Below are 72,089 nucleotides of genomic sequence, written 5' to 3' on the forward strand. Positions count from 1 at the left end.
AGAGATTTATTTCGATACTCTACTTTTGAGATTTAATCAAATCAATCATTACTTGAGCATATCGTTTTGTTTTTATTTTATTTTATTTTTGAGAAATAATATTTTATATAAAAATTTAAAAAAATTATAATAATGTATTAAAATGAGATGAAATGAGATTTTTTGTTTTAATTAACCAAATGGGCTGAATGTTTTGGGCTTATTTAACTGGCACTCATCATTTAAGCCTACAGTCATAAAGGGCTTATTATTTTGTGTTATGGCCTAACTCAATGGGTGTGTTATAACAATCTACTTAAAAATATACAAACCTTCAAAAAGATCATAAGAGCACTGTGAAACTTGTGTGGGAACCTAGGACTCTTTTCAGTTTCAGTTGTACACCACAATCACTTTATATCGGGCTCAACCTGCCTATGAGTCCCGCGTTCATGGAAATGTTGGGAACTGGGCCAAACCCACCGAGGAAGTGGGCCTGAGAAACAAGAAAGTGTGGTTAAAATCGCCTCACTCGCCTTTGTTGTTTTCTGGGTAATTGAAATTCTCTTTGGGGGTATCTCAAAGGGAATCCATTGCTAGCATTTGTTGCTTTCTGGGTAAATCCTTTTTTAAAATAAAGAATAGAAACAAAGAAGGGGTGAGTATTATTTAAAGCTCCCAATGATTTCAATGATTATCTGTACCCTCCACGACTGGTTTTGTAGACAGGAGACAATCTAAAGACAGCTGCTTCACTTCCACTTCTTTCTCTTAGCACCTTGTGTGTGCATAGTTATTAATTGTTTACTCATCTCCTTGAGGCATAATGGTTTTTATATGAGAAGAAAATCGTCGATAGACGATTTGATCGACGAAGTATACAGGAAAATGCACGTAGAATTGTCGATAGTTTACAATAGAGAAATAATATATGCAATTTTATAGTGTGCAAATATCACGTACTCATTTTGAAAATATATGAATCTCACTTTTTTTAAACGGAATGTACGAAACTTGCACAACTTAAAAATATATTTAGTATTACTCTTTACAAAAATATTATATGGACAATGAGTCCGATTCCAACAAGAAATGAAAACCAAGTCAATTCCCACAAACACAATCAAACATTTATATATGTGTGTGTGTATATATATATATATATATTAAAAGAAACATTTAAGATGCCACTAAATGAATGGTTATTATCTCAAGAGATCATAAATTTATATAGAAATGGCAAGGCCTGATTAATTAATATGAATGTAAGACATGTAAAACAAGAAAGGAGCAAGGTCAGATGGTGCTGGCCCTAAAACAGACAAAAGGAACATAGGCAAAGGCTTTTATTTCCATGGGGCAGTCAAACAAATATAATAAGGTATTGATCCTTTGCTGCAGTTATACGCAATAGTAAGAACAGTAATAATAAAATAAAATAAATGATATTTGTAGTCATGAGTATACAAGAGTCACGTAATTATTTTTTAAAAAATTGAATAAATAAAATATCTATATAAAAATTTAATTAATTTTTTAATAGTAAAGTCTACTCTTTTTTAAAATGACTATACAATATTTATACACTCTACAATTTTATATATTATTACTCTGATAATATTATTATATTATTTCAAAAAGCTTTGTTGTTAGAAGGCCTAGTTGGGAGGCATATGCCCAAAAGCTTCTCGTCTTTGTATTTTATATATACAATACAATGTTTAGTTGTTTACCCAGCTGTAAGGGCTGCAGACTGGACAAACTTTTGACCTAAATGGTACCTTTTGTATATTTTTAAAAACTTAAAAAAATAAATGAAATCGCGATGTTTGTGTATAAAGATGTAATCTACTTGAGTTTGAGTGAATGGTGAGCGGTGAAACCCTGTTGGTCTCGTTTTTATTCGCATATGAGTCGAACTTAAGTTTTTCATCTAGTTGTATTTTATGTTCACGAGTAGCCTGTTTAATATTCAAGCTTGGTCGTTAGCTGTTTCACTTAAATAAAATATATTTTTTATATTATATTTTTTAACTTTATATACAAAATTTGACAAATAAACATTTGTTATAAAACTATCGAAAATGAAAGAGAGAGATATATTTATTATAAAACTTTCTAAAAAAAGAGAGAGATAGAGCTCAGAGAAGTTATGAAACTTATGAATTTCTTAAAGAATTCAACGATATATATAGGCGTACAAAGGGGACTATGCTAGCTTACTATGCTGACACTATGCACTGTGCATATGTCGGCCATTCATTATGCCAGTTACTATACAGTACTATACTGGCACTATACACTGTACATATGTCGGCCATTCACTATGCCAGTTACTATGCAGTACTATGCTGGCACTATGCACTGTGCATATGTCGACCATTCACTATGCCAATTACTATGCTGGCACTATGCACTGTGCATATGTCGGCTAGCTCAAGGTGGTCATATAATTTATTTTACAACAATGTTATTTTACAACACTCCCCCTTTGGATGACCACATATAATGAATATGCCTCGTTAAAACCTTGCCAAGGAAAAACCCTGTGGGAAAAAAACCAATGGCGAAGGAAAAAGAGTACAATATTCATGTGTACCGTAAAATGCTTTAAGATTGCCTCATTAAAACCTTGCAAAGGAAAACCCAGTGGAATAAAACCTTAGCGAAGGAAAAAGAGTACAATCAGTATGAGTCTTCAGGACATTACTCTCCCTGAAAAGTGCATGATAAAAGGTCTTCAAGTTTCCGCATTCCAATGTTCTACACAATCTTCCTAAATGTTGCAGTTGGTAATGCTTTTGTGAATAAATCTGCCAGATTATCACTTGATCGTATCTGCTTGATTTTAATTTCACCTTTCTCTTGAAGTTCATGAGTATAAAAGAATTTAGGTGAAATATGTTTGGTTCTATCACCTTTGATATATCCTCCTCTAATTTGAGTAATTTAAGCAGCATTATCTTCGTATAAAGTTGTTGGGCTATCATTAATCACTGGAAGACCACACTTTTCTTGAATATGTTGGATCATTGATCTTAGCCAAATACATTCTCGACTTGCTTCATGAAATGCAATGATCTCTGAGTGCTTTGAAGAGGTAGCAGATAATGTTTGTTTGACAGATCTCCATGATATAGCAGAATTTCCATAAGTAAATACATATCCAGTTTGAGATCTACCTCTGTGTGGATCTGAAAGATAACCTGCATCTGCATATCCAACTAATTGTGGATTTGAACTATGTTGATAAAATAATCTCATGTCAACCGTACCTCGAAGGTATCGAAGGATATGTTTAATACCATTCTAATGTCTTCGAGTTGGTGCGGAACTATATCTTGTAAGTAAATTAACTGAAAATGCAATATCAGGCTGAGTGCAATTTGCAAGATACATCAGGGCTCCAATTGCACTGAGATAAGGTATTTCAGGACCAAGAATTTCTTCATTTTCTTCACAAGGACGAAATGGATCCTTCTGCATATTAAGTGATCGAACAACTATTGGAGTACTCAGGGGATGAGCTTTGTCCATGTAAAAGTGTTTCAAGACTTTCTCTGTATAATTTGACTGATGAATGAGAATTCCATTTGGCAAATGCTCGAGCTGCAGCCCGAAACAAAATTTCGTTTTGCCAAGATCCTTCATTTCAAATTCATTCTTTAAATATGTAGCGGTTCTTCTGATCTCTTCAGGAGTTCCAACAAGATTTAGATCATCAACATAAACTGCAATAATAACAAATCCGGAGTCTGATTTCTTAATAAAAACACATGGGCATATTGGATTATTCTCAAATCCTTCTTTCAATAGATATTCACTAAGGCATTTATACCACATGCGTCCGGATTGTTTTAACTCATATAAAGATCTTTGAAACTTAATAAAATACATACTTCTGGATGTACTCAGATTGGAAGCTTCAGGCATTTTATATCCTTCAGGGATTTTCATATATATGTCATGATCTAATGATCCATATAAATATGCAGTGACCACATCCATCAATTGCATATTCAATCTTTTTATAACTGCCAAACTGATCAGATATCTGAATGTGATTGCATCCATAACAGGAGAGTATGTTTCCTCATAATCAATCTCCGGTTTCTGCAGGAAACCTTGTGCAACAAGTCGTGCTTTATATCGCACAATTTCATTGCTTTCATTACGTTTACGTATAAATACCCATTTATATCCAACGGGCATTACACCCTTTGGTGTTTGTATAATTGGTCCAAAGACCTCTCACTTTGCTAGCGAGTTTAATTCAGCTTCAATAGCTGATTTCCACTTTGGCCAGTCATCTCTACGTCGACATTCTTCGACAGTTCTTGGCTCAATTTCTTTATTACTTCTGGTAATGTCAAGAGCCATTTTATATGAAAATATGTTGTCGACAACAGTTTTATTTCTATTCAAAATTTCTCCTGTACTCATGAAATGTATCGAGATCTCGTTATTTTCAGGTACCTGTCCCTCTTCAAGGGAAGACATTTCATGAAATACCTCTTCAGGAGGTTCTTTCTCAGGAGATTTACTCTCTTCAGGAGCATCAATTACTCTTATGGCCTGTGTTGGTATGGACTCTTCAGGAGTACCAAATTCATTTTGTATTTTCCTCTTCTGACGAATTTTGTCCTTAGCACCAATAGGTCGTCCACGCTTCAGGCGTATCTTAGATTCGCCTATTGCTATTTGGGCAACTTGTCCTTCAGGGACTACAATCCTTGCTGGAACATTAACAGCAGGAATATATGATTTTACTACACCTTTAGTGTCAGTAAATACATCCGGTAATTGGTTTGCAACACTTTGCAAATAAATAATCTTTTGAACCTCTATATTACATTCTTTTGTATGAGGATCAAATTGGGAAAGAGTTTTATTTTCCCAAGTAAGTTCCTGTCGTGCTTCAGGCACCAACTTCTCATTACCCAATGTTGGAAAAATGGATTCGTCAAAATGACAATCCTCAAAACGTGCCTTAAACATATCCCCTGTAAGAGGCTCAAGGTATCTAATAATAGATGGAGAATCAAACCCAACATATATCTCAAGTCTACGTTGAGGGCCCATATTTGTACGTTGTGGAGGTGCAATTGGAACATATACAGTACATCCAAAAATACGAAAATGAGAAATATTTGGTTGCTGACCAAATGCAAGCTGTAATGGTGAATATTTGTGATATGCTGATGGCCTAACTCGAATTAATGATGCTGCATGAATTATAGCATGTCCCCAAGCAGAAATAGGAAGATTTGATTTCATGAGTAAATGTCTAGCGATTAGCTGAAGCCTTTTAATCAATGATTCAGCTAAACCATTTTGAGTGTGTGTGTGGGCAACTGGATGTTCAACATCTATTCCTATTGACATGCAATAATTATCAAAAGCTTGAGATGTAAATTCTCCTGCATTATCCAATCGAATAGTTTTAATTGGATAGTCAGGGAATTGTGCTCGTAGCTTAATTATTTGTGCAAGAAGTTTAGCAACTGCAGCATTTCTAGTGGAAAGTAGACAAACATGTGACCATCGACTTGATGCATCAATTAAAACCATAAAATATCTGAACGGTCCACTTGATGGTTGAATAAGCCCACATATATCCCCATGAATCCTTTGTAAAAAGGATGGAGATTCAAAAACAACCTTTGAGATAGATGGTTTGATAATCAATTTACCTTGAGAACATGCAGAGCATGGATATTCATTGGGTAAGATAATCTTCTGATTCTTTAGGGGATGCACATACGAATTATCAATTATTCGTCTCATCATTATTGATCCCGGATGTCCAAGGCGATCATGCCAAGTCATAAATATTTTGGGATCAATGCACTTCTGGTGCATTACAACATGTGATTCAATTGTTCTCATTTTTGTATAATACAATCCAGAAGAGAGGGCAGACAGTTTTTCTAATACGAGCTTCTGGCTCGAAATTATTTTAGTAATGAGAATATGCTCTTTATCGTCTTCGTTAATGGTTTTAATATGACAACCATTACGACGTATATCTTTAAAACTTAATAAATTTCTTCTGGATTGTGAAGAAAATAGAGCATCATTAATACAAAATTTGGTGCCATCAGGCAATACAATATAAGCTCTTCCGGAGCCTTCAATTAGATTCGATGAACCGGAAATGGTATGAACATAGGCTTTACTCAATGTTAGATTTTGAAAATATTTTTTATCCTTAAGAATTGTGTGAGTTGTAGCACTGTCAGCCAGACATACATCTTTATTATTCATCTCGGAGATAGAAAGTTCATCAATAAGACTCATGATTCTACAAAATATATAAAACTTTCATTACAAAAAAAAAACATTGCAGAATAAAAATATTTTACAATAATATAAAGGAAATACATTAATTAAAAAGGAACACTTCCATGATCAACTCTACCACTAGAATCTCCAAAGAAATCATAAACATCAAGGCTTGTAATATCTTCTCTATCTATAGAATTTAAAGCATATGATGGTTCAGCAAAATTTGTTTCAAATTTCTTTGTTTTTTCTTTTATAGAAGATTGGTATAAGTCAACCAAGTGCTTAGCTGTACGACAGGTACGAGACCAATGTCCAGTCATACCACATCTATGGCATTCATCTTCATATTTCTTTACAAATTTATTTTGAGGACCTTTGCCCTTCTCTGAGTTGAACCATTTCTGGTGGTATGGTGTATATCTATTATTTTCCCTTTTAGTGTGGTCATTTCTAGGACCTCCACTTCTATAGTTTTTCTTACCACGTCCATGCCCTCTTTTTCTTTGAAAAGATGCACCATTCGCTTCTGGGAATGATGTAAATCTAGTACCATTCACTTCAGGGAATGATATAGAACCAGTAGGACGTGACTGGTGATTTCTTAATAAAAGCTCATTATTTTACTCAGCTAATAGAAGACAAGATATAAGTTCAGTATATTTCTTGAACTTTCGTTCTCGATACTGTTGCTGCAGGAGCACATTCGAGGCATGAAAAGTAGTATATGTCTTCTCTAACAAGTCATCATCAGTGACTTTTTCACCACATAATTTCAATAGCGAGCTAATTTTAAAGAGTGCAGAGTTATACTCACTAACACTCTTGAAATCTTGCAACTTCAGGTGCATCCAATCATGATGAGCTTTTGGGAGGATTACAGTTTTCTGGTGTTCATATATCTCCCTTAAATCATTCCACAAAATAAGTGGATCTTTCACCGTTAGATACTCAGTTTTTAATTCTTCATGAAGATGGTGCCGAAGGAAAATCATTGCCTTAGCACGGTCCTGCAGGGACTTTTGATTTCCTTCTTTAATTGTATCTCCCAGGTTCATTGCATCCAGATGGATCTCAGTATCAAAGATCTAAGATAAATAATTTTTTCCAGAAATGTCAAGAGCAACGAATTCCAATTTTGTAAGATTTGACATTTTCTACATATATAAATCAGGAACATAAGTATGTTTAACATTTCATATTTATTTTGAAAATTACAAAAATATATTGAAAAACTTACTTGAAGTAGAGGACTATTAGCTTCAAGATCGTCAGAACTTTCGTGCTGATAACGTGTTATAAAACTATCGAAAAGGAAAGAGAGAGATAGATTTATTATAAAACTTTCTAAAAGGAGAGAGAGAGAGATAGAGCTCAGAGCAGTTATGAAACTTATGAATTTCTTAAATAATTCAACGATATATATAGGTGTATAAAGGGGACTATGCTAGCTTACTATGCAGTACTATGCTGACACTATGCACTGTGCATATGTCGACCATTCACTATGCCAATTACTATGCAGTACTATGCTGGCACTATGCACTGTGCATATGTCGGCCATTCACTATGCCAGTTACTATGCACTATACATATGTCGGCCACTCACTATGCCAGTTACTATACAGTACTATGCACTGTGCATATGTCGGCTAGCTCAAGGTGGTCATACAATTTATTTTACAACAATGTTATTTTACAACAACATTGACTTTTTGCTAATATCTTTATAAAATTTATAAATACATATGTTATTGATTATATTTATAATGATTCAAGTAACATGCTTAAGGAACATGATTTCCTCTAATCTATATAACTATATAAAATATATTTCATTAAAAATATGTTGGGTTTGTGGAGCCTCGTTCATGACTTGAGTGGAGGCAAACCGAAAGTTCGATCGACAGAAAGTTCGATTGACAATCGCTCAAGCGAATAATCCGATAATTGTGAAATTAAGATTTTTGCCGTATAAACCTATATATATATGTATCTAATGAATAGTATGGTCATTCTAAAAAGTGTCTCACCCACAATGTATTTTGTCATTCCTTAAGAGAAAAAAAAAAAAATATATATATATATATATATATATTCTACAGCTCCATAGATATATGCACATTGCCAAACCATATAAATTTTTTGTCGTATATGATTAATTTATGTTATGTTTTCTTTACTTTTTTGTTATTGTTTTTCTCAACAACTGGTATCAAAAGCTTAGGTTCGAGTCTAAGGGAGAATGGTGCCAAGAGAATAAATGAAGGTATTTAGAATCAAGAAGTTTGACTGCACAGACTTCGGGTACTAAGGATGCGGATCGAGGACTATTTCTATTTCTATGGGAAGAGACTCATTTTTCCTTTGTTGGGGAAGAAGCCAAATGACATGGAAGATGTTAATTAAAACATGTTACATTAATAAATCCTTGGGATTATACTACTAAATTTGTTAAGATCAAGGAGAAAACCATAACAGATCTTATGGTAGCTTTGTCTAGAATGTATGAAAAGTCATTGGTGAATAACAAAGTGTATCTGATGATAAAACTATTCAACCTGAAGATAGCAGAAGGTACATTGGTTGCCTAACATCTAAATGAATTTAATGCTATCACCAATCAATTATGGTCAGTCGAAATTGAGTTTGATTATTTGATTTGGGCATTGATCATGTTGGCATCATTGTTAAATAATTGGGACGCCATGAGAGTGGTTGTAAATAATACTGTTGGAAATGTGAAATTGAAATACAACGATATCCAAAATTTGATTCTTATTGAAACTATGCGTAGAAGAGATTTTAGTAAGATCTCGTGTTCAAGTTATGCCATGAACATTGACACTAGGGATAAGGGACATGATAAATCAAAATCCAAAAACAAATATAAGAGTAAGTCAAGATCTGTATAGCAGATCACTTGTTGGAACTATGGCAAGACGGGTTACTTCAAAAGAGACTGTAGGAATCCAAAGAAGACTGAGGATGACGTTGCAAATCTTGTGACTGACGAAATACAAGATGCTCTTCTTCTTGCAGTTTACAGTTCGTTGATGATTGGGTTTTTGGTTCAAGAGCTTCATTTCACACAACTTTACACTAAGAAATCATACAGAACTATGTTGTAGACAATTTTGATAATGTGTATATGGTTGATGGAGAAGTATTTGATATAATAGGAATGGGTGATGTGCACATTATACTCCCAAGCATGAATCTGTGGACTTTTTTTTTTTTTGGGGCAAAAAGTCAAGCATATTCTCGAGCTAAAGAAAATCTAATCTCTATGGGACAACTTGATGATAGCAGTCATTCGATAGTTTTTTCGGCAGTACATAGAAAGTCACAAAAGGTGTGATGGTCTTGGCTCTTGGTCAGTTAACAAATACTTTATATATGACATTCGGACTGAGTGATGTGATTGCTGCACTAAAGCAAAGAATAATATAGAATTATGGCAACGCAAGCTTGGTCACATGAGTTAAAAGGGGACGAAGGCACTTCTAAATCTGAGATTGTGGAAGTAAAAAGGGGTCAATTTTGCAATTCCTCATAAATCTAAGTTTGTAAGTCTAGGTAAACTTCCTGATATCACAGTGCATAGTAAATGCGTGAGAGACGGGGAGAGTGAGTCTAGTACACCCAGCATGGTGTGAGTAATGGGAAAAGTGAGTCCAGTACAACCATTTCTATTGATTCACAATCAGATCCAGAGCCATCTACACCTAGATTTTTTATTCATAGGTCTTCTAAGAGTACTAGACCTCCGCAGCGGTACTCAACCACCTTGAATTATATTCTGGTAATTGAAGGTTGTGAACTACAAAGTTATAATAAAATCTTGCAAGATGAAAATTTGAGCTAATGAGAGTTAAATATGAAGGATGAGATAGGTTCTCTATTAGGGAATCAAACAAGGAAGTTGATTGAACTTCCAGTAGGAAAGAAGGTATTGCACAATAAGTGGGTACATCGATTGAAGACAAAGCATAATGGTTAGAAGATTAGGAATCAGTCACCCAAGTCAGAGGAGGAGGCCTCAGCTATTGGCTCTCTTATGTATAATATGGCCTGTATAAGACCAAGCATTGACCATGCAGTAGGAGTTAGGAGTTGCCCTAGTGATATTTTGACAAAAGGTGTTACACTTGATAATTTTGGAGGTAAATGTTGATATGTTGGTCATACCAGTTTCTAAGTAGGAAAACTATTGGATTATTTGAACCTAGTTCATGACTTGAGTAGAGGAAAGCTGAAATTTTGCTTGACATAGCGATCAAGCAAACTTTAGACAGAAAGTTGATATGTTGGTCGCACCAGTTTCTGGATTATTAGAAACTGGTTCATGACTTGATTGGAGGAAAGTTGAAAGCTCACTTGACATAGCGCTCGAGCAAAATTTGGACAAAAAGTTTACTCAAGGCTCGCTCATCAGTTGGCTCAAACAAAGACCTGACATAAAGTTTGCTCGAGACTCGCTTAACATTTGGTTTGAGAGAACCTCGATGTGATGCCCACAATCCTCATTTGGGATTTGACTGAGCTTGAAGTGTTGGGACATGCAACACAAGGTTACATATTCCTGCTCATGATAATTAAAAGATGCAATGTATCTAACATGCATCTAACAGTATGTAATATTCGCAATAGATAAATTTTTTCTTGAACAATACACAATGTGCTATAAGTACAATATCCCATAAGTCAAAATATAGTTCACATATCCCATAAGTCATAACGTAGTTCCAACTAGTTTTTAAACTAAATAAACATTGTATTGGAGTTGTAAATTCTTAGTTACAGACTAACAAATATCTAATCTTTATGTCAAGCCACTCATGCAACTCAATTATCAGTGCCAAAGCCACATTAAAAAGTTATAGTATCATCCCCATTAATTCTTCAAGATTTGTCTACAATCTACTCAACGTCATCCAATTTGAGATACAGTGTTCCATTTGGCCCTAACACAAATCCTATCATTCTAGGGGAAATAGTAGTTGGGACTACCAAATAAGATTTATTTACAAATTTCAGTAAGTAAGCTACTAAGTTACCAACAATATACATATGCATGTATAACAGTAAAATGACATATATGTATCATGACATGAACTTAAACATGTGTGACATGACTTACCAAGTAGTGAAACATGTACTTGACTTGAAAATAATGTGTTTACACATAGACATAACATGATTTGACTAAACCTGGCATGACTAGAAATAACTTGACTTGACATGAACATTGCATGCTTACTTGTGTAAATTGAATTCGTGCATTCTAATTGAGAATAGGAGTTTTCAAGTAGTTCGCACGCTTCACACTGAGTATCTTTTATACTACGGCAGATCTACGTCCTTCACCATAGTACCTAACAGCTTATGTGCCTTAATCGTAGTACTCAAAAGATCGTATTTTCTTGACTATAATACAATTTGACTTGATAATTGTTTCATGCTTAACTCTCAATATTTTATGATGGACTTGAGGCTGTGATAACATAAAATACTCATACATGACTTAAATACCTCATGAAATATTAAATGCTTATAATTTGACATTCATGGCAAGTAACAAATAATCACGTAATAGAATTGAAAACGTGGCATTTGTAGCATGTAACATATGACATAGCATTCATGTCTTGTGGCAAATAAACATGTGACAAATGACATGAAATTCATAACATATGATAGTGACATAGCATTCATATAACATATAAACGTGTAACAGATTAGATAGCATTAATGTACAATATAAATGTGTAAAAGATAATTGAAGACATAGCATGACATATTATAATAATTTATAATAATCATAACCGACAATAATATAAAAGTAACAGTATTACTATTGTTATATTGTACATACATAAACACACTTAGAGGCTAACTTACTAATAAACATATGCTTCATGACATTATGACCGTAACATGTGATAGATATTCATACTTGATATACATAACAACATGGCATGGCATAGCATAATTCAATTTAATAGTAATTATAAGTGAGAATAATATAATAGTAATAGTCTTATCACTGCACATATATAAATACACCAAAAGTAAGCTATAGGCTAACTTATAGTGATTTAACGTTACTTAAAGTGTAGAGTAAAAAAATGTGAACTAAAACGAGATATTCCTAAGGGTTAGAATATCTCGCTAGATAATTAGAAATATAAAAATTTACTCACTTATGGCTGAAATTGCAATGTTACCCCTATACTTGGGAAAAATTATTATTTTATTCTTAAAATAAGGATTTTGCATACTAACTCCAAATCTTATCATAATGTAAATTTTTGTCCTAAATCTAAATATTTAATCAGAAAAATTTAAAACACAGTACAACTAGGAGAACCACTCATTGGTCCATTCACATTATAGGCAAAAACTTGATTTTTGTTGTAATTGGACTAATCCTCAACCTTGCCTAAAATCATTTCAACATTAAAAGATCATATCCTAGGTTCTAAAATTATTTTAAGACATCAACATATCTATTCCATAAAAATCATAAACTCAACATATCAACAACATGGCAAAATACCAAGTTTAGATCAAATAGGACCAACTCTTGATATTCTTGGTTTAATGCTTTCCAAATCAACTCTAAGGACTCCAAAAATTTATAATCACACTCCTAACATGTTCATCATTAAAAAATAAGTGATAAAATACTTCATTAAATAACCAAAATCTTAAAAATACAACCTGCATAATCGGCTTGTACTAAAATATCAAAATCGTGAATATCATGCTTTTGACTTGAAACCAAAAACACTAGATTAGATCAGTAAGCCAAGGGCCTATGGTCTGATGGCATAAGACTCAAATCTCCAAAATTAAGATCATGAGTTCGACCCCCCTCCTCCACTGTATTAAAAACAAAAATACTAGATCAGTAGATCATTGATTTTCATGAAACAAAATTTCAAGAAATATAATTATATACCTCGCATTCAAGTTCTAACTTGACCTAAGCATTAAATCTAGCATCACATGAAGAAATCTTCATTAAAACATAACTCAGACGCAAGAGCTTCAAGATTGAGTCCTAAACAAAATCTAGCATGTATAAAATCATTCATCAAAGACCTAAACCAATATTCTCCAAAACTAAATTTTTAATACATAGATCAAAGCTTCAAGAACATCATATATGAAGATCAAAGCCATTAGATCAAGTTTTCAAAGCCAAAGATCACAACTTTACCAAAACGATAACTGTTTTGAGTCATCCAGTTTCTAACTTTCCAAAATCATGCAAAACTATTTTATAAAAATATAATATAGCCAAACCTAGATTGTATATTAATATGTTAACACTTCTCCATAGCAAGATCTACCCAATATTTCACCAAAAACTTCATCCAAATATCAATGTTTCCCACAAATATCAAAACTATCTCTATTGTGACCTTAACATGTTCAAACCAAACTTTCACCAATTAATACTCTATGAAAAATTACCCAATATATAACAAAGTAACTAGACAAAAAAAGGAACAGAATACATGAAGATCAAGTTATGAGAATCAACTTACAAAGGGCTTTGAAATGCAAGGCAAAAAACTTCCAGAAAATTTGCCTAAAACTCTCTCTTGATTTCTCTCTAAACAAGTGAGGAAAAATGCAAAGTGTGAAATGTGAAATGAGAGAGACATAATATACATAAGAGGGGCCTAACATGGGGTGGCTGAGTGACCCTTGAATGGAAAGTTGGTAGCCAAAAGACGGGGGACAGAAGGGTTTCACAACTGCCAAAACAGGCTAAGTGGATGGCTAGTGATGGTGTAAGCTTTTTGACTTCCCTCCCATCTAGTGACTATTGAAGACTACCACTTGAGTAGATGTCAGCCATAGGCTTGGCATTGAGAATGAGAAGAAACTTTCTCAAGAATCCTTGACTATTGGTGGTTCTCAATGGGCCAAAAATAGGCCTAACCGATGGACTTCAATTTAGGTTATAGAGATCATTTGGGGTACCCGTTGGATGAAGTCCAAATTAACTTTTTCTTGGCCCAATGTGATTACCAAGATATAAAATAGTAGTTAAGGGTATATGAGTATGTAATTATGTCATTAATAGCAAGTGAAAGTGATTAATCTAAGTGATTCAACACTTAATCAAAACCGACCATTTTAGGGTTTGAAAACAAGTTTAGGATTTCGACCAACAAATGTGGTTTATGGTTTTGATTGGATTCCAAAGGTTTGAGATTTTACTAGAGTTGAAGCTATCTTTTAATTAACCAAATAGTGTTTTAGTAGGTTGGAATAGTATTTGAATAAGTGGTAAAATCTCATGGCTTGATTTGTCCTCCATTCCATCACACTTAAGTCTCTAAGTGCCAAGTCTTATTAATATTCTAATGAGTAGCTAGGATTGTGCCATGTGTCCAATCAGAGAGTAATCACTAGAGTGGATTTGGACATTCTACATGACGATTTGTCAATCATTTGAACCAGTTGCCACGTAGCGCTATCCCAAGTGTTAATATTCACCCAAAAAATTACGAAATATATTAAAACCCTAAATAATCACGTGTCTAGTAGTGCAATTCATTTTACAAAATTTGACTCTTAAATACCTCAATTAAATAAAAATGCACTCATAATTACTATTCATCATAGAAACGAGAAACGTAGTATTACAACATAATATCCTAAATAATCATACGAGACTAGTAGTATAATTCGTTCCGATAAATTATACTCCTACATGCCTTAAATAAATAGAAATGTAACTTTGTCATTATAGTGAATTGGGATCTGATTATATTGACAGATTAAAATCTAATCAATTACTCGATTCGTGAAGTCTTTTTCAGGATTTCACGACATTTTCTAAGATCTAAAAAAATTCATTTATTGAATTTCTTTTGAGTCTTTACACTTTTACAATAAGTTTGCTTGATACTCACTCGATAGTCATTCAAGTGAATAATCCGTTAATTGTGAAATTAAGGTATGCTGTATAACCATATATATATAATGAACAATATGGCCATTTTGAACTGTGTTTAACCCTATAATATACTTTGACATTCCTCAAGAGAATAAAATCCTCTACAGCTCCATAGATATATGCACGTTAACTAACCACATAAATTTTGTGTCGTGCATGGGCTTAATTTATATTTTCTTTACTTTTTTGTTATTGTTTTTCACAACAAAATATAGAGATCAAACTATAAAAACTAATAAATATGGAGTTATTAAAGTTTATACGAACTTATACAAATTGAGCCGAAATTTATAGGAATTACATTTTTAATAATTGATCCTAATTCTATGTTCAAGAATGCTCCTTCAATAAGGAATTGAGCAGAATTCAAACTTAACTAAACTAATCTTGAGTAACTTGTTAAATAAGCTTATTTATTTGCCACTTTATTCTTGCAAATAAGTGTTTTCTATGTAAAAACCAATTATAACTATGCTATTGAAGATGGTTAAAAAAATTAATAAAAGCTATCAATACCACACTCAAAACACACACAAAAATTAGATGTCTCACACATTAAAAAAATTAAGTTTCACAATAAAGATTAATATTTACCATTTAGGGAAATAAAAGGAGAAAAAAGATTTATATGTATTGGAAAAGGAAAAAGAAAAATAAAAGAAGAAGGAAGAGTAGGGTCAAGTCTGGTTTGAGGTAGAGCGAATCATCAGCTGTAGCAGCAAGCTCGAGAATTAGCCTCGGACTTGAAGTTATAGATCTCATGAGCCTCTTCCGACATGCATTACGTCCCGGTTGACGTAAATAGCTATCTAGTAGGATTTTTGACATAATTATAAAAATATATCTATAACCATTTATGAGAGTATTAACATCCCATTCCCAGCCAAAACGAAGATCCATATTCCTATTGACGGTTTTAGCCTCCTTACACATCATCGGTAGTGATTGGAAATGCTTTACAAAAATGTTTAAACTTAATAGAAACATTCTTAGAAAAATCTCAAAGAAATATTTTCAATGTAATTAACATTATCTTCACTTATGTTTTATTACTTGGAAACTTCATTAGTTATCAAAAGTCAAGACATTTTCATCCTATGATTACTATTTGTTGTCAAACAACATCGATTCTTTAATTATGACCAATTAAAGTTACAAAAACAAGTGAACTGGCGCAATCTTAATAATTAGATATTAATTTCACTTATTATAAAAATTCTCTCATATACTTAAAACATAATTAGTGAAATGTTTTTTAATGATGTTGTAAATTTTTTTTATTTAAAAGTGTTAAAAAATGTATGGAAAAAAAAAAGAACACTAATAAGATCACCAAAAATATCATAAAGATATTAAATGAAAAATGATGATAATTTTGGTGGCGGAGAATTGGTGCTTTCTCACCTTTCCATTGAGTCGAAGAGGGAATGCATGACAGCTTTGGCTAAAGTCTCAAAGATCAAACCCATCAAATGTGAATATACAACTATCTACTCTAATACTTACCTAAAAGACCAAAGAAATGTTGAATGAAAAATCAGGATGACTAAAGTGACAACGAATTGGGGGCTTTCTCACCTCCACGTTGAGGCAAGGAATGAGTTCATGACAGCATGGGCTGAAGTGGCATGTAAGCATATTATATATATGAGTAATGTTACATACAGTTGTAGAGTGTACAAACGACGTGCAATTATTTAAAAAAAAAATAAGATTTACGATTAAAAAGTTATTTTTTTTCATGTAAATCTTGTATTAATCTACTTTTTAAAAAAAAAAAACTACACGATACTTGCACAACCATGACTGTAAATATCATTTTTCTAGAGAGAGATCATAATGTATAGGTAAAAATAGACTAACACTAATTCATGATCTCGAGTTGATTGAAAATAACTTCTTTTAATAAAAAAATGTAATTTTCTTTTATAAAAAAATTTAAAAGTCCATATCGGAATTTTATTTTATTAACTTAGATAGCTTTAGCAATCGAACTTCAACTTAGACAGCTTTACAACAAATTATTTATTTATTTATATTTTTAAAATAATTTTTTTAAAAAATTTACAATATCTTTAAAAAATATTTTCTTAATCATTAAGTAAAAAAAAAAAATTATCAAATTCCAATCGAGACCCATATCTCGATAAGTCTAACATTTGTTTATAAAAATATTGACATTAAATATACCGCATTGAAAAGAAATCATAAGAAAGCCGGAGTTTGAAAATTTTTGCATAACCTTTTTTGAAGTCCTATATTGCAAATAAAAAATGTTTTTTTTTTTCCTGACATTATAGACCCGAAATTTATATTGATTTTAGAGTGACTAATAGAAATTATTAGGCTCTCTCCAACCCCATGATTAAGACAAGATACCACAAATAATGCTCCTATTAATACAATGTCTAAAAAGCAGATGAATTTTGCTTTCAACTTCCATCATAATAAACTCTAGGAAAGTACAAAGGAATTTTTTCCTTTTTTTTTTTTTTTTTTTTTTGGGTTCTCCCCATTTGGACAACAAAAATAAAAGTCATATAAAGAATGAAAAGAAGAACAAAAAAAACATGGAAAAGAAAAATCAAAGGAAAAAAAAAGGAATGATGGTGGTGGTGGGTAATGAAACCTTTTTATCACAAAATGTAAGGAAATCCAGGGAGTGGGGTCCTTCTTTTCATGATGACAGATACATCACCAATCACACAAAGCAGACTTGAGAAGACATGGCTTTGGATCTGAGCAAAAAGACACAAAGTAGTTTTCCTTTTTTATTTTTCTCAACTGAATCAAATTAATAAATAAAAGAAAATGTTTATAAAATACCAAATAACAGTTGGATATAGATTATAGAATAGAGTTGGGAAAATTAGAATTAATTAATAGTATTTAGATGCACAGAATATAGAACAGAACATAACAGAGAGGAGTCCGAGCGTGACTGTCAAATCTAACATATTCTGTCTAAAGACTCCCAAGACTTTCTCTATCTAATCTAAAGCTAGCTCTCTCGGAATTCAAGAGAGGCTTTGTTTCGGAGATTCGATTCAATCGCCGGGTCTTTTCTACTGCTCCTCTCCTCCGGAACCTCTCGTCGTCTCCTTCTTTCTTTCAATCTGTGTCTTGTTTCCAAGAATATAATGTTCCGGATTTTCAAGGTACGAAATATCTATTATCTATATATAAATATACATCTTCTTTGGAAACCATGTGGGAATAAAAAAAAAAACCCAGAAATATCTTCTTCTTTCTTTGGTCTTTTGTTCTTTCCCACTGCGGTTTTATTTGGAGTTCTTTTGAGCTCTTAAATTGATAATGGGTTTCGTTGATTTTTCTTTCCCTAAAGCATTGAACTTTTTCATCCGGTTTCCGTCTTCATGCTTTGAATTTGTTTATGCATTTAAAGAATTATTTACTTTGTAAGATCTGTCAAGGTGATAGTGGGTTTCCAGTTTCGCTATCTGGATTTTCTTTTTATTTTTCTTTTTAGTTTGTGGGCATTATATTAGACTGTCTGGATGTTGTTTTGTTTTGTTTTGTTTTTATTTTTTATTTTTTTAGAGTAAATGTTATTCTTTTGTAGTTCAGGAATTCCGGTTTCTGCACCTGCAAGTTTTCGTGTACGGTTTGAACGTATGAAATTCCCATTTTGGTCCTTGTTTTCCGGTATTCCTGAATTTCAGATAATAGCCTCTTGGGTTATTTAATAGGTCTTTTGTTACTTTTAAGGTTTTTTTTTTTTTTTTGCAACATTTTGGACCATCTCTTTTAATTTTTGCCTTTTCGATTTTCCATGTTTTTTTAAAATTTTCATGAAAGATTAATAATGCTGTCTGTGATGCAGTACCCCCTCATGGCCTCATCTTCTCTGCATCATTTGACTGAGTTTTTTTTTTAGGTCTTTGAGATTCTTTTTTGGGGTTCTGAGCTTTAGGTGGGTATTTTCTGGGTACATTAAAAAGGTTCCCTTTTACGGAAATGGGATCTGCTTTTTCACATCTCATCATAAATAACAATAACAACTAAATAATAATAATAATACTGGTAATAGCTCTTGGTGGATATCTGATCCTCGTGTAAAAAGAACCACCCATAGAGGTCATGATTCCTAGCACAGACCTTGTCTTATGTGCAGAAATGCCTTAAAAAAAAATAAAAAGAAAAAAAAAAGAAAGCCAAAACTTCTCATGTTTTGTCTGGGTTTGTGGTTTGTGCAACCGTCTAAGACATGTACGGGTAGGATTTTAAGAAGATATGATTATGGGTGTTTATAAAAATGAATTCATAAGACTTTTCTCAGCTTTTGTTCCTTCTGACCTGTTCATCTTATTCAAAGTCTTCTTCTTCATCTAACCTTTTATTTTTTTCTTTTTGTGGGTCGGATGCAGGACTGGTTTTGATTTGATAGAATTCTGATTCTTTATAAAGAATGGAGGGTGACACATTCTCAGGACTTGGTAATGGCACCCAGATCGATGGCAAGGTCTTGCATACATTTCAGAAGAACTTTGTTCAAGTCCAGCACATCTTGGATCAGAACAGGCTGCTCATCAATGAGATAAACCAGAATCATGAGTCCAAGATCCCTGACAACCTCAGCAGGAATGTAGGTCTGATCAAGGAGCTCAACAGCAATATCAGGAGGGTCGTTGACCTCTATGCTGACCTTTCTACCTCCTTTACCAAATCCGTGGAGGCTTCCTCTGAGGGGGACTCCAGCGGGGCTTTGAGATCAGATGGCAAAGCTGGGCACAAGCGAAACAGGCCTGCATAGAGAATTTCCTTATCAAAATTCTTTTGCATGGTGGAAAAGAAGAATTTCACAATTTGTGTTAAGGTAGTTGAGCATGATTAGATTCTGCAACTCGTGTCAATGAACCTGTCCCTGGTTCTTCACTTACATTTCTTATAAAAAAAATAATTTCCTGGAAGTTCTACTTCTCCTCATTGTAACTCAGTTTCGCTCTGGATCTAATTGAAAAAGTACCAAGCATGTTTGTATCATCTACTTTCTTATTCTGCTGCTGTTCTTGATAATTAGTAATATAGCTACTTTTGTTTTTTGGGTTCAACCTGTTGGTTCTTCTCCTCCCAACCCACCCATTTTTCTGGCTTAGGAATTTAACAGAACTGATCTGTTGTTTATATAATCCAACTCCTGTGGAAACAAGGACAATTTCTTGATTTCGTTTTAAAAGATATTTAAGAGCTTTTAGCTTCCAATAACTTTTTCTGTTTGTCAAAAAGGCTGAAATCTAATTTGGATCTCAACAAATTTGCTGTAACATCTCTTTTTCCTGTAACATCACAATCTGCTTTTGATAAAGACTCATCCATTATACCTTCTATACCCTTTTGAAACTCCTATTAAGCAAGTTTCTTTTAGAGCTTAGCTCATGAGAACTAAAAGGAAGGGGTTTCAGGTACTGTTTTCAGTCATCTCCCTAGTTGGCAAAGATCTCTTCTCCCCACCCTTGCCAATGAACTGTTCTCATGATTTTCTGTTCAAATTGTATGTGTAGAAGTGAACATAGATACACCTACATCTCTGTGAAGATGCTCTGGAACAATTGAAAGAAAAGCAACTTTAGATAAATCTTTTTAGTTCCCAGTCACAAAGCACCACAAGAACAGAATCTCAGATAAGAGATGATGAGCTTTTGACCAATATTTTATTTCTGTCCTAACCAATGACGATCTCTCGGATGGTATTGGTAAGGAAATAAAGTATTCTTTAGGTAGTTTAAAACAAAGCACTACAGTTCCTAGAGTCAGACAGATATGTATCAACAGTGACACCCAACAACAGGACAAAGGGACCCAAACGTTCTTTTTTATGGAACTGAGCTTCTCCATGCTTATCCCTTTGCATAGGTTCTCTCTCTTTTGCTTCACAATTTTCTCCTCCTTTTTTATTCTCTTTATGCAATAAATATCCCTCATGACTAACTTCAACTTTATGATTCCCCCAGCATCTCTCTTTCTCTGATTGAGTACATGTCTTTTTTTGGTGGACCCAGCATTCAGCAAACCTAATTTCCTGATCTTTGTAAGAATGGCCCACATGAGTGATTGCTGGAAATGGCTCCTTTCTGGTCTAGATTTTGAATATTAATGGTGAGGGTATTACTTCATCTACAAATTTTGTCCATGTGCAATCAAGCTATCCATATCTTTATTCTCTTTTTCCGACCATGATTTTTCTATGGTCTTAAGGCACTCCTGAGTGCACTCTGAATATTAACCTCCTTCTTCCACTGCCTACTGATGCTATTTTGACAACAAATGAGATTTGTTGCAAAACATGGCTCTCACAAATTAACATAAATATGATAGCAATACCATATTTTTTTTATAGTCAATTAATACCCCTTTCAGAACATTATGAGAGGTTTACTTATTTGGTTACACAGTTAAGATAAAATAAGATGATATATTTTGTTGAAAGTTAAATAAAATCTATGTGCCATTTTTTTAAGATTATCATCGAGTGGTAGGAGATGAAACCAGTTACTTCAGAAACCAAGCCAAGACAAACTAAGCATTGCTTTTCACATAACATGTGAACGTGGGAATCTACTTTTTCCCTTTCTTTCCTTTTGTTCCTTGCATTTCCAGCAAATAGGCTGGAAAAGAAACCCAACCCTAGTTTCCCCCTTTAACCTATATGCAATAATAATGGATATTTTAGGTATCAACATCATTACTTGGACCCAATACGGTATCATTTTTTTTGAATAATAGTACTAGTTTATCCCTTGCTTGATCTGTCCAATTATGTCCATATTAATAATAAAAGAAGTGTTATGGTTATAAAGAGATTTTATAAAAGTAAATTAATAAACGTAATTCTATATAATACATTAGATCTATTTTATAATAAAAATAAATTTTATAAACTGATATATCACATCAAGTGTGATCAAATCACATCAATTTATGAATTTATTTATGTAAGATTTCTTTAAAAATTTTATGTACATTCATTTTTGTACTCTTTATGCACTCCTCTAATATGATTGGCTGTATCACATTTTTTTAATATAAAATAATTAATTTGATCAATCACATTAATAAAATGTATAAATAGACAAAAGTTACTGTATGTTACATAAGTTAAATTTATTTATGATTAAAGAATTTCTGAAATAACTTTTGGCCATTCAAAAACCATCAAACAAAAACTTTGGAAAGATACACAAATGCCCTTTCAACTTTGGAAACTTTGACATCTCTTTGTTGGGTAACCAATAATAGAACAACTTTCTCATGAGAGGCTAACCACGATATTTGATTGGACATGGTTTTTTGGTAATTTTATTGTTTAATGTGTATGCGCATGAAGTGGACTGATTAAAATATTACCTTCTCTCTAAAAGTACAAAATAAACACAAATTATCTATTAATATACGTTTTAATAATAATTATAATTAGTAATGTGAAAGTAGGTTCAACTTTCAGATTTTGTCAAGGAAGGAGAATTTGACCAATCATTACCCATCCTCAGGGCCCAAGGGTTGTTGAGTGATTATTATCATTATTACATCATGGTAATAACTTGATCTTCAGATTTGTGTGAACTGGTAGTTGTTCTTGTTCTTCAATCTTGTTGATGTTTCCTTTCCCCCCTTTTTATTTTTTATTTTAAATTTATGAGTGAAAAAGTTTTTTTTGCATCATTTTCCAACATCACCTGTACTGTTGGAATAGTAATATGTAATTAGTGTTTGAAGTGGTTCGAATATTGAAATGAAATGAAATGAGATAATTTTATATAAAAGTAAAAAGTTAAATAAAATATTATTTTTTTAATATTATGATTGTTTTGAAATTTAAAAAAATTGAATTGTTTATTATATTTTATAAGAAAATTTGAAAAAAATTGTAATGATGAGATGGGATAAGATAAAATGAAATGGATTGAAAATGTTTCTCAATCCAAATAGTCTCTTACTGCTGCTTATATCTTGTAAAATTAAGGTTGGATACTTATAATATTTTACAATATTTATGAATATGAATGAAATAGTTTGAGTTAAAATATTTTATTAAATTTTAGAAAAAGAGAGAAAAAGTTTAATAAAAATATTATAAAATTAATAAATTATTTAAATATAAACACTTTCAAATTAATTATTATAACTTTCCTAAACTTTCAAACAAAATACAAAAAATAACTGAACCTTTTCAAATATCAAAACAAAAATTATATTAAAAAATTATATTCTAACAATATTTTAATTTTATAATATTTTTATTTAATTTTTTCTCTCTTTTTCTAAAACTCCATAAAACATTATAACTAAAATTATTTTATTACTATTTACAAACTATTTTTTTATTATTTATAGATTTCTCATTTTTTCTCCTTTTCCTAGCATCCCTTTTAAGTCTCTTTGTTAACTTGAATAAGGGAGTGTTTCTCGTCAAGACTACTCTCTTTATTAACTAAGCATAAGAGTTTCTCCCGTCAAAAACTCAGTAAGTCTGCTGTCTCATTTTCTCTATGTTTAAGACAACTTGACATGAATTAAACTCAACCAATTGTATTTTGCAAGACTATTTTTACATTTTTCTCAAACTTTTTACTTTTAAATCACTTTTTACTTTTTATTTGGCTAAACACAAATGACCTTTTACTTTTAAAGTTTTCAACTTTTTTATTTAATAATCATCTAATCATTATAATTTTCTTAAACTTCAGAACAAAATGTAAAAGACAATACAATTTTTTAAATTTTAAAATAAAAATTATATTAAAAAATTATATTCAAATAATTTATTAACTTTATAATATTTTTATTAAAAAATTTCTCTCTTTTTCTAAAATTTAATAAAACATTTTAATCCAAACTATTTCATTCCTATTCATAAATATTTTAAAATATTATAAATATCAAACCTTAATTTAGAAAATATAAGGAACAGTAAGAGGGTATTTAGATCGAGAAATACTCTCAATCCATTTTATTTTATTTTATCTTATCTCATTATTACAATTTTTTCAAATTTTCACATAAAATATAATAAACAAATCAACTTTTTCAAATCTTAAAATAATAATAATATTAAAAAAATAATATTAGAATAATATTTTATTTAACTTTTAAGTTTCCTCTAAAATCATCTCATTTCAATATCCAAACCACCTCAATGGACCGTTTGGATTTAGAGAATGTTTCATCTCATCTCATCATTACAACTTTCTCAAATTTTTATATAAAATATAATAAACAATTCCTCCATTATATGACTTGAGCATTCCTTGAATTATTAACAAAAGTGGTCTCTTTCTTATAAACTAAAGGTTCATAAAACCTTCAATTTCTAAAAGACTAAACATGTTTGAATAACATGATAAGACACATCAAGGGATGTTTATTAATAACCCAAACCAGAATTAGGTTTGTGTTGTTTAGTCATAAAACCTCAACTGTCGACAATTATTGTTTATGGAAATTGTTATAATGACTACTTCTCAAACATATGCATATTCATTCTTTGATCCATGGAACTAATGACTACTCATTCCTACAACTTTTAGCCAAGATAAGATATCCTCCTATATTCTCCACACTTCATAATGGATAAATTGTCTATTACAAAAAGCACTACCTGAGATGGGACTTGATACTTCAATGAATATCTTCTAAAAGTTGCATATATTTTCAAACTTTCAAACCACAATGAAAGCCCTAGGAAACACCTTCCAATATTAGATAGGTAATACTCCATCAAGTAGGAACATATATAGAATCATACGAGCAGCAAGCTCTCATATCTTTCATCACCACCATAAGTAAAATAAGAAATGATGCTTACATTGTCAGAAAATCCTTAGAATCAACTGCTAAAACCTTCAACTACTTTTTGGGGTGTCTCCATTTGTTTACTAAGGGTGGCTGGGCCGGCCCAAGGCCCATGTGGCTAGGCAGTCATCTAAGGCCCCTGGCTAAAATAGGGTCCCAAAAATATGAAGGCCCAAAATTATTGAAAGAAAAGAAAGATGCCCAATAATAGCCCAGTGATAGGAAGAGTGCAAAAAATTAATGGATCAGTTCTAAAAAAGAAAAAATTACTTTGGTTTGGGTTAGCAAGATGCCCATTCCGAATGCTTTAAGGCTCGCTTGAATTTAGAGATGAAATAAAATAATTTTAAATAAAAATTAAAAATTAAATAATATATTATTAAAATATTATTTTTTAATATTATTATTATTTAGATATTTAAAAAAATTAAATTATTTATTATATTTTATGTGAAAATTTAAGAAAAATGTAATAATGAAGTAAGATATGTTGAGAGTGTTTATCAATCCAAACTCTCTAGTTTATTATTTTTTTATTCTATTTACATACATATTTAAGTTTTAAAATAGAAAAATAAAATAATAAATTAAATGTTGATTAAATGGAAGTGTATAGTATAAGACTTGCTTATAAAAATTTTTAATGCTTATTTATACAAAAAATATAAAAATAAATTTATATAATTTAATCTAATACGTTAGACTTGTATAATAATAAAAATTAATTTACAATATTACATATGGCCATACATTCCTTAGGCTGACTGTATACGTTAAAAATAAATAAAAATAAAAAATTCAAACTAGAGAGCGGATTAAATATAATAATTTTTACGTATTTATTGATTATTCTATTTATATGATTTATTAATTTAATTTTTTTAATACATAATCAATCTATTAGAGCATTGGCAATGGACTAGTCACTGTCAAGTCTAAATTTTGACTAAAGTTAGCTAAAGTTAGAGCTTTTAGCTAAAGTCTAAACTAATAGACTTTGTGACCCACATTGGACTAGCTATTGAAAAGCTAAAATAATATATAATATTATATATTTAAATAATAATTTTTTTAATTTTTTTTAATATTTTGCAAATACACTCTCCATATATTAATTAATAATTTAATTTTTACTTAAAATTATTATTTCTCAATTATTTTTTTTCTCAACCTAATTATCCAACAAACACATTTGCCAATCATTCTCATACCCAACAATCACAGATACAATTTTTGCTAACCTTTCTTCTTCCCAACATCCACAATTACAAGCAATGGACACTTGATTATGTTTGAATGTGTAGCAACTTTATATATAGGAACAGAAAAATACAATTTTCAAGTAATAAAATGTTTATTGGAGAGTCTTAAGATAGATTTAAGTATTTTTTCTTTATTCGAAAAAGTACCATATCATCTTTATGCATTTGCAGCTAAGCACGAGTCTACACATGAATGTTCATATTTCCAGGTCCTACCTTCTTGGGGATATGTATGTTGTTGGTGCAAGCTCACGTATATTAACATTAACATCGATATATTTAAGGTTCTTCAACATGAATTTGGTGGATGTTTGACCACCAAGATGGGGCATGCTAGTTTCTACTAAACATTTCCACCAACATTTCCAAACCAGCAAAACAATGCACAGCAATACATTGTTTCTCCAAAACATACAAATAAACCAGTACAAAACATAGAAGGGAGCAAGTCCATGCAATGGCAGTACAAAACATCAACTCCATGCAAATAATTTAGGGTCCATTAATACACCATCAACTCCCTTTCTAGTAGTACAAAACATCAACTCCATGCACTAACAATATAGTTCAACATCAACATTTTAGTAGTAGCAATACAAAATATACAAATAAACCAGCAAGTCCATGCAATAGCAGTACCAAAAAAGGCTATTTCAAAGAAAATGGAGTTTCTCCAAAAAATGGCTCATGTGCAGCCATGCACCAGCAACTTAAACAAAATTAAGTAAACCTGCAATGCATAAGAGACCAGAGTATGCTATTAACAGACCATAGTTGTTATGAATGAGCAGTAGAGTATGCAAAATAGTTCATAACAAACCAAAGTATGCACAACCCGACCACAATTATTATGATTGAGTAGCCCAGTATGCAAAACAGTTCATAATAAACCAGAGTATGCACAACCATATCACAGTTGTTATGAATGAGCAGCCACTGTATGCAAAATAGATCATAATAGACCAGAGTATGCACAACCAAACAACAATTGTTATGAATGAGCAGCCCAATTTGCAAAACCGTTCTTAACAGACCATAACAGTTCATAACAATCTTGAGCAAATGAGAAAAAGGTCATTAACATCTATATTAAATTTTTAGAATAATTGGAGGAAAAAAAAACAATGTCACTAAATCAAAGTATAAATCTATTGATATGTTCTACCCAATAATATTGCTCAGAAGTATAGTACAAAAATCATTTTTTATTTTGTATAAGTAACTACAGAACTCATATACTTCAAAATATAAGCTTGCTGAAAACACATGACTTGCATATGATATAGAAAAATATGACTCTAGTAATCAACTATCAATTCAACAAGGGTCCATTAATAAGAGTGCACATTACATTTCAGTATCAACATTTCATAAGAGTGCACTAAAACTCTATTTGCACTAAAAACAGTACAAACCAGTACATTCTTAGTGAAGACACCATGATTTAATTTTCAATACTAACTGTCACAACTCACACTGACATATATATGTATATAAATAATGTGTCAACTTGGTTGTGAATGTATAGAACAAAGCAAACATGAAGCAACTAGAAGAAAAAAACAAGCAGGTTGTAGCTCTATTCTTTAAGGCTTCATCAACAACTCTGATGCCATCTTTAAGGCTTCTACTCTGTTTGCAATATGCTTACAACTTAGTGATTTGATATTTTAATTGTAAATAGCTCAGTGCTTTATTTTTGCAAATTAATTGGATTTTTTTATGCAATTCATTAAACATTGCATGAAGGAAGCAAACATCATAAACAATAGAAAAATGCTCATAGTAGATCAGATCAGTTTTGCCCATCTATGGTAAAGAATTGACAAACTAATTTAATCATCCCTTCACTCTAGTTTGATTTATATATAAATTAACTACATAAATTTAGTGATAGATCTTTAAGCTTTGAAACAATACTTGAATATAGCCAAAGTTAAAATGAAAACTGAAGAAAGTAGAGTATAGAAGTATAGAACAGCAAGCAAAACAGAGAGGAGAGCATGACGTATAGAAATAAACTAATCAACTGCAACAAGCTGAATTCTTCCATCAACCAAAACTTAAAAAGCAAAGCTCCAAAAATTTTAATATATATATATATATATATTTCCTAAACAATTACACAACTTGCATTCATCTAAAAACGAGAGTGAGAAACGATTGTATATATCGATAGCATGAAAAATGCTTACTGTAACGGTTGATAGGGGAATTGGAACCCTATGTCTTCAGTCTTCTGAGTTGGAGACAACAAAGGAAGAATCGATTTGCCTGTGATAACCGAGAACGAGACCAGTGTTCAACATTAGAATCGCAAAACACATGATGATTTAATCACTCAATAAACCAGAAAATGAGAATCGAAGAAGTGGGAGAGAAGAGTGAGGAAGACGAGGGAAAAAAGAATGCACATAGAAGAGGGAGAGAAGAGCGAGATAGAGAGACTTACGGTTGAGAAATACTAGACGACGACAAAGAAGATGACCACTGGAGGGAAGAGGATGCTTCTGGGTTGAAGAAGAGCGAGGCATGTATGCGAGAATGGGGCTGAAGAAGAGCAAGACAGTGAGAATGGGTCTTGCGGGTTGAAGAAGAAAAGAACGACGGAGATAAGGTAGGCTGGGTCGAAGAAGAGAAATTAGAGTATGGAGAAAGAAGGAAGAGAAAGAGGAAATGGGGAGGCTTCGGACGGAGAGAGAGAATAAACGAGAGAAAGAGGTAACGAGAGGAAAGAGAAATAATAAAATATGTTTTGATCCCAGAACAGGACCTCGCCAAGTCTGGCAATCGGCTAACATGTACTGTAGCAGAAATCTCAAACCTGAGAGATTTAGCTAGACTAATGCAACTATTTTTTCTCACATTTGTTTTCAATTTAGACTTGTATTGGCAAATAGTTAGACCATTGTCAATGCTCTTAGTAGAATGTTTAAAAGGATATGTACAAGTGATTATAAATAAAATTTTTGAATTAAAAAAAAAAACCCTATAAACGAATCCTATCCGTTCAAAGAAAACCCTGATCTTACTTCCGCCGTCCGATTCATTTCCTCTTATACTTAAAACCTCCTCCCCGCCGCCCACAAAAACCCTACATAAACTAGGGTTTGCAAATCGCTTCGCCCCGTCAGATCTTGCCTCCACAATCCTCTCTCCCCCACTCTACCCGGCTTCAAATCCCAGACGATGGCAACCCAGATGAGTAAAAAGCGAAAGGTCAGTTCCTTTACCATCCGTTTGTTTCTCGAGAGAAAAGGGACAGCAACAATCTGAAATAAGAAATTTGTATTGGCCCCGTCTTTTTCGTAATTTATTTGATCAGCGATCGTGTGTGATGCCACATCGCCTTTTTACTATCGACGATTTCTGAAGCTTTATTTTTTGGTTTGGTTTCAGTTCGTAGCTGACGGCGTTTTCTTCGCCGAACTGAATGAGGTACTAACCCGTGAGCTGGCCGAAGACGGTTACTCCGGAGTCGAGGTTAGGGTTACTCCAATGCGCACTGAGATCATCATCAGAGCCACCCGGACCCAAAACGTTCTCGGTCTGAAAATCTGATTTCTTCTGTATTTTCTGTTTGCTTTATTTTGTGCAATTGTGTTGATTTTTCAAGATTTTCGCATTTTTTTAGGTGAGAAGGGGAGGAGGATCAGAGAGTTGACCTCTTTGGTACAGAAGCGCTTCAAGTTCCCGGAGAATAGCGTGGAGCTCTACGCCGAGAAAGTTAATAACAGAGGTCTCTGCGCTATTGCCCAGGCTGAGTCTCTCCGTTACAAGCTTCTCGGTGGTCTTGCTGTTCGGAGGTATACATGCTTTAATTATGTATTTTACCTTTTCTTTTCATTCTTTTTAGTTTTTATTTTTTATTTTTTATTTTTATTTTTCTTGTTTTGTGTATGTAAAAACGATTCTTCAGCGGCATAGAATTGAGGTTATCGACCTTTAGCATTTTAGGCTTTTAATGTCGAAATTATGTAATGACGGAAGGAGAGTCCTTGCAAAGTCTGGTTTATACAATCAAAGAAGTGGAGTTGACATTAGAATCAGTTGGAACCATTATTTATTTTTTGATAAGTCTATTGGAACTATTATTGATTGTATGAAATGTTGCCACTGGCCAGAAGAGCTGCAGATGCAGCGCTGCTCTGTGCCACTTCACATCATCATGCACTGGTTCGTTGACCAGTGCATAGTTCAGCACCACTAAAACCACCAGGTGGTCCCCTAGGCAATGTGCCCCACAGTGTCTTGGACTTGCGAACTGTCTCCTCGGTGAGTTATTCCACAGGTGGCCCCCTATGTTGATTAGGCGACTTATCTCTCTCGTCTCTTTAGTGATCTCTCTTCTTGGGTCACATGACCTTTATTTAGAGCACAACAATTTTATTCCATCGATGTTGTCAAACTGTTGATGTTAAATTCTAGACAATGCAAATTGATGGAGCTGCACGGCCATGATAGGGTAAGATACTAGAAATAACAAGAAATAAAGGAAACATGATTTTACTTGCTTCAGTAATGAATCCAACATCCATAGGGTCATTGAAGTATTCCATTATGAAGTTGTACTAACACAAACTCTAAGCACCAAATATTCTCTCTTACAGGAAGGTAGAAGAGGTTGTGGAGAAGTATCTAGCCCACTCAATAATAAGAAAAATGCTTTTGCAAGCTCCAAGCATGCAAGCTCTTTGAAAAAAAGTGGAGCTCAGTATAAAAAGAAATCCACTTTTTTTCAAAGGGCTTGCACGCCTAGTGCTTGTTTTGCATGACTCTATTGTCCATCCCTCTTTAGTTCTTTTGGCTAGCCTTTATTGCTCTTTACTTTATTGGTTATTGTGCTTGTCTTGTCCTATCATTTCTTTTGCAAGCTATCTATTTATGTAGGGCCCATTTCAAGTTTTGTTTCCAAACTTAATCTGGCATGGCTGTACATAAATAAATCACTTGTAAAAGATGTGATGGGACAAGACAAACACAAAGCTCAATAAAGAAAAAATCAATAAAGGCGTCAAAGGAGGGAAAAAAGGGAATTAGGGCATATTAGAGGGGTACTTATTCTTTAGGGCTGCTTCTCCCTTCTCTCATTGTAAGAAAGAGCAAAAATGGAGTTGAGAGCTTGTAACTTATAAATATTTACATAATGGATTTTTCCTCAACCCCGTGGCATTAGGTTACTGTGCTGAACCATGTGAAACCTGTCTCTTTTATTTTTTGCAATATCTATCATTTATAGCATTTATGTCTATGCAACACCATCTCCACCAAACTACGGTCACATGACCAAATTTTGACTATCGAGTGTTGAATTAACCATCTACAATTAGAAAGTCCAGTTAGAAAAAATGTGGGATTCGGCATTCAATACGCCTTTAGCATGCCTATTCATATTAAGTAATGCTACATACAGTCGTAGAATGCGCATTCCACAACTACAAATATAATCTCTTATTCATATTATAATATTTAGCCCAATGTGGGATTTTGTAAAGGGCACTGCTACACTCTCCGAGAGTGGGTCCTGAGAAAAGCTACCGATAAGTGCATTTTTTTTCTAACATTTTTTTAAAATCCCTTAAAACATTTAAAAATAATAATAATAATGAACTCATTAAAAAATATTTCCTTAACAATTAAATAAAATAAAAAAATAATTGATAACTTTTCTCGGGATCCACTCTCGGTGGGAATATCATTTCCCTTTTGTAAAACCCCCTTCCAATAGGGTTAGGATTGTCACTAACATAAACCACATTCAAGCTTGGTATAGAAGATTACATAACCGTTAAGGCCTTGTTTGAATTCAGAAACCATCTCAACTCATCTAATCTCATCTTATCTAATCATTACAACCTTTTCAAACTCTTACAAAAAATACAATAAGCAATTTAATTTTTCAATATCAAAACAAAAGTAATACTTAAAAAAAAAATATTTTGACAATATTTCATTTAACTTTCATCTCCTCTCAACTAACTTCCAAACCTTCCCTTAAGTAATCGAAAATCTTTTTGACACATTATTGTACTAATTGTAAGAATAAAGTCTTGTGCTTCTCATAAAAGTTTCATGACAAATAATAGAATGTGGTCTCAATCTGCAGACTCATGATCATAAACTTTTTCACTGACACGAGTTATGCTGGACAGTGTGTATGAGGTTGAAGATTTAGGCCTAGCTTGTTTAGTGAAACAATCTCATCTCATCTAATCATTACAAATTTTCCAAACTTTCAAACAAAATACAATAAAGGATTCAATTTTTTCAAATCTCAAAACAACAATAATATTAAAAAATTATATTCTATCAATAATTTATTCAACTTTCATCTCATTTCAACTCACCATTCAAACCAGGCCTTGCCCACTCAAATTGTGGCAAGAAACAATATTTATGTAGGGAGGATGCAGTGAATTTCTCAATACCTGGCAGTAATAATTTGGAAGACTCAACCCACTCGTGGGTAGCCCAAGTGGTAAGGGTGAACTTGTGTGCATGTGCCCACGTCACAGGTTTGATTCTCCCTGGTATCAAACTGTGATTTAAGTGGAAGGCCATGACAGTGGGTTGCTGTGCTAGTCTACTCAGGGGTTTAGGTTCCATTGGTGAGTCCTAAGTGCTCTACCATGGGGTGATTCCCTCGTCATGAAAAAAATTAACAATTTGGAAGACTTGGAATCATGCACCTGAGGCACAATCATGTTATAGAGATTGGTTTTCTTGATCTTAACTTACCCAAGGTTTATTGCAGCCTTTGTTAGAACCTTCCTCCAATATTTTGGCCTGAGTTAAAAAGGGCTTGTTAGGGCAGGTGGCACAGCAAGGATTTATGGCAGTGACATGCAAAGTAAAATATGAATTGGGGGCAGCAGTGTTGAGCTGTAGGAGAGGAAGAATCTCAGGTCTTTCTTTGGCTTAGTGCTGGCATCACAAAGTTGATCATGTAGGGTATTTTCTTTGTTGATATCTTGGTTGAAAGAGTTGGAGATTCTTAGGGCTTTATAAGAGGGCTTGGTACCTTGGTTGGATGTTTTATTTTGAGTAGCACTCATGACCACTGACCGAAAGGGCTCTTCAGCTTTAGAGCAAATCTATATAGGGTTTATTGAGACTGGTCGAGTTAGGATTTTTATGGAATAATGGCAAAGTTCTCAAGACCATGGGAGGCGGCACTAGGGCTTTAATAGGTTTTTTTTTTTTTTTAAACTCTCAGAACTCGTATCTGTGTGATTAAGGGGCGGCTAAAATTCCTGACAGTCAATGAGGTTAAGAGCTCCTAGTTTCCCTTTGAGTTTTTGCTACCTTTAGGGATCCCAATGGCATGGGGGTCTTAGCTACGTGCAAGTCTTAGGGCTTATCAGGCTTGAAACAATGAAATTTTTAAGATTTTTAATTTAACAATACCCTATGCTGGCAGCTGAATTCTAGATTGGGCCAAGAATTAACCGGTATTATTTACACTCATCATTTATGCAAGAATCATACGCCTGTGGGCCTTAATTAAAAAAAGTCATTCCAGCCCTAAGGAACTAGGCTTAGGTGTTAAAGATTCAGTTGGACATCACAATTTTTCCTACTTAATTTGATTCCTTATCAAGTGAAACTTGGACTTTCTAATGATTTAAAAGAGTTCCAATTGTAACCTTAACTAGTTTTTTTGAAGTACATCCCTAGATGTGACTTGAACTATCAGTAGATCGTTAAATCTTGACAATAACTTGTGTATACTTATTCATCTCTATTATACCTTTCCCTTCTATTGTATGACTTAGTAGGGCATTGCAATTTGATACTAACCGTAGCGATTTAAGGAATGTCAAGTTGTATATAAGCCTATACTACAAAAGACTTATCATTAGAAAGCTCAGTTTCACCCAATGAGGAATTAGTGTGGGACTTGACTCTAGAATACACCTTTTGTTTTCATTCATCTCTATCATACTTCTTAAGTTTTCCCATCCGATGTGAATCTTAGTGCGGAGCATCACCCTCTGTGTAATGGCCTTTCTTATTCAATTCTAATGTTTGTAGTTTGTGATTTAATAACGGGGTATGCTTGAGTGTTTCTCTATTTCAAAATGAGTTTTATGTTTGTGTTTCTTCTGAATTTCACCTTGGTATATTTGTTGTGCTATATTGATAATGGGAAAAACATTATTCTTTAGCTCGGTTTTGTGTGATTGTTCTTTGTCATCTATAAAGCAGAATGGTGTTTCAATGCCAAGATTGTGTCGGAAGATGACTATATAAACTTAAGTTCCCTCCGGTTATTCTTTCTGGTGAAATGGTCTGGTTTTCATGTAGTAACCTTGGGAAGGGAACACGATTATTAGATTCATTTGCTTTTCCTTAATTTCTAAACATTCGTCAAATTGCGTTTCTTTCGCACAATGAAGCCTCGGGACCTTCTCTGCAGGCTTATTATTTATTTTTTATGGTTTTTGTTTTGGTTCTGGGTCATCCTTTTACTATATTCCCAGTCATCTATAAAGCAAGTAGGTTGTAATAATACCAGCTTTGTGTCGGAAGATGACTATATCGACATTGCGACTCAGGCAATTCCAACAATGACAAGAACTTGCTTAGATTGTATGCTTGGGATCGCTACATGATGTTCATTTTTGTCCAAGATTATTGGAGTCTTTTGTCAACATTTCTTTGTGTCTGCCTGAATTATCGGCGTTCCCAATCCAAACCCCTCCCCTCCAAAAAGATGGAGACATGTTCTGTTCCTTCTTTTTTTTTTTTTTTTTTGGGTCCTTCCCGGATTGGTGGGAGGCATACATCTTCTGTATTTTCTACGGTTTTTTTTTTTTTTAATTTTTCAGGAAGATTCTAGTTATTTGTACAGCAAACGGTCTGATTAGAAGAAGGGACGTGCAAGTCATTACCCTACACTGTTTGGGTAGTTTTATTTTCTCATGCAAATAAAAATTATGATATTGGTGGCAATTTTAATGAAAGGAAAAGAAGTGATGCATGAAATTTGCACTGTGACAAGTTTCAAGATTGAGTGATAGCTACTGCATTTTAGTCAATGGTTCTCCCACAGCGTGAATTACATGTTAGGTCTTGCACTTAAGCAGGCCTTCTAATTTTTGGTTTTAAGTTGGAACTCATTTAAGAATGTACTTCACATCTGTCATGTAGCACAGTTTTAAGTGGCTGCTATTTAAATGATTGACACGTTAATTCACTTTAAGTATGCCTCATCAGCAGGTGTGTGTGATAACAAATTTGGATAAAGAATGATATTTACTCATATGGGTCCTGCAGGGCCTCCTGGATTTGTCCCCTGGTTTTGACCGTTGGTGCAGTTTGTTTTTTTTTTTCTTTGAACATTAAAAAAGAAAAAGGAAAAGAAATCAAAATGCACTTAACAGTCAAAACCGGGGGCCAAACTAGCATTATCCTACTCATATTTAATGGTTTGAGAACTATATTAACTTGGTGGATATACTTCTCGTACAGGGCCTGCTATGGTGTCCTGAGATTTGTCATGGAAAACGGGGCAAAGGGATGTGAGGTTTGTAGTCAGCTTTTAGCCCTCATGGTGCTAGCCTTTATTTTTCTTCCTGGAATCTGACTTGGATTATATTGGTGGTAAATTAACAGGTGATTGTTAGTGGAAAACTTAGGGCACAACGTGCAAAGTCCATGAAGTTTAAAGATGGCTACATGATTTCTTCTGGTCAGCCAGTCAATGAATATATAGACTCAGCTGTGAGACATGTTCTTCTGAGACAGGTTAGCCAGAGGGAGTTACCTGTTTGTGTTGGTTATATCTATAGTTCTCTCTTTGACCAAATCGACTCGTTTCACTGTTTTGAGCTGTTACCTTCACATTTTTTTTTCCCCTTAATTGCAATTCTGCTGCTTATCAAAATATCCAATTGGCACACAGGGGGTACTTGGTATCAAGGTCAAGATAATGCTTGATTGGGATCCTAAAGGAAAGGTGGGCCCCACAACTCCACTACCTGATCTGGTTACAATCCACCCTCCGAAGGAGGAAGAGGAACATTTCCGAGCACCAGTGGTTGAGGCGGCAACCGATATTGAGGTCCTCTCGGTGGTTTAACCTTAATGGTTAAAATACTTCCTAATCGGTTTTAACGTGTGCGTTCTGTAGTTGTTTCTTATTCCCAATTTTGTCTGGTATTGGTGGATGCTTTCGGGCCCTTGTGATATTTTGAGGGGTTTATGGTGTGCTTGTAAGGTTCTGTTTGGGATGGAAGATGAAGGAAAGCTGCTGAGAGAATATTCATAAGTAGTTTCCTTTTACTGGTGGTCAATTTTCTCAATTTCAATGTGTAGTTTCATAGACTTATTTTATAATGTTTGTTAGATAACTGGCAGTCTCAAATAACATTATGTTTTCTTAGAGATTCTTCTGTCGTTTTCCCTTCCTCTCCAAATTTCATCTTGTTTCTAATCCATTTTCTTTTTAATTTTCTGTCCTTTTTAAACAGAACTGCTGTTATAAACATTTTCGTAAAAACCACATTGCACGATCTATGTGCCTTCTTTTTATTTTTTATTTTTATTTTTATCTGGCAAGTAGTGATCTTCATTGAAAAACAGACGGTAATACATACTTTAAAGCCTAAAATTTAAAACACAATATTATGCAGGTGGATTCTTCCCACCATGAAATTCCGGTAAGCACTGTCGATGTATTTTGATTGCTGTCTAACTTTCAAAGTCTTGGGCTAAGAAGAATGTATATCTGGTGAGAATAAGCGTTCTTAGCAAAAGTTAAATCCATGTTTTAGCTACTAATATAAGGTGAATTTAGTTTTGGTTATTCTATTCGAGTTAAGTCTTTTTATTGAATTATTTATTTATTTAATAAATAATAAAAATAATATGAGATAAATTTAGTTTTAGTTATTTTATTCATGTTAAATTTTTACATTAAATTATTTATTTATTCATTATATAATAAAATAATATTAATCTCGTTTTTTTAATTTTTTATTTATTTAATTTTATCATATTTTATTATTCTATCGATTATATGTTAATTAGTAATCATATTTTAATTAAATTATTGGTTAAAAAAAATTATATTTTCAATGGTCATTTAATGCTAATAACTATAAACATATAATTAAACACATCTAAAATTCTATATAAATGTCTTAATTACAAATCAAATTTTTATATTTTCTATCTATAAAAAAAAAAATTCTATATTTTCCATTCAATTATATTTTTTTTCCAAACTTTCCTCTATCCAAACTGCACTTACATAAATCTCCACTTGAAAAAAAAAATCTGCTCTTATTGTATAAATCTGCATTACTAAAAAAAATGCACATAAATCTGCACTTGAAAAAAAAAGAAGAAGCATTTTAGAGTGAACATATAGCCAAAGATAAAATACTAAACTCTGGAATAAGGCACGTGTGGCTAAAGCAGCCTTTATTAGACATAAAAGAGATCAACTCCAGACTGGATTTGGTACAAGCATTTGTGGAGGATACTGCACTTCGCCAAGATCTAAGACGACACTGGAAAAGAAATTCAGATGTTGAGAGGCCAGTGCACAACCTTCAAGGAAAGAAGAACTGGTTTGCAGTATATCGTGAAACTTTATCAGTCATGTATAAGACTTCACTATATTAAAAGTGCCCTAGAAGATTATGAGAGACAAAATTCTAAACTAATCAAGGACAGGTATTTAGGGTCTGTTTGAGATTGCGATAGGAGTCTTAAAAAGTATTTAAATATTCTTAAAAGTTCTTTAATAAAAAAATTAAGTCGTTTGGGTGTTACATATTAAAATATTTTTAATTTCAAATAAATTAAAAACTATGTTTGAGAAAAAGTATCATTTTGATATTTTTTCTCAAACGTGTTTTTTCGGATAATGTAGAATGTAATTCAAATTTTAAAAAGACTGTCAATAGATAAAATTATCCATGCAACTTTAAGATAATTACAACTTTTAAACTTTCAAGGATATGATTATAATCTTTAAAAATTTAAATAATCGTCATTTTTACCTTATAAAGTAATTTTTTAATTTATTTCCAAACAAACGTAACATGTTTGAAAGTGTTTTAAACATATGGTTACCAAACAGTAAATAACTTTTTAATAATAGAATTTATTACTTAAGTTATAAGCTATAAGTTTTAAAATTATAAGTTATATTTCCCATCGCAATCTTAAACATGCATGTAGCTCCCCTTTGAGTTATGGACGGACGATGAGCAATTGAATAAGATAAGTTCATTGCACTTATAGAAACTGCCGTTGACCTTGATCAACTTGAGAATGGGGGAATACATGATTTCTTCAAGTTATGATCCTACACTGTTTACACTGGAAGAAGAACAAGAGTCACTTGTGCACCAAATACATAATTTGCATAAACAAAATGCAAATGATTTGGATTTGCCCCAAGACAAAGCTTTAAAGTTGGATAAGGGCGCTCAATTTAGACATGTTTTTAGAATTACAAAGGAGGAACAAAAACTATGGAAAAAGTTCACTACTCAATTGAGCAGAGCTTGCATTATGAATAAGAATTTTGCTACGTACAAGTAAAATTACGTACTAATCTGCGTATCAAAATTAAAGTTAGTGTAGTTAGGGGTGAAATGATGAGTGGCTGCCATATCTAGGTACCAGACAGAGTTGAGGGGTAAAGGTGGAGGAAACGAGGTGAAGTTGGTTGTAAGTGAGGGTGGTGCTGAAGCTTGATACGCATGGTCAAAACGGTGGTAGCAAGAGATTGCTGAATGGACAGGTTTTTGACACACTTGACAGTACAATTGGGTATCAAGTTTGTTGGAAAAATGAGAGCTAGAGGAACCAGCACCGCGTGAGCCAAAATTTCCTCCACGACTAGAACCACGACCACAACAACCCCTACGGAATTGTTAGTTGCAACCCCTATTTGAAGCATTAAGGGAGAAGGGAGGACGAATAGTGTTGTTGTTGGCAAGGGGTGTTGGCCGACAGTAGAGAGTGAGTCTAATGAGATAATCTGGACTCATGATTGAGAAGGTAGCTAAAAACCTGGTGGGGAGATAGAGGGTCAGGGCGAGTAGTAAGGGAGGTGACAAAGGACTTATAGTCCGAACCTAGACCAACAAGCAAATAGATAGTGAATTCTAGATCTGAAAGAGGATGACCCGCAGCTCCAAGGGAGGAAGCTAATTTTTTTCACTTTATTGTAATAATTAGAAATGGTTTCAGAGCCTTTTTAAAGTGTGGTAAGTTGAAATTTAGTGTGCATAACATGGGCTAAAGATTGTGCAGAGAAAATAGACTGAAGGGTAGACCAGAATTGGTGAGAGGTAGAACATTCTAAGACTTGTGCTAAAATAGATTCCGAGAGAGAGGAGTTAATGGTTGATACAATCAACTGATCTTGAAGAAGCCATAGTTGATCTTGAAGAAGCCATTGGGTATAGGCTGGGTTAGGTTTGCCGTCAAGGGTGGGTGCTGGTGAGGGTATGGAGCCATCAACATATCCATAGAGTTGATGTCCCTTGAGAAATGGGATGATTTGTGCTTGCCATAGCAAAAAATTTTCGATGGTGAGTTTGATGTTAATATTGTGTGTAGTTGCAGTGATAATGGAGGTTTGAGAAGGGGATTGACTAGGTTTTGCTGAGGACTCCATGGTTGGGACGTGGGTCTCTTAGGCTTTGATTACCATATTACTAAGTGTTTGTAAAAAGGTCATAGAGACAGTGAGAGCTCAAAAGTATTTCATCCTCTTAATTTCCAGCGGATACACAACGATGCTATTTATAGATACATTTGTAACAGACTCAATATCAACACCCAATCACCATTTGACACTTGGCTATTCTTTGTCAGAAATAATATTCCTACTATTACAGAGTTTGTTGGAAGATTCTTCTTCTGAGTGATTCTATGCAACGTTTGTGGGCATATTTTTTGTAGAGGAATTGGTTGTCTTAGAGCATTACCAACCGGTACTGCAAAGGTACATTTTTCTTATAATTTGATGAAAAGTTTAAGGATTTCATTAAAATCATCTATACATCCGAAACTCCATTATAAAGAAAGTGTTTATGAGATGTACAATAGTTTACCATATATATTTTTTATTAATATTTTATTCTAATCATTTACACTTTCTATTATACTTATCTACTTCCAATCATCTACACTTTCTATCATACTCATATTTGTTATAGTTTTAAATAATAATTTAAAAAAAAATAAATAATTACGAATATAGAAAAAAAAAACTAATTTTAAAAATATTATCAGACCCACAAAAAATAATTTAAATTTTTGTTTAAAATATTCACTAAAGTAATAGTTCAAAACATAAGAAAAAATAATGAGTAGTTAAGTTTGTAAATAGAAGTGAGAAAAAATTAATAAAGAAAGAATAGAGAAATATTATTTTAATATAAGAGAAAGGATATGAAATGGGATGTAGGAGGTTTTTGAAAAATGAATAAAATTTAGAAAAGTATTTTAGGGAATGTCATTTTTAGCTAAATTATAGAGAATTTTATGGGGAACCTAATGTGAATGCTATTAATATAACACGTTTGGGATCAACAAGTATTAGCTCTATGAGCAATGTTACATACAGTTGTGGAATTACAAACGCTGCACAATCGCTTTGAAAAAGAGTGGGGTTTACGATTAAAAAGTTAGTTTTTTTTTTTCATGTGGGTCCCATATTAATTCATTTTTTTCAAAACGACTGCACGCCGCTTGCATAACCACAACTGCAAATATCATTTCTCTAGTTGTATTGTAGCAAGACCATTAATTTCTTATGATTATTTCGTCCAACCGAACCTACTTTTTCCTCTTCTTCAGCTTATTTCCTCGCAACAGGGAAGTTGAAAACTGGAAGAGATGATCAATTCTGAGGGTTTCCCAATTTTAGGTGTCAAATCTTGGGAAGATTAATCGATGGGACAATTTTTGCTGCACAGCTCTTCATAAACCAGATTTTCATGAGGCTTGTTGCTTGAGAAACTGGTTTGATCGAGAACGGACAAATGCAGCTTCCATGTCCGTTTCAAGGATGCGGGTATCGGAAGATCAGATAAGGCAGACAGGGTCACGGTGAAGGCAACCATATCTTTCACTAAGACACAGATACTTTCTGTTAGACAGCTTGCCCATTCATTATTGGAGATAGACAATGTAATAAGAAAGTGACGAGGTCAGGAAAGACAAGATGGCTATGTGACACGTTCAATCAGGAGTTTGAGGACTGTAATTATCGATACGTTCTTCAAGCCCAAATTCAAGACCATGCGGGATTAATAATGGTGACAGCTTTCCCTGAAGCTGGGGGAGAGATCTTTGGTTGCTTGGCATAGGAGTTGTGTTTGTTCATGTGTGAAGAGCAGGAGGATGAAAGGTTTGAAGCAATTATCCAGAGAAGACCCTTCAAACAGTATCTTTCTGGCTTGAAATCAAAGAAAAAAGATATGGTGATGAACAAAGGGTGAAGATCACAGTTGTTAAGGCGAATAATGTGAGCTATTCTTCAGAGAGCAGATATACGCTTGGTCTGATTTCAAATCTTTCCAGGTACAGAAATTGTTACTGACCCAAACAAGGGGGTGAAGGTGCAGAGGCTTTCTTTCTGCTAGACGATTGACACCTTCTTAGCGGACAAGCAGATACGAGTTTGTGTTTGCCTTTTACGGAATAAATCCAGTACTGGGCAGAGGTCCAATTGATGTTGGATTCATTATGAAGTGTTCCAATTTCTTCATTCTGTAACTTGATGGCATACAATTCACTAATGTTTACTTACAGGATAATGAAATTCATACATCTATTTTACAACCCATTTCAAGCCAACCTTTCTAGTGCTTGTTGATCCGAAATGGGAGCTATGTTATATAATCTACGTGTCTCTTTGGGTGCAGATGATTTGATGAGAATCAACAAGCACCATTAAATAATATCAAAAAGTAATGTAATGATTGGTGCAATTCACTTAATCCAAATTTGTAAATTCATTGAACAAGATCCCAACATTTAAGATGAGTTTAAAAGAAGAAGAATCAGTTTTAATCCATATGATATAAGCTACAGAAGGGGCTGGCATAGCCTAAGATTTCATGTTAGTCTGCCTAGGGTTTCATGGAGTGATTAAAAATGACCTTGTAGCCGCATTTTACACAATTTATAACTTTGAACAAAATTTCAGAGAATGTTTCAATTTTTTCTACTTGTTCTTGATTGAACTACGAAAGGCAAAACGTTTGAAACGTTTTCATTAAATCTAAGCTCTTGAAACAAGATTTCAATGGATCTAAATCCCCTTAACTTAAATTCTTGGTTTCCTTGAGTAAGTTTTCAATTTGATTGTGGGTTGAAGAGATTTCAATTCCAGGTTCACATCATGATAATGATTGCTGAGTTTGGGGAAGAGGGAGGGGTTTGGTTGAGGCAGGAAGTAAGATGGAAGGTAAAATTTCAGAATTCAGTTTCCGACCAAATTACAGATAAAAGAGTAACATATTACACATACAATACGGAAATCATTGACGAAAGCATTAAACAGGGACATAAAAACTCAGAATTGCTTTCTCAGCTCCGTTTCACTGGGTCAAAGTTGGAAACACCAATAACAGCACCAAGAATGGCAGTAAGCACGACTCCACCAGCCACAATGCTGAGCAAGAAGTTCTTGAGCGACGGAGAAACCCCAGATGCAGCCTCAGCCACATCTGGTATCACCATGGAAGCCGTTAGAGCAGCCGCAGTGAGCCCTGTGACTGCCTTCTCCTTCAGGGAAGCCCTCACTTGAACCATCCCACTTGATTTTGAAGCAGCAGGTATGGCCTTGGAGGGCCTCACTGGAAGTGGCTTGAGGAAAGCCCCAGAGGTTGTTGGAACCCTCTTTTGGGCTGCATAGGTTAGTGGCATTGCCATTGAGACTGCAGAAGTGGAAGCCATCTATCAGGCACTCTTGAGCTCTCTCTCTCTCTCTCTCTCTCTCTCTCTCTCTCTCTCTCTGTGCACCCAGCTGCTTCTGTATATGAAATTTCTAACAAATAAAACGGGTTTTTTGTTTGTTGAAAGGGAATGAGTGGACCAAAGATAGAGAGGTGGTGAAGGGGGGGGGGAATGAGAGGTGCAAAGATCTGTAATCTCTATCTCTGTCCTACGTGGCAGCTTCTCCATTCGACATCATTGGATAAGGTTATCTACTTCCCCAATCAGCATCAAGTTTGAAATCTTATTGCTCAGGCTTCACACAGTTTTCCTTCTTGTAAGATGGCTAATAAATAAATAAATGTTCTGAGTAGAGTTCTCAAGCGAAGTGGGTTGGGTCTAAGGCCCATTCAGGGGGTGCCCAATGGATTCCATGTTGGCCCGAAACAGCAATTCAGCCAGCTCAGCCATGCTGACTGTATATCATCATCACCTAAAATGGGACACATACCATGCGTCTATGTCTCTCACACTCAAAGCCCTAGAGTTCGAGCGATACCGCATCATTTCAGCTTCCTTCTACTTAGGATCAATTTCTTCTTCTACATCCTTTGAAATCGGGCTAAATCATAAACATATTGCCAAAGAATAAGATCGACTTTTTATTATTCCTTATTGGATGTGGAGTCACTCACACTGATCTATTTCTCTCCTTTGGGTTTATTGACAAATAATCCAAATGCGAACGGGAAATTAAAGCTTAACAAATACGAAATGGAGTACAGAGAATTGATTAATTTGTCTGTACATACTTCAAGAACAGAGAAGAGCATGGTTTGGCCAAGCTTGAGGATATTCGACCCTAGCAGACCAAATGTTTGCTATTAGAGGAGAAGAGCATGGTTTGAGGAAGACCAGAAGCAGCCAACATCCGCCAGATCCTTTTCCGTCGCCGTTGAGAAGAGCAGCAAAGCGCCTTAATGCTTGATAAGAACTGGGTTGAAGGAAGGCTAGGTCACGGTTTTTGATCTTTTTGGTCGTTTTCTCCCATGCCAGCCAGCCAGCGTGGAGGTGTTAAAAGAATGCTTAAGAATCTAATTTTTGTTTTAAAAAAAAAAGTTATGATCGATTCATCAAGTAAGAATTTTGTTATATACAAATAAAGTTACGTACTAATCTGTATATTAATATTGATTTTTTCATATTTAAAATTTAAATTAGTATTATTTTTAATAAAATTTACTTTTTAATTAATTATATTAAATTAATGTATATATTAATTTATAATTATGTCTACAACTAAATTTTTCCTTTGAAAGAAAGGCAAGATCCCTTAGGACTACAACTGGTCTGAGAGAGTACTCAAGGCCCAATAATATAAAGTGGAACACAAATATTTACTTGATTTCAAATATTAAATAGAATTCGTTTATTTAATATATTGTTGATTTCATCATTCTATAATCTTGGCACCATAAGGGGAGTGAAAAAATGGGGAAAAAGTGAGTAAAGAAAAAAAAAATCAAGCTTAAATACAAAGAGATAATTCAACAATTCATAAGAGAAAAAACAAAAAAAAAAAAAAAAAAAAAAAAAAAGCAAAAACACACCACAATAAGGATAATAATTTGAAAATATACACTTCTTTTTTCATAAAACTAGTTATTAAAATGAGAAATGTTTGCTTTATGTGTTGTACAAGTTTTATCTGTATTATTTAAAAGATAAATTTTTACGTAAAAACATAAAAAGGGCAAAGGTGAAGACAAATTAAATTTGTACATTACTATTCAGTCAAAAAAGATAAAATAGTACCTTAATGTTTTGCTGTTAAATAACATGACAAATTTTTCATTTCAAATAAAAAATGCTACTTATGATCCACACATCATATACTAATATGTGATTTGTTTTATCATATTATAAGAGTGTGGTGTAGAGGATGATAAGAGAATTTTCTCTCTTTCAAAAGGGTGCAATCAGAATCTCTAGGTAAGGCTTTTCCTAGACAACAATGTTCAATTTGGATGTTACCAACTTACCAGCATCTCAAATGATCTAAATTTATTTATGAATAATATATATTCGAAAGTATGAAGTAAGTTAAGATGTGTTTAATATTTTATGAAAATTTGAAAAAATAATGAGTCTCATAAATAATTAATTTGTTGTTGTAGTTATGAAAAAATAATAGATCTCATCAAATGATGAAACATCTTGACCCCCTTGAAATAATTTCTGATGGGCATACTTGTGTGTGTTTGGATCGTGCGTATAGTCTAACGTACGAAAATATCTCAAATCACTTCAACATTCAAACACAACTTAAGTCTCTCACTGTTAAGCCACCATGCTTGCAAAATCCTTGTAAGTTGTAACATCAGATGTTTTAGGGAAGAAAATGTTTTACATCAATCTAGGGGTGAGTTCGGTCTGGTCCGGTCTGGGGAGGTTTTGTGGACCGGACCGGACCTATTCGGTCCAGGGTTTTCCCACCCTAGACCGGACCGAACTCCCTCAAGACCGGTTGGTCCATTCGGTCCGCGGTTGACCATTTTTTTTCTTTTTTTTCTTTTTTTTATCTAATGACATTTTGTTTAATACTTATGTAATTATATTGTGATATATTTAATATATACACATATAGTATACTATTATATATATATTAGTAATATGCTAATACTATTAGTTTATTAGTAATAATACTATAACTAATAACTATATGTAATACTATATTAAATAATAGTAATACTCTTATTACTAATACTCTATGTAGTTATAATGATTTAATACTAACATATTACATATTAAGCTAACTATACTAATACTATTATAAATTTACAAATATATGATATATTATAATTTATACTATAACTTTTATAATATGTTAATACATTAATATATATACTAGTACTATATATTATAATTAATAGTTATACATTAAAAACTATAGTAATACATTGATACTAAATATATATAGTTATAGACTTATAATGATTTAGTTATTATGAATTTATGATTAGTATAACTATATAATTGTATTAGTATTAGACTATTAGTAATTCAATTTGGCTATATTATATTAGTAATATTAGTTATGTTGAATAAGTTGGTTAGTATAATTATATTCTACATTATTAGTATTAATATAAATATTAGTATTAGTTATAACTATATAGCATATATTAGAAATTTAGAATTGAGTCTTAGACTATATAATAGACTAATAATATTGGTACAACTATATAAGTATATTATATAGCTATATATTAGTTTTAATTATAGTGATTAGTATAACTATATAATAGTAGACTATTAGTATAACTATATATTAGTATTAGTTATATTGTTATGGTAATTTAGTATATTATAATTATACTATAACTCTTATAATATATTAATATATATTAGTACTATATATTATAGTTATATATTAAATAATAAAATAATACATTCACACTAAATATATATAGTTATATTTCTAGTGATTTAATTATGAACTTATTATGATTAGTATAACTATATAAATTATATAATAGTATATTAGTATTAATAGTAGACTATTAGTATAGGTCACTATAGCTATTGTTGAAGTATTAGTTATAGTGATTTAGTATAACTACTAGTTGGCACTCAACGTGCAAGGCACGTTTCTCTAGTGAGAAGGAAAAAAATATGTTCATTAGATACAATATTATCAGAAAATTATCAAAATTTTCTAAAATAAAGACCAATGTTTGAATAAATAAAATGCATGAAAAGATAGTAATGATAGTAATGATAGTAATAATTATTTTCTATCACTAAAGTATTAAGTCAAAGACAAATAAGTTAAAACTAATACAAGTTTGAAGGAATTGAAATTACAGTTTTATTGAAATTACAGTTTTTTCCTAACAGAAACATATATGATGAAGATGTTTTTTCCATTAATTGATCAAAATAGAAAACCTGAATATACAACTCTCAATTACCATGCATAAAAAACACCCAGATTTATCTAAAAATTATTTCTCATTATTCAAATTGTAGCGCCCAACAACTAATTCAAAATTTTATGCTTTATTATAACCCTACCTGTCTGTATTGACCAACAGAGATCTCAAACCAAAGCCATCACTACCCGTTAATTATTAATCAATCATTCAATTACAGTATTGGTATTTAGTCTTAACAAAAAAAAAATATAAAAACATTAATACTAAAGTATTAAGTCAAAGACAAATAAGTTAAAACTGATACAAATTTGGAGGAATTGAAATTGGAGTTTTATTGAAATTACAATTTTTTTCTAACAGGAACATAATCAAATAATCAAACAGTCTCAAGCATGAGCCAAATAAGATGCACTAATAACAAGGTTGGGCATAGTTGTTGATACTTGGGCGTGAATGCGACCACAAAGCTCAGCAGCAAATTTTCGTACATCGTCAAATTCAAATTTATGAAATGCCCTAAAATAAAGAACAGAAGAAATAAGTACATCTCATTCAGTATACTGAAGCAACTGAGGTTATTCATGTGAATCAACCTGTTTAGAAGGAGAGCAGCAAGACTGTCATGATTGTTGATATCTTGATCTATTGAAATTTTTTCAAATAACAAGCAAATATTTTACAAGTGAACTGTAACTAAAAAATTTGTAAAATGAGAAGCTTCAATTGGGATTTAGAGAACATTCATGGGGGAGATGAATGAAATTATTAGATCTAAAATATCATCTCTTAAATACAATTAGTATTTCAGATTCATATTACGGTTTTGTAAGAAAGTGTGCATTATTAAAGGAGAAATAAAATGGAACACATAGAAGATCTAATAGAAAATAGAAACACAAATATGAATATTTGTAAAGTATTATTTTATTATCTCGAAGTAAAATTATAGAAATTACAGATCGATCTTCTTTTGGAGACTATTATATGGGGAGTAAAATCTTGGTCTTGAGGATTTATGTGAACATTAGGAACAAATCATTTAGAGTTAGAATAATTGATAACTCATGATGGATAGAAGAGTTATGATAATCATAAGAGAGAAAGTCTCAAGTTTAAGTTATTAACTGGTCAGTTATCGAAGTATCACCTAAGAAGAAGACTGGTTGTTGCGATTATAAAAAAGTAAGTTAGTCCTAGACCAGTAGAACTCCTTGAGGTTTTTATTAACTTAAAGATTATCGAGAGTTTGGATATGCATGATTAAATGCATATTTATATGAGTCATTGGATCATGTCATATATATGAAAATCTCTGAAAGAAATAAAATAGAGCACATAAAACATCTACCAGAAGATAGAAACACAAATATGAATATTTGTGAAATATTATTTTAGTATCACAAAGCAAAATTACAGAAATTTGAGACTCTTTGCCTCAATCTTTAAACGCTCTTGCTTTTCAAAAATCTGCATGCCTTTCCTATCTAAAGGAGTAGCCACTCGAAAAGAAGAGTTAAGCAAAGATTTTAAATCTCTGTTCTCTCGCTTTATTGTTTCTATCTTCATGTTGGACTCCATAAGAAGCCGCTGAAGGATAGAAATATTCTCGTGGAGTTTGTCAACCCCACCAGTCCTAGATTGTAGTCGCTGAGAATATGCGACGAGAGTTGATGAGTATCGGGTACCGAGACTCACAAGCTCGTAGATAATTTCATTATCTGACTTATTAGTCAGATCATTATTGGATTGCATTATAGCACCTACGGAAGAAGCAGAAACAACTGGTGAACGAGGTGCAGAATATCTCATATATTGGTAATGAGAAAATTGCTGAGCCATTGCAAAGTGAGAAAGCAGAAAGAGATTACAGAATAAGAATGCAGACTAATTTCAGAAAAGTAAAGAAGATGAGATGCAAAAGAAGATGAACTGAATAATTCTTTTATAGAGAAAATTATGACGAATCATCTCTCGTGAAACATTTCTCTACAATAGACAAAAGTGATGTAGTATCATAGCTGCGGCGCCTGACAGCTACAAAAGAGCAATGTAGTATCATAGCTGCGGCGCCTAACAACTACAGAAGAGCAATGTAATGTCATAGCCATGCGGCACCTGACAGCTACAGAAGACCCGTAAAAATCCTACGGATCAGAGTTGTTTAGTCTAAAACAGAGGGCCACTGCTCTTGTTAAGAGAGAGAGAGAGAGAGAGAGAGAGTAGTTAACGGCTTAATTTTGATGAATTCTTTACTAAGCATGTTATTTAGAAGAACACTTAAAGTATATCATTTATGTTTTTCTAAAGCAATCGAGAGTTTACCACTGAAACCGAAGATGTTAGATATGGGTACAGCTGAAAAAATCCTTGGAGGTCGAATCCGCATCGTTTTCCATAAAAAAACCCTCCAAACAGAGCAAAAAAGAGAAAACCAAAGAAGATAACGACCAAAATCTCTTCATACTAAGCTTTATCAACAAAAACAGAAACTCACATGCAAATTCTATGAGTAGGGCAAAAAAAAGTAGAGAAAATAAGTGAGAGGAAAGAGAAGGTGAGGAGCGAAATGATAGGAGTCGGGGTGGGTCAATGGAGAACAATTTTATTTCGTGAGAGGAATGTGGGAGGTTTGTGTACGTGATAATACACACAAGGAAAATCCACATGCAATGTATTTGTGCTGAGAAGTGGATTCTCTCCCACCAAATGAAAACCAGGTGTCCTTAAAGCGGTTTTCGGTTTTGTTTTTTGGTGAATTACGACTTGTTTGGATGGTCGACTAAGTATGTCTTCGACCCGTTAGATCCCTAGATTAACTACTCTACTCGCAACACCATCAACATAATATAACATCATATTTAATACATTACACTACCCGTTCATTATTAATTAATCATTCAATTACAGTATTGGTATTTAGTCTTAACAAAAAAAAATATAAAAAAATTAATTATGATTGATTAAAGATTGCAAAAAATAAAAAAATAAAAAATAAAAATTGTGCTTAAACTTCTACATTAAAGAAAAAAAATGAGAGAGAAGTCGACAGAAAAATAACTAAATGGTTTTCATTAATTTTTTGCAATCTTCAATTCAACACGTCAATCAATTTTGGATTCTTTCCCAACACGTGAATAGTAATTGATACTTTTTATAAGATGGGTTCGAATAATTGAGTGGACCCCATTCGATTAGGAAACGTGCTGGTTGGAGATTAAAATAAACTGATCATAATCAACTCAATTCATTATTAATTATTATTCATGTTATGCAAAAAAATAGATACTTTTATATTAATTAGCTCTAAAAATCATTAATATTTTTATATATAAAATTGTATTCAATCTTTTCTGATACAACTTTTTGCTCAATAATTGCGCACCGTAAGCATCGATCTATGTATCAAGCTATCATATATAGCAGCCAGGACAAAGAAATTTAATGCTCCAATGAAGACCTTGTACAAAGATCTTTGTTTGGAACTTTTGAAACATAGAAAATGATTTAGTGAGAAAATGTTATAGTGAAAGTAGAGCCCAGTGGGGTGGGTGGGTTAATGGGTGGGTGGGTGAGTTATAATAAAAAGATATATATTAAGAAGATATATTGAGAGGGATATATACCACATCATACTAGTTAATGATGATTGGACATTGGTTTTTCACGAAAATATAATTATTGAAGGGTCAAAATCCCAAACACAGCTCAGCACCATTAAAAAATTAATCAACATGCTGTGTTGTGGGACCGGCTTATTAGAGGCTAATTTTCTTAATCAAGGGTTAATCTTCCACGTAATACTCGCAGATTTTCAACGATGCTGACTCCGACATTTTTTAAGACATCTCAAGCACTTAAAACCTTATTGTTATGAATTGTTTCATATCCATAATTCCTTAATTAAATAACTGTGAACTGAATTTCTTTGTGAATTTGAACAAATAAATCTGACTTTTTATCTACACAATTAACAGGTCATCATGCCACGACAAACAACGACAGGGTGGACTCCCTCAATGGATGATGAGCTGGCTACCATGTGTATTGAGACAAGGTGCTGGTGACGATAAACTATAATTAATTGCAATGCAGAGAGAGACAAGCAATTATTATCCTTACAATTCATAAAAGGGCCCTAAAATAGACATACAGTGTAGAGAGACACCAAGCCAATCCTTCCACCAAACCGATAGGGTCATTTTCAACATCGCATTATGCTAACATGATCATCATCTACATATCTCTTTGTAGGGCCCAGTGGGGTGAGTGGGTGAGTTAAAAGAATATAAATTAAATGCAGTTGATCTACTATTATATAGCTTCAATTTAAAAACAGTTCAACATATATAGTACATCTTGGTTTGATTTACAAAATAGATAATATGGAGTATATGGAATGATGGATTTATATTTAAAAATTTAATTGGTTAACGTGTCCCAAATACAACAAGTTGCAGTTTGTTTTCTTTTTTTTCCTTACTTAGTCTGTGAAGTGACTTTTTGTTTTTGAAAATGCTGCAGCCTGACCTCCTTTGATTCAAAACATAAAAGACGAAAAAGAAGAAAGATTTCGTGAATCCATTTAATAAATGACAAATCATTTCAATTAGGGCTGCCCACTTGGGATACCCATACCCTGTTGCTTAATTGATATGGATTTGACACAAAATATTTAAATAATTAATAAATTTAAGATTAGATTTTAAGGCACGTGATGGACACTTAATTCATGAGCTAGAGAACCCCTAGCTAGCCTTGAATCATGGGTCCACGTTGCATGGCATAGAAAAATTATGGTGAGGGTGAGATGAGGTCTAATCAAATCATGAAAAAGAAACACAGCATGAGTTAAGTGATAAACATAATTTTCCATCAGATTATAACATGAACATGATGATGTATAATATTGAAGTGGTTTTATTTATTTGTGATATTTTTGCAATATTCGATGATCATTATCGGTGCCAAACAACATCATTTGACTGGTGTGCTTTTGTTAAATTTGATAACCTTACAATCTTGATTAATTTTATAAGATTCTATCTTTCGGTTCTTTTTCATCAAACATGATTAATTAATAGACCCTCTTTTTATAAGTTATTCGTTTCGATCAATAACCATGCATTATCTTTGCGATCCGCCAAAGATAATCTCTACATTAAATAAAGTTATCAAAAGATCTCCCGACAAAATATAAAGCATGAAACTAATCATGCCGCTAACCTTGTCTTTAGAAGAAGAAGTTAAAGAGGTGCATTATTTTTCAGTTTTTTAAAATAAAGCAAGTTGACGTTCTATTATCTCTTCTATTTTTTTTAAAAAAGTATTTATCTATAAAAAAATCTAAATTTACAAATTGATATCTATCCATTAATTAATGGTATGAACGGACAAGATCACACAAACAATGAAATTGTTTATAATGATAAAATCAAGATAATCATGATTAATTGTCAAGATCATCTTGTAAATATTAGTATAAATATTAGTATTTAATAATGAAAAGATAATCAGTACATGGAGGCCCCTTTCAGCTTTTGGACGCAAGGGAGAGTTTTCTTTTTCCTTTTTGAAAGACACACATTTGGCTGTTTTGGATAATGGCAATATATTATAATAAAACTTTTAAAGCTTATCTCAATCATCAAGCAAGTCAAATATTACGGAAAAGAGAAAGAGATTTCTCAAAACACACGTACCCACACGCGCGCGGAAAACAAAAGAAAAGAAAAACTGTACCATAGACATATTTCATCATTCTTCTTTTCTCCTTGGATTCCAGTACAAAGGGTATTTTATTACCTACATCAATTAGTGTAGTTTTTCAAATAAATTAGTTAGATAGAAACATAATTTTTCTTTGATTCTCATGTGATTAGCGACAAAGTGGTAGCTCAAACATGTGAGATCCAGATTGTTTTATTTCTTCCGAACCCACAAAAGTTAAAGCATTTTTTTTTCAAATATTATGCGTCGATATGGTATCCTTTATATCATATTCATGGATATCTTTTGTGAATTATTGATACAAGCTCTCCTACACTACATATTTCATATTTTTATTTTTTAAATTATTTTTTAAATTTTTTTAGATTTATTTTTTAAAATTAATTTAATTTTTTTATTTATTATTCATATACTGAAGACACCCAGTCGTCAGTAATGTGTATGTATATTAAGGAAAATATTTTAGTCATAAAGACATTATATAAAAATAAATTTATAAATTAATGTAGTTTAATGTGATACGTCAGATTGTAAAATTAATGTAGTCGAAAGCCTGATGTATAACTTTCACTGCTAAATCAATACAAAATGATAAAATATATATATATATATATATATATTCATTACAATACAACATAAATGTTTTGGTATTAAAGTTCTGCGGCGCCTAACAGTTACAGAAGAGCGATGTAGTATCATAAGTGTGACGCCTGACAGCTACAGATATTTATAACATCGATAGTTTTAGCAAAGTTTCATCTCATAAGTTTAATACAAACCTAACAAAAACATCAGTTCTAAATATAACTTAGTGCAACACATGTGATAAGTTTAATATGAGACCAACAAAAACATCGGTTCAAAATATGAGTCCTTTGATATTTTTTATTCTGATCCATCATTTTGTGTCATCTTGTACAGCATCAATAGAGACGACATTAAAATTCTTGTACTGCTTTTGGTTGAGTCGATCGAGGTCTGCTAAAAGTTCAATCTTCCAATCTTTCTGTGAAACTTGTGCTACAAGATTTTCTATATATGACAAATGTTCCTGCAAAGAAAATTTTTAATTATAATTGCATAATTAATAAAAATTTAAATACCTTATATGTTGAAAATTTATGTGTTCTAAATTAACACAAATTTTTGAATGCAATGTTTTTAATTAAATTACTATGCATGTTATAAATAAAAATAAAATTGACATAATAGAGAAGTATATAATAATCAATTTTAACGATTTTTGTTCTAATTTACTTTTAAAAGTTTTTTTAATATAAACCTCAATGTATTTATAGATAATGTATTAAATATGTTAAAAATTTTGAGATAGACTTTTCTACTCGCAACAATAAAGCGAATGGAAAATAAGAAGACGTATATCTCCAGTATGATTTATAAACTCAACTGCCGAACAACCGAATGCTTCTTCTACAATTTTACCAAACATAACAACAGATAGTCTTCCTGTACCATCGTCACCATAGACATATTTCATCGTTCTTCTTTTCTCCTTGGATTCCAGTACAAAGGGTATTTTATTACCTACATCAATTAGTGTAGTTTTTCAAATAAATTAGTTAGATAGAAACTAATTTTTCTTTGATTCTCATGTGATTAGCGACAAAGTGGCAGCTCAAACATGTGAGATCCAGATTTTTTTATTTCTTCCGAACCCACAAAAGTTAAAGCATTTTTTTTTTCAAATATTATGCGTCTATATGGTATCCTTTATATCATATTCATGGATATCTTTTGTGAATTATTGGTACAAGCTCTCCTACACTACATATTTCATATTTTTATTTTTTAAATTTTTTTTAAATTTTTTTAGATTTATTTTTTTAAATTAATTTAATTTTTTTATTTATTATTCATATACTGAAGACACCCAGTCGTCAGTAATGTGTATGTATATTAAGGAAAATATTTTAGTCATAAAGACATTATATAAAAATAAATCTATAAATTAATGTAGTTTAATGTGATACGCCAGATTGTAAAATTAATGTAGTCGAAAGTCTGATGTATAACCTTCACTGCTAAATCAACACAAAATGATAATATATATATATATATATATTCATTACAATACAACATAAAGGTTTTGGTATTAAAGTTCTGCAGCGCCTAACAGTTACAGAAGAATGATGTAGTATCATAAGTGTGGCGCCTGACAGCTACAGATATTTATAACATCGATAGTTTTAGCAAAGTTTCATGTCATAAGTTTAATACAAGCCTAACAAAAACATCAGTTCAAAACATAACTTAGTGCAACACATGTGATAAGTTTAATATGAGACCAACAAAAACATCGGTTCAAAATATGAGTCCTTTGATGTTTTTTACTCTGATCCATCATTTTGTGTCATCTTATACAGCATCAATAGAGACGACATTAAAATTCTTGTATTGCTTTTGGTTGAGTCGATCGAGGTCTACTAAAAGTTCAATCTTCCAATCTTTCTGTGAAACTTGTGCTACAAGATTTTCTATATATGACAAATGTTCCTGCAAAGGAAATTTTTAATTATAATTGCATAATTAATAAAAATTTAAATACCTTATATGCTGAAAATTTGTGTTCTAAATTAATTTTTGAATGCAATGTTTTTAATTAAATTACTATGCATGTTATAAATAAAAATAAAATTGACATAATAGAGAAGTATATAATAATCAATTTCAACGATTTTTGTTCTAATTTACTTTTAAAAGTTTTTTTAATATAAACCTCAATGTATTTATAGATAATGTATTAAATATGTTAAAAATTTTGAGATAGGCTTTTCTACTCGCAACAATAAAGTGAATGGAAAATAAGAAGACGTACATCTCCAGTATGATTCATAAATTCAACTGCCGAACAACCGAATGCTTCTTCTACAATTTCACCAAACATAACAGCAGATAGTCTTCCTGTACCATCGTCGAGTTCAACATATGCTCGACAGCTATAAATTTGTTGGAAATATCATTTTAAGTTAGAATTAATAAAAACTATACATTAAATCTATTACATAAATTATCAAACAAAAGATTTGAAAGATACATACCGTGGTTGGGAAATGCTTTGGTGTTTGCAGTGGTAACAAAGGAATGTATCATTGTAATCATATCCAGTTCCTTTATTACAGCCAATACATGACATGTAAAAAAATATCTGGTGCAAATCAACCACAATTATCTTCACCTTTATCCAAAATTTTATTTTCTGCATCACATTAGAGACAATTTTTTAGAAGAATTGATTGTATAAATATTTGAATTTGTTAATAAGAATAGGATTTTACCGCCATGGGTTGCAAACTTTTGATGAATTCAGGAACATCACAATTCTTGATTATTTCCCGAATGCCAACAGAAGATAGAGATGCTGATGGATATGTCAAGTTTTTTGCAATAATACTCTTGAGTAATAAATCATTAATCGCCGCGCTTAAAATTCATAAAAACAAATACAACATAAGAGATAAAAATATGAAAATTTCAATATTCAAATTGTATGAAAAAAATAATGAGTTATTTGTAATGATTACCACTCTTGCAATGAAGTTGCCTCAGGAATAACAGGATTGATCATAAATTTACTTTTCGGACGTGATGATAGAGATAATCCTTCATTAGAAATAGGCAATATAATTAATACAAGCATATACAATGGAAAAGAAAATATAAGATTGTTAATTATTAAAAATACCATTATAAGAACGAACTCTTATTTTTGTTCCAAGTATAACTGGCTTTGTCTCAATTATTTTCGAAATTATTTTGCATTCATCTTGCACGAATCGACCCCACATAGTTAAACATATGGGGTTTAAGCTACAAAATTGGAATAAAAAAAAAGAATTAGCAGAATATGCAAGAAATAAAAATTGAAACATAATTAAAAAAGAGTGAACTATTCAAAAAATATTTTTACCCTTGATCGATAACATATATCTCTTGAATAGTTGTTGGTCCATGCGCTAAAGTTATCTCTCTACATGGCCTGATTTGGATTGCAACAGCTAAAATGTCTGACAAATAAGATTTCTATTTTTAGTATATCGATAATTAAATATTTTAAAATAAAGAGTGAATTACCTATTTCTGCAATTGAATTCTTGTAAGCATCTAATTTATTGAATGGAATGAGTTGGTACTTTGGTGGCTCCAATTGTCCTTCATCCTTTAGAACTTCAATTATCGTTTTAGCATTCAATATCCATTGATATTCATGTGTTTCAATTCTATACTTCGGATCCAATGGCTTCACATATGCATTACTGATGTAATATGACTGGAAAATGTGCAAAGTATCTTGTCGCGAGTCAATATCCTTATCAAATATCGTAGCTTGCAGCTGATTTCCCTGTATAATATAAAAAATTGTAACAAATAATTTACAAAAACAAAAAATTGTAATAAATAATTGAGTATAATGATTTTCTTTGATTTTAAATTGTTTTAAGTTATGTGTCAAATTTTCTTTTTTAAATGTGTTACAGGAAGATAACTAAATTAATAGAACAACATCAACATTTATATAAGGAAGCCAAAGATTTAAAAAGTCAAACATCAAAAGACCCAATAAATTAGTAGTAAAAAAATAAAAAAATAAAAACAAAACTTAATAGATAGAATGTAAAAATAACAAAATTATTTACCAGTTTTTAATCCACTAACACAAATATAAGACAATAGATAGAAATAAATTCTATACCTCTAGATCAATCAATGTTAGGCTTTGGTACTTCACTGGTGAGCGTTGGCCTGTTCGTTTGGGTGACTTTTCTGCCACAATCATTTTGATTTTCCAGTCTCTTGTATTTGGAGTGATATCTTTTATCGATGTATAAACCGTCCGCATCTTTAAAGCTGTTCACATACAAAGATATTAAATGTGTAAGTATAGTAAACGCAATACTAAATTAAAAAAAAAAATTGCAAAGAAAATTTAAGAGTATAATAAATTAAAAAACACAATACTAAATATACAGAAAAGAAAATTCTATTAAGTGCACAATGTTGTTGAAGTAATTAAACTGAAATTATACAGTCGAAGATGCAAATCTTAATAATTTCGTATAGACAATATTCTTTGTGCAGTTCTTTTCTGATCGTTCAGTTGACACTGGCCGTATTAAAATCCTTACTGTAGATGCAGTCTTTGCCCTTGATAAAGCCACATATAATTGACCATGTGAGAAAACAGGTTGAGGTAAATATATTCCAACAAAATCCAATGTTTGCCCTTGTGACTTATTTATAGTTATTGCAAAACTTAATCTGATAGGAAACTGAGTTCGTTTGAATGAGAAGCCACTATCTTCATCAACATTTGGTAAAAATGGGATCCTTGGAATAAAGACCCTTTTTCCGATGTGGTGCCCAACTGCGATTTTTGCATCAATGACACTTCGATCAAAAGCCCGACAAATTAGACGTATCCCGTTGCATAGTCCTTTTGAAAGATTAATGTTTCTAAGCAGCATGATAGGACAGTTTATCTTCAATAACAATTCATGAGGAGGAAGTCCATTTGGGGTTAAGAGTATTTAAAAAATCTTCCATAATTGACTATTCAGATGTATCTATTGCTTCATCAAAGTTATAATATCGCTTAAGCTCACCAGGAAATCTATGAATTAGTAATGCATTTATTTCATCAACATAACTGTTCTTTGGTGTTAATATGGCCCGATTCATCATAGCTGAAATATTTATTGAATATTCACGAATATCATGGAAAACAGCATCTATTAAATGATCCAAAGAAGTACAGTCATCTTCGTACGGAACAAGCATGCCATCAGGAATTTTTATAGTTTCATCAACTGTGATTGGTGGCATTCTGTTGCCCAATTCTAACACATATTCTGAAAAGACTGGATCCAATCTTGCTCGCATATTTTCAGTCAAATGAAACTTGATCAATGTAGGCCACAAGTAAGAAGAAACCAAACTGGCGTCAACATGTTCTTGTCTTGTTCCTTTACGAACCACAGGTAAAACCTGACGAAAATCTCCACCAAAAACGACAACTTTTCCACCGAATGTTAACTCTGAATCATTAATGTCTCGTAGCATTTTATCTAATGCTTCAATATGTTGTTTTCTTGACATAGGGGCCTCATCCCATATAATTAACCTTGCCACACGTAGTAACTTTGCGATGGCACTTTGTTTACTGACACAACACATGCTATGTTCATCAGTATCCAGTGGAATCTTAAAGCGCGAGTGTGCTGTTCGACCTCCAGGAAGGATAGATGCAGCAACACCAGATGAAACAATTGCAAGTGCGACTAATTTTCTTGATCTTACTGCGGCAAGAAGTGCCTTGTACAGGAATGTCTTCCCCGTCCCAGCAGGGCCATCAATAAAGAATGTAGTAGCTTCATTAGAAAAAACCTTTCCCAAAACTGAATTATAAACATGTCGTTATTTACTATTAAGGGCTTCTGATGCAGCAATATCTTCTTCTAAAATTTCAACAGCTAATTCATCATCGATTTCCTTAGATTCAAGTTGGTCTTCACCAAAACAAATGTCATCATCAAGAAGATGGAACGAATTAATATTTTTCCCCATCGATTCAAGTGTAAAAGAGATTGAGCGCAAAATTTGCATTCTTATATTCAATATAGAATCTTCAATCGAACTAAAATCAACTGACATATCTTGCTCAAAACATTCCCAAAGCTCTCTCGGATTGGTTGGATTACAATAAACCAAAATAGTTGCAAATAGTCGTCTCAAACTGGACGGCATTTGATATAGAGATGCTTCATGTAAACAATCTTCTAAACTACTGTCTCTTTGTAGCAAACCATGCATAGTTGCTGCCTCACGAAATGTTGGAGCCACGACACCATCAACTGTCCTAAGATCTTCAAATGATAAAGGTCCTCTTATATGATTTAGCAATATTCGCAGATAATACTTCTCACATTCAAATGGATTTGCTGTAACAATTCGACCTATAACCGTTTTTTTTTTTTTTTTTTTTTCCGACGAGTCCACTCTTTGTATTGTTGGCTCCAAACATAAAATTCTGGAAATTCTTTGTACAACAATGTCCTGGCATTTTCATCCACTCGGTTTAATGCAAAGAATTCTGTTAACATTGATTTTGCAGACCGATCAGAGTTGAGAACATTGATTAAGTCTTCATTCGCTCGAAAAGTTACTTGGTGTTGATCCTCAAGATGTAAATGTAAGCTAGATACTGACGGGTACATTTCATTAATAATGAAGCCGTATATTCTCCACATAGCTTCAGGTGGAGCAATCCATCGGGCCGATTGGAATTGTTGGATTTCATCAATTTGTTGATTGGTTTGTTCGGAAACCAAATTGAAAGCAACACGATCATGCCCTTTGTAAATGTACTTATAAAGATATTTGACTGCTTTTATCGTAAAACAAATCTCGACATTAATGTGACAGTCAAATGTTGCAAGCAAATATGGATTATATGGAACGACCCAACGGTTATCCAAATTATGGCCTCTCAGTTTGACAATTATTTCATTGTTAGAACGCTTATATATTGGGAAGCAATCATTTCCAACAGTCGTACCTGATGCAAAACTTTTTGGATATTGGCTTTTGCAACAACCATTTTTTTTTCATGCAAACATTTGTTGGATTCAACACTCCACATGGTCCATGCATCATATGCTTGATAACAGCATTATGCAAGTGCAAATTTGTATTTTTATCAGGTATTTCTGCTGATACAATCTCATCAAAAGATTCAGGTGTATAGAGTTTCCAATCCCTCTGTAATATAATTAAAAAATGCGCATGTGGAAGCCCTCTTTTTTGGTGCTCAATAACATAAACATATGCCGAGACTTTTCCAAATATATGCTGCTTGAATAATCGATCCTTTAATTCTTCTAATTTTGCACGAAAGACCCGAGCAACCAAATCAGGCCGATTTTGACTCTCCTCATGCAGGCGCAATTCATTTGAAATTTCTTGCCAGTTTGGATTGCACGTCATTGTCAAAAAAATGTCTGGTTTATCATAACGCTGAACTAAAGCCATTGCCTCCATATATCTTTTTCGCATATCTCTTGGACCCCCAATAAATGACGAAGGCAGAATAATCCGTTTTCCAACATTAGAAGCATCAGTTTCTCCAAGTGTAATGGTATCAACAATACCTTGATATAACTCAGATCGAATATATTGTTGTTTGCTACGGAAATAATCTAATCTTGACGTCTCGATCTTAACATACATATCGACAACAAATTGTTGCAATAGGCGACCAGACAATAACAAAATTGATCTGACATTTTTTCTGATTTGTAACTTGTAGCAATAATATTCACGACACAAAACAATTGGATCCTTCATTTTTCTGTTTAATGCTGCAAAAGTTGTAGAGGAATGAAATATTACGAAATTGGATGTCTATAAACTAAGTACAAAATGAGAAGATTAAGATTACATTATAACCTCGCTATTCTCTTCTAAGTAATTCTTCTGCTGACATTGATTGGTGAGGATCTATTGATCGGGTTGTTTCGTTACTTGTTAATGTGCTTCCTCTATTGACCCTTTGAATGCCTTGGTACCAACCAGTATCGCCAAGAGGAAATAACAACGGATACTGAAGTGGATCATAGCAGCCAAAATAATATTGAACTATATGACTTCCACCAGAATGACTAAAGACACAAATGTCTCGTCCTCTTAGCTGATCTGCATCTTCATTTTCAACCTATATTGCTGCAACTTGTGAAGATGTCGGGGCATTGAATACACGTTGATCTAGACCAACATCTGATCTTATATGGATTACTTGATTTTCCAAATTTGACAAATCATCAAGAGACCGGAAGAACACAGAATATGGATTGATGCGAAGAATATCGATGAGTTCAGCTATAATTGATGGATTCATTCTGTCTGAATCAGAAATGCGATTTTCTAATTCATGCTCCGTATCATAGAAATACAATTGAAGATAAGAAGGACGACCATTTAAAGGAATTAAATCATCGATATAGTGATAGATCTGTCCCTGAGTTCGAAAGGTATAAACTCCTATATTCCGTCTGCAAAGATCTTTATCGAATTTAACTCCAAAAGATGTAAATGCGAACTTGTTATTATAAGTCCGAACATAGGTCTTAAAATGCACAGATTCATCTGTGTTAGACGTGAAAAGATTATAAAGTTGATTAGGGACAGCATTTGTGGCTAAAGAAATTGTCCCATCAGCACAACAAAATCCGTTCGTTTCATGATAGAATCGCTTTGCTTTACAATGTCTGCAATAAGGCACATATGGCAAAGAATATGCTTCAGATGGCACGATTTGTAATAATTGCCTAAGTCCAGCAGAGCGGCGATGCCCCTCACCTATTGAGTTCAAAATTGAATATAAGACAATAGGTGTAAATTCATCGATTGTTCTTTGAATGATTTGACCAAGGACACTACTGGAATAGTGGCAAGAGTTGACAATGGAATCAGAAGAATGAATAATATAATTATACTGGTTTCTTACCCCTACAAGGTGGCAGTATACTTGTTTCAAAACTTGACTGTTCCCGAACAACACATGGAGCCTATTTGAATAGAATGTTCCCAAATTTCAATGAAAAAGAATAGAAGGATGTTTGAATACGAAAGATGACAAAATAATTTCAGGAAAACCTGTTGAATCAGAAACTGATTAGAGACGGTTGTTTCATCTATGTATGTATTTCCTGATTTATGTGTCAGAAAATCCATAGAATCATTCGGACAATTAGAACGATCTGTCACATCGTTTAATGATGAAGTTGCCTCTGAATCAACCACACAGACATTTACACCAAGAGGAACACATACTTCATGAGATGAAATCAATTCACTAATGTCAACATCAGCATGGAAAATCCGTTGTCTCTTTGACACCTTTTGTAGAACAGTAAAGTCTTGAATGATGTTTATATGTTGGACATCATCATTTGAATGTTCATCAATTGATATAGTCAGTTGATCACCATCAAATGAAGTTGAATCTTTTAATTGGAAGGAATTGCTGCTAGATGCCTTTTTTTTAGCATATCTTTCTCTTTGTTTTCTACAGAGTTCTTCCTTTTTCTCTTCTAGTAAATCTTTATACGGAATATTCTCTACTCGTTGTTTTCTATGATCTTCAAAAAATAGTCTCTAAACTTAACTTTTACAAAATTAATATTACTATTTCAAAACAAATGCTACATAATTTATTAACACAATCTTACCACTTCTCATTATGTTAACGAACCAAATGATTCTTCCAAAAGTTGGATACTGTTCCACACAACCAAAACTAAATGAATAAATAACAATTGCTTAATGCGAAATACATACCTCCATGATACATTTTAAATGCTATAAATAATTTCGTTGATTCATATGTTGAAAAATACATACAACCAAATTATTTATACTTTAGATCAATAAGGAAATGAAGATAAGAAAATAACACATGGAATGAAAAAATACCATGAAAATGGAACTTATAAAAAGCATAGATCGATATCACATATCAAAATTCTTGAATAAAATATTTCTCATAATTAATTTGTTATTCAAAGCAAGTACCCACAAAAAACTTATAAGTAGGAACAAGCAAAAATAGATATAATATATATATATATATAAAGGCACTTACAGGTTTTGAAATGAACAATAGAGAGTCTTTTATATATTTAGATCTCTTGATGAGAACAATTCATGTTCAGACACAAAAGGCATTGTAAGTTTTAATTGTATTATATATATATACACAGGCAGATTATGTGTAGGTAGATTTTCCTTACCATGAAGAAAGAAATAAAACTAAGGAAATACGTACCTTCTAAAACAAAAACCGAATCAGCTATACGAGACCAAGTTAGAAGTGAACACAAATGAGCCATAAAGACCGTTTTAAGGTGTCTGTTGTCCTCAATTATCCAGACGTCCTATCGCCTTGTCTATCTAGAGTGAGCTAGACAGATACAAACCAGTACACATCTCAATGTCACCCTCTACAGTTCCCACGTCTTTCCTCTAAAATCTTCCGAGACTTCCACTTTTGCATTATTGATATACCTGTGCTCGAGATCTGTGTGATATCTTGTCTGTCTGATTGAGTTCAATTATTGTCCCAAGTGGCAGAAATAAATAATCTAAAAATATCATCGCTAATGTACGACAGATTCACAGACTCAACAACCTTATCCTGTCCAGAAAACAGAATGCAACCTTATCTTTTAAATTTTTTTTTTTGTGTTTTAAAATTATGGAGCGGGTCCCACTTTAGACATGTGCTGCTTTCTTCTGTATTTTGAGAGATTTGTAGAGATAAAGTAGAGGGTGAGAATTGAATTTGAAGGGGGCTGCTTACCGGTTTATTTTGGTGGTTAGCTAGAATTTTCAAATTTCAAACCACGTGACGATGAAACTATTCTGGAGTTGATGCCATGTGAAGATGCTTTCTTCGATTGCCGAGTCTAATCGCATCTTCTCATTTATTTTATTTTATTTGATGATAGAGAGCATCAATAGCTGGCACACACCCATGCATTTTAAATTATTGAATTAAGTTTTAATATATCAAGTTTTAATATATCGAAAGTTATAATCTATTACTGTATACCTTTAGTCATATTTGTATGATGTTTGCCCAATTACTTGATACCATTGTTTTTATTAGAGAAGATAAAATTTAGTGGAAGATGGCAATACACATGCATTGTTTTTATTATTAATATTGTTATAATTGATTGAGATAAAGAAGTTTTATATAAAGACTCTTTATTTAAATCTATGACATAGATACAAATCAGTACACATCTCGATGTCAGTCTCCATAGTTTCCACGTTTTTCCTCTAAAATCTTCCGAGACTTTCACTTTTGCATTATTGATATGTCTGTGCTCGAGATCTGTGTGATATCTTATCTGTCTGATTGAGTTCAATCTTCTTGATCCATTCGTTGGATTTGCCTTATATTATATCTCTATATATATATATATACACATCTATATAATATAAATTAACTTAGTTGTTGACATTAGACAACGACTTCTTGAAATAAACTATTGAATTAAGTTTTAATATATCAAAAGTTATAATCTATTATTGTATACCTTTAGTCATACTTGTATGATTAAATTTCAAACTACGTGACAATGAAACTATTCTGGAGTTGATGCCATGTGATGATTCTTTGTTCGATTGCCGAGTCTAATCGTATCTTCTCACTTATTTTATTTTATTTGATGACAAAAAGCATCAATAGCTGGCACACACCCATGCATTTTAAATTATTGAATTAAGTTTTAATATATCAAAAGTTATAATCTATTACTGTATACCTTTAGTCATACTTGTATGATGTCTGCCCAATTACTTGATACCATTGTTTTTATTAGAGAAGATAAAATTTAGTAGAAGATGACAATACACATGCAGTATTTTTATTATTAATATTGTTATAATTGATTGAGATAAAGAAGTTTTATATAAAGACTCTTTATTTAAATCTATGACATAGATTTAATTTTACTTGTGCAGGTAAGTGTTGAAAAGAATGTCATGAGTCAAGAATGTCATTACTTTTTTTTATAAATGTCTCTCCATTAAATTATCATCCAAAATTCTAACTCAAAGTAAAAATAACTCTCTATTGCTCTTTAAAATATTTCACAGATATGTTCTCTAACAGTAATTATGTTTTCTCCGGCTTTCAGGGAATAAGATATCTTAATTAAATTATCTAAAAATGTAAAAAATAAAATAAAAAATCCGTCATCCTTTTACGAATTACGATTTCATGCATTACAATATTAATTCATAGATGAAGTCAATCTTATGTCATGCTTTCATAAACAAAAAGTTGAAACAAGTAAAAAATGTACATCGAAATTACCGGATGATCAAACCCATGTGCGGTAATTATTTTCAAGCTTCCATGACAATAATTGGGTGATAAAGTGAAAGGAGTGGACATCAATAATATATGTGTATATAAAGTCGTTGATCGTGGACAATGATAGACATAATTTTCTTCCATCTATCAATTTTTAATTAGATCATGTAATTATTTAACTTCAATACTTTCAAGTCCTTACAAATTTTTTAATTTCTCCTCCAAGGCAATTGATCTCGATCCCTCTCCCTCTGTCTCATACGTGGAGTGATAATATTTCATATGTGTCCACTAATCAATAGTTAACCCAAAATCACATTGTACGAATCTTGGAGATATTTGTTTTATATTATATCGAAGGGAATGCTGATGTCACATGCATGCAATTGGCTCGATAATTATTGGCTATAAAATATTTATTTGCTATCCTTGTGCTATTGCATGCATGGACGTTTGTGCTGGTACAGTATTGCATGCGGTGGGGGCGCATGCATACGATTTATGGAAAGCATGTTTTGCATTTTCATTGTGGCTGACATAATTTTTGAGATTTCCATTTTTTTGTTGTTTAATGTCATGAGGGCAAGAACTTCAACCCATTTGAGTCGATCGACATTAAAAAAAAAAAAAAAAAAAGTACTGAGAAATCATTAATAAATCTTCCATTCACACAAGATATATCACTTTGTTATTGATGGGGTCAATTCTATGATGTCATAAGTCCCTGTCACGTTACTAAAGCAAATTTAGTGAAAGATGACAATACACATGCAGTTTTTTTATTATTAATATTGTTATAATTGATTGAGATAAATAAGTTTTATATAAAGACTCTTTATTTAAATCTATGACATAGATTTAATTTTACTTGTGCAGGTAAGTGTTGAAAAGAATGTCATGAGTCAAGAATGTCATTACCTTTTTTTATAAATGTCTCTCCATTAAATTATCATCCAAAATTCTAACTCAAAGTAAAAATAACTCTCTCTTGCTCTTTAAAATATTTCACAGATCTGTTCTCTAACAGTAATAATGTTTTCTCCGGCTTTCAGGGAATAAGATATCTTAATTAAATTATCTAAAAATGTAAAAAATAAAATAAAAAATCTGTCATCCTTTTACGAATTACGATTTCATGCATTACAATATTAATTCATAGATGGAGTCACTCTTATGTCATGCTTTCATAAACAAAAAGTTGAAACAAGTAAAAAATGTAAATCGAAATTACCGGATGATCAAACCCATGTGCGGTAATTATTTGCAAGCTTCCATGACAATAATTGGGTGATAAAGTAAAAGGAGTGGACATCAATAATATATGTGTATATAAAGTCGTTGATCGTGGACAATGATAGACATGATTTTCTTCCATTTATCAATTTTTAATTAGATCATGTAATTATTTAACTTCAATAATTTCAAGTCCTTACAAATTTTTTAATTTCTCCTCCAAGGCAATTGATCTCGATCCCTCTCCCTTTGTCTCATACGTGGAGTGATAATATTTCATGTGTCCACTAATCAATAGTTAACCCAAAACCATATTGTACGAATCTTGGAGATATTTGTTTTATATTGTATTGAAGGAAATGCTGATGTGACATGCATGCAATTGGCTCAATAATTATTGGCTATAAAATATTTATTTGCTATCCTTGTGCTGTTGCATGCATGGACGTTTGTACTGGTACAGATTGCATGCGGTGGGGGCGCATGCATAAGATTTATGGAAAGCATGTTTTGCATTTTCATTGTGGCAGACATAATTTTAGAGATTTCTATTTTTTTGTTGTTTAATGTCATGAGGGCAAGAACTTGAACCCATTTGAGTCGATCGACATTAAAAAAAAAAAAAAAGTACTGAGAAATCATTAATAAATCTTCCATTCACACAAGATATATCACTTTGTTATTGATGGGGTCAATTCTATGATGCCATACGTCCCTGTCAAGTTACTAAAGCAAATTCATCGATCCCCGCACCATCGCCAGTTGAAATCAAGGCCCTGCACGTCTCTACACACTACTGTAATACATCTATATAATATAAATTAACTTGGTTGTTGACATTAGACAACGACTTCTTGAAATAAATTATTGAATTAAGTTTTAATATATCGAAAGTTATAATCTATTACCGTATACCTTTAGTCATACTTGTATGATATCTGCCCAATTACTTGACACCATTTTTTTGTTACAAAAGATAAAATTTAGTGGAAGATGACAATACACATGCAATTTTTTTATTATTAATATTGTTATAATTGATTGAGATAAAGAAGTTTTATATAAAGACTCTTTATTTAAATATATGAAATAGATTTAATTTTACTTGTGCAGGTAAGTGTTGAAAAGAATGTCATGAGTCAAGAATGTCATTACTTTTTTTTTATAAATGTCTCTCCATTAAATTATCATCCAAAATTCTAACTCAAAGTAAAAATAACTCTCTCTTGCTCTTTAAAATATTTCACAGATCTGTTCTCTAACAATAATAATGTTTTCTCCGGCTTTCAGGGAATAAGATATCTTAATTAAATTATCTAAAAATGTAAAAAATAAAATAAAAAATCCGTCATCCTTTTACGAATTACGATTTCATTCATTACAATATTAATTCATAAATGAAGTCACTCTTATGTCATGCTTTCATAAACAAAAAGTTGAAACAAGTAAAAAATGTACATCGAAATTACCGGATGATCAAACCCATGTGCGGTAATTATTTGCAAGCTTCCATGATAATAATTGGGTGATAAAGTGAAAGGAGTGGACATCAATAATATATGTATATATAAAGTCGTTGATCGTGGACAATGATAGACATGATTTTCTTCCATCTATCAATTTTTAATTAGATCATGTAATTATTTAACTTCAATAATTTCAAGTCCTTACAAATTTTTTAATTTCTCCTCCAAGGCAATTGATCTCGATCCCTCTCTCTGTCTCATACGTGGAGTGATAATATTTCATATGTGTCCATTAATCAATAGTTAACCCAAAACCATATTGTACAAATCTTGGAGATATTTGTTTTATATTATATCGAAGGGAATGCTGATGTGACATGCATGTAATTGGCTATAAAATATTTATTTGCTATCCTTGTGCTGTTGCATGCATGGACATTTGTGCTGGTACAGTATTGCATGCGGTGGGGGCGCATGCATAACATTTATGGAAAGCATGTTTTGCATTTTCATTGTGGCAGATATAATTTTTGAGATTTCCATTTTTTTGTTGTTTAATGTCATGAGGCAAGAACTTGAACCCATTTGAGTCGATTGATATTAAAAAAAAAAAAAAAGTACTGAGAAATGATTAATAAATCTTCCATTCACACAAGATATATCACTTTGTTATTGATGGGGTCAATTTTATGATGCCATACGTCCCTGTCACATTACTAAAGCAAATTCATCGATCCCCGCACCACCGTCAGTTGAAATCAAAGCCTTGCACGTCTCTACACACTACTGTTTAGGTCTTGTTAACTTTTACGATTAAAATAAAAGTTTTAAAAATTAAAAAATTTTTATTGTCAAAAATTTTATAAAAATAAATACATATTTTAATTTATTAATTTTCATTTTAAAAAATCTCAAGTTTTTTCTCAAATTTTCATTTCAAAAAATTTAAAATTTCTTCTTAAATAAGTTTCTTTTCCCATTAAGCAAGGCAACTTTGAATATACAACATTAATTTTCGTAAAAATAGAAAAAAGAAAGACAGAAGCATGCAGCTCTTAAAGCTTGAGAGATAAGTCAAGCTTCTTCATCTCTTCTTGATTAGTCCTGTAAAGAGCAACACTATTTGCAGACCAAAATCCACTAAATTCATTATCACGGGCTGGAGAACCATTCATCGTTCTTAGCAATCCAAATCTACCAACGCTGCCTTGCGAAAGCGATCCTACTGCTGTGTGAAAATTTCCAACTACTGGTTGTTGGTCAATGAGGGGTCTTGACCAGCCCTGAGGTTCCCAGAACCCAACCGAAGATGATTTATGAGAAGGCTTTTGGATCATAGAATGCGCCTGAACTCCGAGCGATCTGTTATTGTAATTAGCACCATGAAGAGGAAAAGAAGCCATGCTTGGGTAGTGTCGGTGCCGGTGCTGGCGGAGGGAGTGCCCAAAAGCTTCTGCAGAGGCCAATATGTGTGCTGCTATCTTTTGTCCTCTTTTTGCTAGGTCCTCTCTCTTTTGTGGGCATTTTGGTGGCCTCCTAGTGCTTGTGAAACGTAAAGTCGAAGGGGTCGTTAGAGCTGAAAAAGTTAGCAAATTCCATGGTAGAGTCGGAACTAGAAATAGACCGTTTCGGGTACCAAAAAGTTTAATTTTGGAGGAATGAAAAAAGCGGTGAGCGAGAAAACGTGAGAAATGAATACCGGGTATCGCAGATCCTGATCGATCGTCATGGCTTTTGTAGGTGAGTAATCTTCTGGGTAGTAAAAAGTTCGGACTTTTCGATGGGGTGGAGTGGATCTTGAGGCTTTGGCAGAGAGCTGGGTTCGTGAGCTTCAGAGAGAGAGAGAGAGAGAAAGAGAGAGGTTCAATAAGAAAAAAGTAACTATGCAATAAATAGAAAAAATCAAGTGTGAATTTACTGCTCATTCCTGTAGCAGCGGGATAGACGCTTATTATTATAGAGATATTAGTATAAGTATAACTAGTCTACTATTAATATTTTTTTATATCATATATAATTATATAATTAATTATATACAACTATTATATAAATAATATATATAAATATATTTTTTTTAATTTTCTATTCGGGTCCCTTAGAAATTGGACTGGACCGGACCGGTTACAATTCGATCCGGTCCAAACAGTACCGGTCTGGTCGGTTTATCCGATCCGGACCTTCCGACTCTCAGCCCTATACATCATGTTTTACTTGTTTCTTAATACTTTTTTTGATAGGTAAATAAAACTTTATTACTCAAAGAATAGGCCTAGCCCAGTATATACAAGAAACGACCCTTTTAAGCAGTCACAAGAGAGACAAGAAAATCATGAAGGACCATTATATTGAAATCAACAACTATGGCCCAATTACAAATTGTACTAAAAAATAAAGCCAACAACTCCTCCAGCAGTCACTTCTTGTCTTCAAATGTTCTAGCGTTCCGCTCCTGCCATAAGCACCACATGATGCATAGTGGGATCATTCTCCAAATCGCTGATATCTGGGACAGACCTCCTATGTTGGGCCAGCAGGCCAAGACTGTTACCATGGTCCCTGGCATGGCCCAACCCAACTCTACTCTACTAAGCACCTCATCCCACACGGCCTGTGCATGTTTCTTAATACTAAGGACTATTTTTTATTTTTTTATTTTTTCCATTTCATGTGATTTTTTAAACTTGTTTCTCAATACTAGGTATGCACCTTCTAGGTCTAAAATTCATACCCTTGAGTACAAACAATTTCTATGGACCACATTCCTATTATGAAAAGCCAATAATTTAACCAGTCTGTGTGATGAGAACACATTACACTAACGGGTCCAAGATTTAAACAGGTTAAAAACATGCTGCGTTTGCAAGGATTCCAGAATTCATATGGCACAGAAATTGTTGAGAAAAAATATAAAATAAAATACGAGAAATAAGAACTGAGATGCAACATTAAATCATCAATCTTACTCAAGATAAATTGTCAAAAATGGTGCTCTTTGCAGTAAGTAAAAACCAATGAAACTCTAGGCATCCTCCACATTCGAAGTTACAAACTTACAAGTAAACTCATCCGAAGAATGATTAATCTACCTTTCAGGTTGAGAAATGTTTTTTTTTTTTTTTGATCGGTAAACCTTTCAGGTTGAGAAATGTTAAACCTACCACAAAGGTCTTACAAAATAAGTCGTCAGTTCATGTTATTGGCAATGCATCATCATCAACGTAGAGATTGACAAGTTTTTGAAACTCTTATGCAAGCAATCATGCGCATAAAGTTGATAAAATCAGAGAAGAACAGACGTACTTGCAGCAGAGGAATATTGAAGAGAGGTCACCGCACAGGTTGAAATGCTGGGGCCGCTGACCCAACATATCTGAGATGTACTTCTTGAGGCAGCAAATGATATTTAATACCAAGGTCTTCAAAAAATTTCTTCAGCTCTAAGACAAGTTCAGATCTCCGGCTATTCCTATCACCATAGTTCTGAAAGTTTATGGTGTGCGTAATGTAGAGAGCCATTTTCATCTTGTTTACCTCCTCAATCTCCTTAACCACCAGATTGTGGCCAGCACGCCAGAGTTGAGGTTTACT

The 72,089-nt window shown here is 32.5% G+C and overlaps 5 protein-coding genes and 1 pseudogene across 11 annotated transcripts in view; 2 read left to right on the top strand and 4 right to left on the bottom strand.

Moving 5' to 3' along the window:
• Positions 1-18,142: 18,142 nt before the first annotated feature.
• On the top strand, positions 18,143-20,251 carry LOC122306625 (protein ELF4-LIKE 4-like). Of its 2 annotated transcripts, none has more exons than XM_043119061.1 (2): positions 18,143-18,405; positions 19,636-20,251. In XM_043119061.1, exon 2 carries the CDS (start codon positions 19,677-19,679, stop codon positions 20,019-20,021), a length of 345 nt encoding a protein of 114 aa, XP_042974995.1. In that variant the 5' UTR covers positions 18,143-18,405; positions 19,636-19,676; the 3' UTR covers positions 20,022-20,251. The 2 variants fall into 2 exon arrangements, with proteins under 2 accessions (XP_042974995.1, XP_042974997.1); XM_043119063.1 differs by lacking the exon at positions 18,143-18,405 and adding an exon at positions 19,018-19,483.
• A 6,546-nt stretch (positions 20,252-26,797) lies between these two features.
• LOC122307875 lies at positions 26,798-29,206 on the bottom strand. The gene is made up of 3 exons (XM_043120989.1): positions 28,772-29,206; positions 28,515-28,593; positions 26,798-27,049 (listed from the first exon to the last, which is right to left on the bottom strand). Exons 1-3 carry the CDS (start codon positions 29,118-29,120, stop codon positions 27,040-27,042), a joined length of 438 nt encoding a protein of 145 aa, XP_042976923.1. The 5' UTR covers positions 29,121-29,206; the 3' UTR covers positions 26,798-27,039.
• A 170-nt stretch (positions 29,207-29,376) lies between these two features.
• LOC122307874 (40S ribosomal protein S3-2-like) lies at positions 29,377-36,708 on the top strand. The gene is made up of 6 exons (XM_043120988.1): positions 29,377-29,538; positions 29,719-29,866; positions 29,954-30,125; positions 35,794-35,848; positions 35,938-36,069; positions 36,227-36,708. The coding sequence occupies exons 1-6, from the start codon at positions 29,509-29,511 to the stop codon at positions 36,401-36,403; spliced, it is 714 nt and encodes a 237-aa protein (XP_042976922.1). The 5' UTR covers positions 29,377-29,508; the 3' UTR covers positions 36,404-36,708.
• A 6,047-nt stretch (positions 36,709-42,755) lies between these two features.
• On the bottom strand, positions 42,756-43,367 carry LOC122308378. Its single transcript, XM_043121661.1, has one exon. It carries the CDS (start codon positions 43,255-43,257, stop codon positions 42,889-42,891), a length of 369 nt encoding a protein of 122 aa, XP_042977595.1. The 5' UTR covers positions 43,258-43,367; the 3' UTR covers positions 42,756-42,888.
• A 26,085-nt stretch (positions 43,368-69,452) lies between these two features.
• On the bottom strand, positions 69,453-70,047 carry LOC122306414 (annotated as a pseudogene).
• Positions 69,896-72,089, bottom strand: part of LOC122307880 (mechanosensitive ion channel protein 10) — a 6,063-nt gene continuing 3,869 nt past the window's right edge. For 2 of the 6 annotated variants that reach the window (XM_043120999.1, XM_043120996.1), the window contains one exon: positions 71,440-72,089. This exon is cut by the window's right edge and continues 10 nt beyond it. In XM_043120999.1, coding sequence (XP_042976933.1) covers positions 71,829-72,089 — 261 coding nt within the window. In that variant the 3' untranslated portion in view covers positions 71,440-71,828. Of the gene's footprint in view, positions 70,331-70,726; positions 70,951-71,439 lie in introns of those variants that run through there. The other 4 variants (XR_006241846.1, XR_006241845.1, XM_043120998.1 and 1 more) reach the window with 4 other exon arrangements.

The sequence above is a fragment of the Carya illinoinensis genome, chromosome 4 (assembly GCF_018687715.1).
Source record: "Carya illinoinensis cultivar Pawnee chromosome 4, C.illinoinensisPawnee_v1, whole genome shotgun sequence".
In the NCBI taxonomy this organism is placed as follows: domain Eukaryota; kingdom Viridiplantae; phylum Streptophyta; class Magnoliopsida; order Fagales; family Juglandaceae; genus Carya; species Carya illinoinensis.

Excerpts from the sequence above, each read along its gene's own strand:
- LOC122306625 (XM_043119061.1), top strand. The coding sequence starts at position 19,677 with ATGGAGGGTGACACATTCTCAGGACTTGGTAATGGCACCCAGATCGAT.
- LOC122307875 (XM_043120989.1), bottom strand. The coding sequence starts at position 29,120 with ATGTTAGCCGATTGCCAGACTTGGCGAGGTCCTGTTCTGGGATCAAAA. Across the intron at positions 28,594-28,771 it reads TCGTCTAGTATTTCTCAACC|GCAAATCGATTCTTCCTTTG; the intron begins GTAAGTCTCTCT and ends CGGTTATCACAG.
- LOC122307874 (XM_043120988.1), top strand. The coding sequence starts at position 29,509 with ATGGCAACCCAGATGAGTAAAAAGCGAAAG. Across the intron at positions 35,849-35,937 it reads ACGGGGCAAAGGGATGTGAG|GTGATTGTTAGTGGAAAACT; the intron begins GTTTGTAGTCAG and ends GTAAATTAACAG. Across the intron at positions 36,070-36,226 it reads GACATGTTCTTCTGAGACAG|GGGGTACTTGGTATCAAGGT; the intron begins GTTAGCCAGAGG and ends ATTGGCACACAG.
- LOC122308378 (XM_043121661.1), bottom strand. The coding sequence starts at position 43,257 with ATGGCTTCCACTTCTGCAGTCTCAATGGCAATGCCACTAACCTATGCA.